Here is a 72,089-nt window from a genome sequence, read left to right as displayed (position 1 = left end):
TGACTCGTACCGGTACCCCCTGTATATAGCCTCCACATTGACTCTGTACGGTACCCCTGTATATAGCCTCCACATTGACTCTGTACGGTACCCCTGTATATAGCCTCCACATTGACTCTGTACCGGTACCCCCTGTATATAGCCTCCACATTGACTCTGTACCGGTACCCCCTGTATATAGCCTCCACATGACTCTGTACCGGTACCCCTGTATATAGCCTCCACATTGACTCTGTACCGGTACCCCCTGTATATAGCCTCCACATTGACTCTGTACCGGTACCCCCTGTATATAGCCTCCACATTGACTCTGTACCGGTACCCCCTGTATATAGCCTCCACATTGACTCTGTACGGTACCCCTGTATATAGCCTCCACATTGACTCTGTACCTGGTACCCCCTGTATATAGCCTCCACATTGACTCTGTACCGGTACCCCTGTATATAGCCTCCACATTGACTCTGTACCGGTACCCCCTGTATATAGCCTCCACATTGACACGGTACCCCCTGTATATAGCCTCCACATTGACTCTGTACCGGTACCCCCTGTATATAGCCTCCACATTGACTCTGTACCGGTACCCCCTGTATATAGCCTCCACATTGACTCTGTACCGGTACCCCTGTATATAGCCTCCACATTGACTCTGTACCGTACCCTGTATATAGCTCCACATTGACTCTGTACCGGTACCCCCCTGTATATAGCCTCCACATTGACTCTGTACCGGTACCCCCTGTATATAGCCTCCACATTGACTCTGTACCGGTACCCCCTGTATATAGCCTCCACATTGACTCTGTACCGGTACCCCCTGTATATAGCCTCCACATTGACTCTGTACCGTACCCCCTGTATATAGCCTCCACATTGACTCTGTACCGGTACCCCCTGTATATAGCCTCCACATTGACTCTGTACCGGTACCCCCTGTATATAGCCTCCACATTGACTCTGTACCGGTACCCCCTGTATAGCCTCCACATTGACTCTGTACCGGTACCCCCTGTATATAGCCTCCACATTGACTCTGTACCGGTACCCCTGTATATAGCCTCCACATTGACTCTGTACCGGTACCCCCTGTATATAGCCTCCACATTGACTCTGTACCGGTACCCCTGTATATAGCCTCCACATTGACTCTGTACCGGTACCCCCTGTATATAGCCTCCACATTGACTCTGTACCGGTACCCCTTGTATATAGCCTCCACATTGACTCTGTACCGGTACCCCCTGTATATAGCCTCCACATTGACTCTGTACCGGTACCCCCTGTATATAGCCTCCACATTGACTCTGTACCGGTACCCCCTGTATATAGCCTCCACATTGACTCTGTACCGGTACCCCCTGTATATAGCCTCCACATTGACTCTGTACCGGTACCCCCTGTATATAGCCTCCACATTGACTCTGTACCGGTACCCCCTGTATATAGCCTCCACATTGACTCTGTACCGGTACCCCCTGTATATAGCCTCCACATTGACTCTGTGTACCCCCTGTATATAGCCTCCACATTGACTCTGTACGGTACCCCCTGTATATAGCCTCCACATTGACTCTGTACCGGTACCCCTGTATATAGCCTCCACATTGACTCTGTACCGGTACCCCCTGTATATAGCCTCCACATTGACTCTGTACCGGTACCCCCTGTATATAGCCTCCACATTGACTCTGTACTGGTACCCCCTGTATATAGCCTCCACATTGACTCTGTACCGGTACCCCCTGTATATAGCCTCCACATTGACTCTGTACCGGTACCCCCTGTATATAGCCTCCACATTGACTCTGTACCGGTACCCCTGTATATAGCCTCCACATTGACTCTGTACCGGTACCCCCTGTATATAGCCTCCACATTGACTCTGTACCGGTACCCCCTGTATATAGCCTCCACATTGACTCTGTACCGGTACCCCCTGTATATAGCCTCCACATTGACTCTGTACCGGTACCCCTGTATATAGCCTCCACATTGACTCTGTACCGGTACCCCTGTATATAGCCTCCACATTGACTCTGTACCGGTACCCCCTGTATATAGCCTCCACATTGACTCTGTACCGGTACCCCCTGTATATAGCCTCCACATTGACTCTGTACCGGTACCCCCTGTATATAGCCTCCACATTGACTCTGTACCGGTACCCCCTGTATATAGCCTCCACATTGACTCTGTACCGGTACCCCCTGTATATAGCCTCCACATTGACTCTGTACCGGTGAGCCCCCTGTCATATAGCCTCCACATTGACTCTGTACCGGTACCCCCTGTATATAGCCTCCACATTGACTCGGTACCGGTACCCCCTGGTATATAGCCTCCACATTGACTCTGTACCGGTACCCCTGTATATAGCCTCCACATTGACTTACCGGTACCGCCCTGTATATAGCCTCCACCAAATATTATTTGACTCCTGGTACCGGTACCCCCTGTACTATAGCCTCCACATTGACTCTGTACCGGGACGCCCCTGTATATAGCCTTCCACATTGACTCTGTACTGGTACCCCCTGTATATAGCCTCCACATGACTCTGTACTTGGTACCCCCTGGTATTAGAGCCTCCACATGACTTCTGTACTGGTACCCCCTGGTTATATAGCCGCCAACATTGACTCTGTACCTGGTACCCCCTGTATATAGGCCTCCACATTGACTCTGTACGGTACCCCCTGTATATAGCCTCCACATTGACTCTGTACGGTACCCCCTGTAATAGCCTCCACATGACTCTGTACCGGTACCCCTGTATATAGCCTCCACTTGACTCTGTACCGGTACCCCCCTGTATATAGCCTCCACATTGACTCTGTACCGGTACCCCCTGTATATAGCCTCCACATTGACTCTGTACCGGTACCCCCTGTATATAGCCTCCACATTGACTCTGTACCGGACCCCCTGTATATAGCCTCCACATTGACTCTGTACCGGTACCCCCTTGTATATAGCCTCCACATTGACTCTGTACCGGTACCCCCTGTAATAGCCTCCACATTGACTCTGTACCGGTACCCCCTGTATATAGCCTCCACATTGACTCTGTACCGGTACCCCCTGTATATAGCCTCCAAATTGACTCTGTACGGTACCCCCTGTAGTATAGCCTCCACATTGACTCTGACGTAACCCCCTGTATATAGCTCCACATTGACTCTGTACCGGTACCCCCTGTATATAGCCTCCCACATTGACTCTGTACCGGTACCCCCTGTATATAGCCTCCACATTGACTCTGTACCGGTACCCCCTGTATATAGCCTGCCACATTGGACTCTGTACCGGTACCCCCCTGTATATAGCCTCCACATGACTCTGTACGGTACCCCCTGTATATAGCATCCACATTGACTCGGTACCTGTATATAGCCTCCACATTGACTCTGTACCGGTACCCCTTGTATATAGCCTCCACATTGACTCTGTACCGGTACCCCCTGTATATAGCCTCCACATTGACTCTGTACTGGTACCCCCTGTATATAGCCTCCACATTGACTCTGTACTGGTACCCCCTGTATATAGCCTCCACATTGACTCTGTACCGGTACCCCCTGTATATAGCCTCCACATTGACTCTGTACCGGTACCCCCTGTATATAGCCTCCACATTGACTCTGTACCGGTACCCCCTGTATATAACCTCCACATTGACTCTGTACCGGTACCCCCTGTATATAGCCTCCACATTGACTCTGTACCGGTACCCCCTGTATATAGCCTCCACATTGACTCTGTACCGGTACCCCCTGTATATAGCCTCACATTGACTCTGTACCGGTACCCCCTGTATATAGCCTCCACATTGACTCTGTACCGGTACCCCCTGTATATAACCTCCACATTGACTCTGTACCGGTACCCCCTGTATATAACTCCACATTGACTCTGTACCGGTACCCCCTGTATATAGCCTCCACATGACTCTGTACCGGTACCCCCTGTATATAGCCTCCACATTGACTCTGTACCGGTAACCCCTGTATAGCCTCCACATTGACTCTGTACCGGTACCCCCTGTATATAACCTCCACATTGACTCTGTACCGGTACCCCCTGTATATAGCCTCCACATTGACTCTGTACCGGTACCCCCTGTATATAGCCTCCACATTGACTCTGTACCGGTACCCCCTGTATATAGCCTCAACATTGACTCTGTACCGGTACCCCCTGTATATAGCCTTCACATTGACTCTGTACCGGTACCCCCTGTATATAGCCTCCACATTGACTCTGTACCGGTACCCCCTGTATATAGCCTCCACATTGACTCTGTACCGGTACCCCCTGTATATAGCCTCCACATTGACTCTGTACCAGTACCCCCTGTATATAGCCTCCACATTGACTCTGTACCGGTACCCCCTGTATATAGCCTCCACATTGACTCTGTACCCCCTGTATATAGTCTCCACATTGACTCTGTACCGGTACCCCCTGTATATAGCCTCCACATTGACTCTGTACCGGTACCCCCTGTATATAGCCTCCACATTGACTCTGTACCCCCTGTATTTAGCCTCCACATTGACTCTGTACCGGTACCCCCTGTATATAGCCTCCACATTGACTCTGTACCGGTACCCCCCTGTATTTCGCCCCGCTATTGTTATTTACTGCTGCTCTTTAATTATTAGTTTTTCTTATCTCTCACTTTTTTTGTGTATTTTCTTAAAGCTGCATTGTTGTGTTAAGGGATTGTAAGTAAGCATTTCACTGTATTGTATTTGGCGCATGTGACAAACACAGTTTGATTTGATGGAGAGAAAAAAAATCACTTCCGTTTTGGGATGAACTGATGACACCTGCTCCACATCCTGGCTCATGGCACAGCTCCTTCATGGTCTCGGTGGTGTAACGTTCATCTGTGGGAGAAAGAGAGGAGGTGCAGCGTGGTAAGTATTCATTCTGTCTTTTAATGAAAACAAATGAAAACAAATACTCGAACAAAACAACAAAACGATAAACGAGAATGAAACAGTCCTGTCTGGTAACATACACAAACACAGAAAATAATCACCCACGAAACACAATAGAAAACAGGCTCCCTAAATATGGTTCTCAATCAGGGACAACAATTGACAGCTGCCTCTGATTGAGAACCATACCAGGCCAAACACAGAAATAGCAAATCATAGAAAAACTAACATAGACAACCCACCCAACTCACGCCCTGACCATACTAAAACAAAGAGATAATAAAAGAACTAAGGTCAGAACGTGACAGGTGGACCTTTTATCCACCGCAGCACAAGGACACTGAGACCCAAGGGTCAGTTTGGAAAACAGTACCTACCATTATTTCCTGTTGGTAGAAAGAATAGGAAGGCAGTTGTACTAAAGCTATAAAGCTATAGTTATAGTATATTCTTAAATAATCACAATATTCTCAATTTTATATCCAAAATGGCTTCAGGAATGATTATTGTGGCTTGAAATTAAAAATAGCTTAGAAATAGCATGTGTTTACATGTACTTCTTCTGACTCCTGTCTCCATGGTGAAAACGTTTTCAGAGATAATGATGTCATCTTGAAAAAACAAACATCTTCATAACCCAAATATATCAGTTGGTTGTAAATGTGTTACGCATGCACACAAACGCACACATAATATGCCAAACTATCTAATCTACACACACACACACACACACACACACACACACACACACACACACACACACACACACACACACACACACACACACACACACACACACACACACACACACAGCAGAGAAAATACAGGGAGTGACATTTCTCTTTCAGCAAACATGATTATGTCAACTTCAGTCTAGCTATTTAAGGTGGCGTGAACAAAGCCAGATTGCTAGCTAGGTAGCAAAACTTCTTCACAGCTAACATTCCTACGGAACATTAGCTGCTGCAGGCCAAAAAAAATCTGTCAGCATAATTGTAAACTCACCCCATTCTGTACAAATGTGCGTAACCGCAACATTCAAACGAGGCTGCAATGAAAACTAATGGAACTGTAGTGACTTTGTTGGCATCAAAATCCGGGGTGTGAACTACGTTTCGATTCAGCGTTGATTGACATGGTAATGGACTAAGAGTATTGGAGAAAAGATAAAAAAACGGACCCCTCTGACGCTGTACGTTACATCGTGACGTATCTCTACGTAACGTACAGCGCGCATTTGCAACTTTTTACATCAGCCGATGTCACAAAGTGCTGTACAGAAACCCAGCCTAAAACCCCAAACAGCAAGCAATGCAGATGTAGAAGCACGGTGGCTTGGAAAAACTCCCTAGAAAGGCCAGAACCTTGGAAGAAACCTAGAGAGGAACCAGGAGGGGTAGTCCCCATTGACTAGAAGCCACAGTTTCTCTTTTTTCAAGTATTGATGGTTTTTACTCTCCAAATGCTCAGAAAGCCTATCTCTCTGCTTGCTTCTTCTTTGTCTCTGCCTCCTCCTGCATTGCAGATTGCCTCTGCCTCACCACCCACTGTCTGTCGCACTACTCTCATTAAGGCAAGGTTTTTACCCCCCTAGAGTCAATGTCTGTGCCCCCGCGGAAATCTACACTGAACAAAAGTATAAGCGTCACATGTAAAGTGTTGGTCCCATGTTTCACAAGCTGAAGTAAAACTGTGTGTGTGGCGTCGTGTGTGCGAGTGGTTTGCTGATGTCAACGTTGTGAACAAGAGTGCCCCATGGTTGCGGTGGGATTATGGTATGGGCAGGCATAAGCTACAGACAACAAACACAATTGCATTTTATCAATGGCAATTTGAATGCACAGAGATACCGTGACGAGATCCTGAGGCCCATTGTTGTGCCATTCATCTGCCGCCATCACCTCATGTTTCAGCATGATAATGCTCTGCCCCATGTCACAAGGATCTGTACACAATTCCTGGAAGCTGAAAATGTCCCAGTTCTTCCATGGCCTGTATAGTCACCAGACATGTCACCCATTGAGCATGTTTGGGATGCTCTGGATTGATGTGTACAACAGCGTGTTCCACTTCCCTCCAATATCCAGCATCTCTCACAGCCATTGAAGAGGAGTGAACAACATTCCACAGGCCACAACCAACAGCCTGATCAACTCTATGCAAAGGAGATGTGTCGCGCTGCATGAGGCAAATGGTGGTCACAACAGATACTGATCCACACCCCTGATATACTTCTATGTAAAATCTTTGAAATTGTTGTGGTTATATTTTTGTTAAGTGCAATTAAAAGATAAAACTAATTTCTGTCAATTAGTTTAGCCAATCTGAATATTTCAATATTTTGCCATTTATATTTAAAATGTTTTATTATCCAATTCAATTCAATAGCTCAAAGATAACACATGAAAATATTAATGAAAATTGATATTGATTGTCTCCCCTGATTCAGAATATACAATTTTCATAGACATGGCGCGCTTGGTTCAATAGCTATAGAAAACCGAATATCCAATATCAAAACTGAATATCCAATATAAAACTAATTTACCTAGGTTTTAACGTTTACTTGAATTAGAACAATATATATTTTGTTATCTTTATAGTCATCAGCCTTGGTGTTTTGTAGTTGACGTTTTAGGCCCAGAGACTAGTTTTAATAATTTGGATGCTGTAGAAAGTAAATCTGAATTTAGATCAAATTCCTGATGTCTGCTGGGGGCACTGTCATTGTCCAGACGTGGCAGTCAGCTGGGGGGAGAGGGATGTGAATGCTAGGGGGTGGATTCAGATGCCCCACTCTGTCCCCAGTTGCTCGCTCAGTGAGCAGGGACACAGGATGATAATCACCCTGGTAACCAGAGGGCAGTTCCCTAATCAGCCCCCCCCCCCCTGTGTGTGTGTGTGTGTGTGTACCCTCATTTGAAAGCCTGCCTTGTCCAAATGTAAATGTACTCATTATTATCTCTCCCATCTGAAGGGCCTCATCCACTCTTCCCCATTGGTTAAAATGGCATTGCAGCTTATAGCAGCTTTAGCTGATGTGTGACTGCGAGTTCTCTCTCTTTCTGCGTGTGTTGTGTATAAATTAGTGTCTGTGAGTTTTTGGCTATAGGACAGAATGTTGGGGTTTTAGCAGGTAAATCCCTTTCCTAGTAAACAATTCACTGTTCAGTTTTGTATTTACTTCGATGGGGAGAAAGATCAAAGGTCCATAGTGTCAAATGTTCAGAGATAAGCATATGTAAGTCTGGCTTTGGGAGGAGCCTCGAGAGGAATAGTGGATATTCCTGTTGCTCCATAAGCAAGACTTCCTGTGGCAGGAAGTGCCCTTTATGATAAAGGCCAGGATGTTCAAGATTTGCATTTGCATGTAAACTACATGGTTACTATCTTCATATTTTTGTGCCCTGATTTAATGGCAAAGGACACACATCTGCATAATCCAATTTGTGAAAATGCACTCAGATTATGATCAAAGGTTTTGCCCTGTCATCGTCTCATACGCTTCATTTCATACCAAAGACTAACCTTTCTAGTTTACAAGATTTGATTTCGTAACACCTTTACTTTCTGTGAAGCTCTGGAAACCAACAGAGAGATAAATCAGCAAGATATGAAATCCCTGTGGAACATAAAGTACAATGGTAATGTTCGACAAGAGCATTAGAGCAGGTTTTCCACTAAGCTTTTGTTTGTTTGTACCAGTCTCAATGAAAACCATATGGCTGTTTTGGTAAATGGAACCAAAAATATGGTACCTGCTTCCAAAAGAGTTGCAAACAAATCAACATAAATCATCGGATTACTTCTGGTCCAAACAAGATATTGAGTTTTGTGAAGTTCACAGCAGATCTTGAAGCCTTTGGTATAGCTTGCTTACTTCAAGTTTTAATATCACGTGCCCAAGTACAATGAAATGCCTTTCTTTTGCAAGCTCTTAAACCCAACAATGCAGTAATCAATATCAGTTTAATACTAGAAAAATAACAGAAGGTAGAATAAATAACAACAAGAATAACAAGTAAGTTAAAAAAGGTTCATAGAGTTTACAGGGTAAGTCAGCTCCAATACCATATTTACAATGTGCAGGGATACTGGAGTGATAGAGGTAGATATGTATAGAGGTACTGTAAGGTGACTATATACAGGGTCAGCTCCAATACCATATTTACAATGTGCAGGGATACTGGAGTGATAGAGGTAGATATGTATAGAGGTATTGTAAGGTGACTATATACAGGGTCAGCTCCAATACCATATTTACAATGTGCAGGGATACTGGAGTGATAGAGGTAGATATGTATAGAGGTACTGTAAGGTGACTATATACAGGGTCAGCTCCAATACCATATTTACAATGTGCAGGGATACTGGAGTGATAGAGGTAGATATGTATAGAGGTACTGTAAGGTGACTATATACAGGGTCAGCTCCAATACCATATTTACAATGTGCAGGGATACTGGAGTGATAGAGATAGATATGTATAGAGGTACTGTAAGGTGAGTAGGCATCAGGATATCTGATAAACAGAGTAGCAGCAGTGAATATGATGATTGTATGTGAGTGTGTGTGCTTGTGTGTGTGTGTGTGTGTGTGTGTGTGTGTGTGTGTGTGTGTGTGTGTGTGTGTGTGTGTGTGTGTGTGTGTGTGTGTGTGTGTGTGTGTGTGTGTGTGTGTGTGTGTGTGTGTGTGTGTGTGTGTAGAGTCAGTATAAATGTGTGTGCATCACAGGCAGCTGGTGGCACCTCGATTGGGGAGGACGGGCTCATAGTAATGTCTGGAACAGAATCAAAAGAATGGTATCCAACACATCAAACACATGGTTAAAATACAAAGGTCAACTTAGTCTGTGTAGCCATTTTGTTAGCTATTTAGCAGTCTTATGGCTTGTGGATAGAAGCTGTTTAGAAGCCTGTTGGTGTCAGACTGAAGATTGTCCGGGCCTTCCTTTCACACCGCCTGATATAGAGGTTCTGGATGGCAGGGAACTCAGCACCACGTGACCGAGGGCGTAGCTGTTGCCATACCAAGCGTTGATGCAGCCAGTCAAGATTCTCTCAATGGTGCAGCTGTAGAACTTTTTGAGGATCTGAGGGCCCGTGCCAAACCTTTTCAATTAAAATACAAAGGTCAACTCAGTCTGTGTAGCCATTTTGTTAGCTATTTAGCAGTCTTATGGCTTGTGGATAGAAGCTGTTTAGAAGCCTGTTGGTGTCAGACTGAAGATTGTCCGGGCCTTCCTTTCACACCGCCTGATGGCAGGGAACTCAGCACCATGTGACCGAGGGTGTAGCTATTGCCATACCAAGCGTTGATGCAGCCAGTCAATAACTTTTTGAGGATCTGAGGGCCCTTGCCAAACCTTTTCAGCCTCTTGAGGGGGAAGAGGCACTGTCGAGCCTTCTTCACGACTGTGCTCGTGTGTGGACCAATTTAAGCCTCCCTGTAGGCTGTCTCATCGTCGCCGGTGATCAGGCCTACCACCGTCGTGTCGTCAGCAAACTTGATTTGGTTGGAGTCTTCCGTTCGTGGGTGAACAGGAAGTACAGGAGGGGACTAACCATACCTACCCTCACTACCTGGGGCAGGCCCGTCAGGAAGTCTAAGATCCAGTTGCAGTGGAAGGTGTTCAGTCCCAGGGTCCTAAGCTTGGTGATGAGCTTGGAAGGCACTATGGTGTTGAGCGTTGAGCTGTAGGCAATGAACAGCAATCTCACATAGGTCTTCCTCTTATCTAGGTGGGTAATGGCAGAGGGGGGTGTAATTGAGATTGCACCGTTTATGGATCTATTGGGGCGGTATGCAGATTGGGGTGGGTCTAGGGTGTCTGGGATAATGGAGTTGATGTGTGCCATAACCAGCCTCTCAAAGCACTTCATGATTACAGATGTGAGTGCTACAGGGGGATAGCCATTGTGACATGAAGCCATAGAGTTCTTGGGAACAGGAATGATGGTGGTCAACTTCGGGAATTACAGACTGGGACAAGGAGAGGTTGAAAATGACTGACTCGGCATCCCGAGTGGCGCAGCGATCTGTGGCACTGCATCGCAGCACTAAAGACGTCACTACTGACCTGGGTTTGATCCCAGGCTGTGTCGCAGCCGGCCATGACCCGTAGACCCATGAGGCGGCACACAATTGGCCCAGCGTCGTCCTGGTTAGGGGAGGGTTTGTCCTTGTCCCATCGCGCTCTAGCAACTCCTTGTGGTGGGCCAGGCGCATGCACCCTGACTTCAGTCGCCAGCTGTTCGGTGTATCCTCTGACACATTGGTGTGGCTGGCTTCTGGGTTAAGCGGGCAGTGTGTCAAGAAGCAGTGCAGCTTGGCAGGGTCGTGTTTCAGAGGACGCATAGCAGCGATGGGACAAAACTTCGACTACCAATTGGGGAGAAAAAAATAAGAAAATGACAGTGAATATGCAAACTGTTCTGCGCATGCTCTGAGAACGCGCCCTGGAACACTGTCTGGCATTGCGATTGTTGACCTGATTAAAGACCTTATTCAGGTCGGCCTCAGAGAGCAAGATCACTCAGTCCTCTGAGTCGATGGGAGCCCTCATGCCCGGCACGTTGTTGTTATTGTTGAAGCGTGAATAAAATGCATTGAGTTCATCTGGTAAAACGCATTGAGTTCAACCCTCACTGTGGGGACAACATCACTGATTTAGCTCGCCGACGTTATGGGCGGAGTCTCGGAACATATTCCAATCAGCGCAAAGCAGTCCTGTAGCATCATCTCTAATTCTGATGACCATTTCTCAGCGGAGCGAGTCACTGTTACCTCCTGTTTGAGTTTCTGCTTGTAAACAGGAAGCAGGAGCACAGTCATGATCTGATTGGCCAAATGGGAGACGAAGGAGGGTCTTGTATGCTTGCTTGTGGGCAGAATAGCTGTGGTCTAGGACTTTATCGCCCCTAGTGGCGTTGGAGGCGTTTTGATGGAAGATGGGCGTCACGTGTCTTAGTGACGCCGAATTAAAGTAACCGGAAAGAAAATTGCTATTGCCTTATGCATGAGATATCAGATTACAAATGGTGTCATTACAAGAGATGTTATGTAAAATTGCATGTAGTGTTAAAATATAATTACTGAATATGATGTTACCACAAATTATCTGTCTGTCATTTGTCACAATTCTAAATCTTTCTGCCTTTATTTAATAGAGGTCAGAGGTCCAGGGCCGCAGATAATGAAAGGAGTCTCCAACCCATTTGTTCTGTATGAGGACAGATATTGTATGTTTTTCTTTAACTAGGCAAGTTAGTTAAGAACACATTCTTATAAACAACAACCACCTACCCATGCCAAACCAAGACAACACTGAGCCAACACTGCACACCACCCTACAGGACTCCCAATAACATCCAGATGTGATACAGCCTGGATTTGAACCAGAGACTGTAGTGACACCTCTTGCACTGATATGCAGTGCCTTAGATCTAAAGGGATAAAGAGTGGGATTATTCTTTTTTTAGATTGTATTAAAGATGCTCAATTAATTCCTGTTAGTGCACTTTTATGCTGTCTCCCATCTCTTATTCATACCTACGCTGTTAGTTCAACTTGTATTACTACAGACTACCTGAAGACACTTGAGCTCCCTCTCCAACTTGACCTTGTCCTGCACTCTCCACCTCAGTGACTTCTGTCCACTCAAAATTTATTCACCAGAGTTGACAGGTTTGTGACATTTAGACAGCACAAAAAAAAAGTATGTTTTATTTTAGTGGGCTTAATAGGTACATTGGCTTAATACGTACATTTAACCTATCCCACCCCATTTGTCCATTGTTCATAGGCAGATGAGTGTGTGTGTGGGCTGGTGTCCAGCAGGTTAAATATAGGCTAGCGGCTGATTAGAATGTATTCATTTTAATCCGGCTCTTCGGATGAAACCTCACCATCTCCTTGTGCCTTCTCTCTCTCTATTTCTCTCCTCCTCTTTGTCTTTCTCACACATTCCATATCTTTCTCCACTGTGCTTCTCTCAACCTCTTTCTACCCACTCTTTTGCTCCATCTCTTCCTTACTCTCTCTTTCTCTGCTTATCTGTATATTAAAAGTGCTTGAGGATAATAATGATAAGAACGGTCGAGAGAGAGAGAGCGAGAGCTTATTTTAGCGGGATTCAGATTGGGTGGACTCGTCTATCTCTTGGGCCTGCTCTCGATCCCTCTATTTCTCTGTTCCCTGATGAGGTTGTAATGGAGATGATTGGTCATGCATATTCATCGACTGACAGATGCCGCTCTCATGTCTCACCCTGGGGTGAGGTTGACCCGGTTGCTGTTTCCTCAGTAACAGGTGGAGCAGACAGGCATCTTTAAACACTCTGGACTATAAACACCATACTTATACTATACTAAAAAATAAGGCTATCTTATAATAAAGGTGAACATTTGTTTTCTGCATATGTTAGGCTGCCTTGCCCAGTAGTTTAGTACTTTTGACTTTTACCTGTTCTGTTCATACGTTGAACTCAACCTAAAGTAGAATGCCTAATACACATTAACATGTTTGATTGGTCCACTTACCTTACAAGTAAGTCACTTAAAATCCATCTCTTTTGAATTCCATTCCATTTTTACTCCAGTGTTTTTCAGTGTGACATACAGACAATGAAGCAGTCTTTCATGTACAGAACTTGCTATCATGCCAACAACTAACCTAAGGATTGACATGTCCGTGATTGTTTGTGGGATCTTGTTGTGCAACATGTAAAGTGTTGGTCCCATGTTTCATGACCTGAAATTAAAGATTGCAGAAATGTATTTCTCTAAAATGAGCTTTTCTCCTTTGCCAAGATACTCCATCCCTCTGACAGGTGTGGCATATCAAGAAGCTGATTAAACAGCATGATCATTACACAGGTGCACCTTGTGCTGGGGACAATAAAAGGTGACTCTAAAACATGAGTTTTGTTACACAACACAATGCCACAGATGGCTCAAGGAGCATGCATTTGACAGGCTGACTGCAGGAATGTCCACCAGAGCTGTTGCCAGATAATTTAATGTTAATTTCTCTACCATAAGCCACCTTTCTCTACCATAAGCCACCAACGTCAATTTGTGAGTACGTCCAACTGGCCTGACAACCGCAGACCATGTGTAACCACGCCAGCCCAGGACATCCACATCCGTCTTCTTCACCTGCGGAATCGTTTGAGACCATGAAGCTATAGTGGCAGCTGTCATAGACTTATTCTTCCAAGTCATCTTCAAGGATGGAAGTTTCTTGGTCCTTAACTGTGCATTATTTAACTTTGACCGAGTCCTGGTGACTTCTAAGGCTGCCGACTCACCTCTGAAGCATTGAGAGAAATCCTTTGCTTTCAGATTCCGATTGATCCAATTGACACCCTAAGACGCACAATTGTAATGTGTAGTCACCTGGAATGCGTTTCAATTAACAGGTGTGCCTTGTTAAAATTTAATTTGTGTAATTTCTTTCCTTCTTAATGTGCTTGTGTTTTGACAAGGTAGGTGTGGTATACAGAAGATAGCGCTATTTGGTAAAGTACCAAGTTCATATTATGGCAAGAACAAATAAGGAAAGAGAAACAACAGTCCATCACTACTTTAAGACGTGAAGGTCAGTCAATCCGGAAAAAATCAAGAACTTTGAAAGTTTCTTCGTGTGCAGTCGCAAAAACCATCAAGCACTATGATGAAATTGGCTCTCATGAGGACCGCCACAGGAAAGGAACACCCAGAGTTACCTCTGCTACAGAGGATAAGTTCATTAGAGTTACCAGTCTAATGAACAAATAAATAATTCACAGTGTTCAAGTGACAGGCACATCTCAACATTGACTGTTCAGAGGAGACTGCGTGAATCAGGCCTTCGTGGTCGAATTGCTACAAAGAAACCACTACTAAAGGACACCAATGAGAATGGCCACCCCACATAGCCTGGTTCCTCTCTAAGTTTCTTCCTAGGTATTGGCCTTTCTAGGGAGTTTTTCCTAGCCACCGTGCTTCTACACCTGCATTGCTTGCTGTTTGGGGTTTTAGGCTGGGTTTCTGTACAGCACTTTGAGATATCAGCTGATGTACGAAGGGCTATATAAATAAATTTGATTTGATTTGAATAAGAGACTTGCTTGGGCCAAGAAACACAAGCAAAGGAACATTGATCAGTGGAAATCTGTCCAAATTTGAGATTTTTGGTTCCCCATCCATCGTGTGTTTGTGAAAACACAGAGTAGGTGAATGGATGATTTTAAATCTCAATGAGCCCTTCCTGGTTAAATAAAGGTAAAATAAATAATAAATAAATAAAATATCTCTGCATGTGTGGTTCCCACCATGAAGCATGGAGGAGGAGGTGTGATGGTGTGGGATGTTTTGCTGGTGACACTGTCAGTGATTTATTTCGAAATCAAGGCACACTTGCTGTAACCAGCATGGCTACCACTGCATTTTGCAGCGATACGCCATCTCATCTGGTTTGCGCTTTGTGGGACTATCATTTGTTTTTCAACTGGACAATGACCCAACACACCTCCAGGCTGTGAAAATGATGTGTTGCATCAGATGACCTTGCCTCCAGAAATCACCCGACCTCAAACCAATTGAGATGGTTTGGGATGAGTTGGACCGTTGAGTGAAGGAAAAGCAGCCAACAAGTGCTCAGCATATGTGGGAACTCCTTCAAGACTGTTGGAAAAGCATTCCAGGTGAAGCTGGTTGAGAGAATGCCAAGCGTGTTCAAGCTACTTTGAAGAATCTAAAATCTGAAATATATTTTGATTTGTTGAACACTTTTTTGGTTACTACATGATTCCATATGGGTTATTTCATAGGTTTGATGTCTTCACTATTATTGTACAATGTAGAAAATCGTCAAAAATAAAGAAAACCGCTTGAATGAGTAGGTGTGTCCAAAATTTGGACTGGTACTATATATATAAAAAATGAAATACCCTAAAATATTCTGTATTGTCTCCATGTATGGAACATTTAATCTCAAATCCAAAATGCTGGAGTATAAAACCTTTTTTTATTTTATTGTAGCATCACTGTCCAAATACATATGTAATGTGTACCTAGGGTGTTTCACCCAGACAGTTTGTTAGCTGGTTATTTAGCAACGTTCAACATCTGCTGGCATTTTTGTAGGAGCATGAAGCTAATGTAAATGGACTCTACATCAGCCAGCGGTGGATTCAGCATTCAGCTCTACATTATAATAAAGTGAACCATCTTTTCCAAACACTACACTATCTGTAGAGTGTGTGGGTTTGCCCACTTAGGAAATAAGACACCTTGAACACACACACAAACACTATGATCCAGAATCCAATTACATTTGGATGTAACAAGTCTCTACTGCCAACACAAACTGGAGAATAGAGTCAGTCTGAAAGGAGAAGCCAACCATATAAATATCTCTGCCTGAACCTGCCTGTCACGTACGATTAAACTGACTGCCTCTAAAACATCCTGAAGTGTGATTGGCTAAAAGTGGCTAATTTACATCAGTAGTATGTACCCTACATTACACCATGGGCACCTACATGAGCACACACCCATTTGTGCACAGGTGCGTGTGCACCAGCACCGTTGGTGCGGTTGAGACGTACTCGCAGCCTACTCGTACATGCTTGTGTGTGTCTGCAGGCACAGCTGGACCCCCCCTGTCCCCGTCCCCCATCGTGTCTTTCTCTCTCTCCCCTGGCATCAGGATGGGTGAGGCGTTTTTTTTTAGGAGGGCGCTTCCTGCTGTTTGCCACGCAGCAGCGCCCGCCACCAACCCCAATTAGCCCCTGGGGTGGTGGGGAGCTGAGGCTTATGGGATTATGGGAAGGGAAAAGTGCAGACACTTTACCTCGCCTGTCACTCACGCAGACAGTGTGCGGCCTAAATGGCACCCAATGGTAGTGCACTATATAGGGGTTAGGGTACTATACGGGACACGCAGCCACACAATAAAGTCTGGCTGGCATCTATGGCAACAGGGGCCTTTGATGGGCCGTTAGTGGGTCATAAATAGCTCCCCGGCTCATCTTCCTTCCTGCACCTGGGGATCAAGAGAAAGATGACGATAGCGTGAATAAGACACATGGGTGTTGAAATATTCATGGTGCCGAGGGGACGAGACGGAGCTCCGGTTTTGTATTATTAAGGGATGAGCTATCTGGACAGCGTGTGGCGAATGGTCGAAAAGACTGAAGACGAGAGAATGAGAAGGTTACGTTCAAGTTTCATGCCAATGTGGGGTCTTGTTGTTACGTTAATCAGACATTTTAACTGTGACATCAGGAAAGGCGATCACACTTTTATTTGGACACATGGGCATACTATGTGTTGATGAGCAACTGCTTGCTAAGGTTAGGGTTAAATTTGAAGTTTTAATGTCACATGCACAAGTAAAGTGATATGCCTTTTTTTTTGCAAGCTCTAAACCCAACAATACAGTAATCAATAATATTGTAAAACAACAAAAAAATAACATAAGGTAGAAGAAAAACACACGAGATATAAAAATAAGAAATCAGAAGAACACGAGAAAGTAAGTAAACATACTATATGTGCGGTCAGTCAGTTCAAGCACCATATTTACAATGGCCAGGGATACTGGAGTTGCAGAGGTAGGTACAGTAGGGGTAAGGTGACTAGTCATCAGGATATATGATCAACAGAGTAGCAGCAGCGTATATGATAGTATGTGAGTAGGTGTGTGTGTAGAGTCAGTATAGTTAGTGTTTTTTCTATTTGTTTTAGCTGATCCTAACTTTTTTTATAGATAATGTTTCGGCCACCGTTTCTATGACCGAATTGAGCTTCTGGGCATCAAAACAGCGAATACTAACCTCGATTTGGATGAGGACTTCTATTTCAACTAATCTGATATGAAGGACATAATCTTCATCCCAGACCAGGCCAATCCCCGTCACTCGGAGGAAGCGGAAGGCGGCGCTATAGGGATAGACATGGGATTGACGTGGATCTGCGTCTGGCAAGCTGAAGAGACCGGAGTGTGTCTCTTTGTCAACAAGTCTCGAGATTATGCTCGTCTGAGTTAGAATACCTCGTGATAAACTGCAGACCATACTGTTTATCAAGAGAGTTTTCATCTATATTTTTCATAGATGTCTACTTACCACCACAAACCGATGCTGGCACTAAGACCGCACTCGATGAGCTGTATAAGGCCGTAAGCAAACAGTAAAACGCTCATCCAGAGACGGCACTCCTAGTGGCCGGGGATTTTAATGCAGGGAAACTTAAATCTGTTTTATGTAATTTCTACCAGCATGTCACCTGTGCATCTACAGGCAAAGAAACTCTAGGTCACCTTTACTCCACACGCAGAGACACATACAAAGCTCTCCCTCGCCCTTCATATGGCAAATCTGACCATAACTCCATCCTCTTAATTCCTGATTACAAGTGAAAACTCAAACAGGAAGTACCAGTGATGCACTCAATACAGTTGTGGTCCGATGAAGCAAACTCTAAGCTACAGGACTGTTTCGCTAGCACAGATTGTAATATGTTCCTGGATTCATTCGATGGTAATGAAGAGTTTACCACATCAGGCACTAGCTTTATTAATAAGTGCATCAATGACGTAGTCCCAAAAGTGACCATACATACAGGCAAAGCTGCAATACTACACCAGCTCTGACACTCGTCGGATGTGGTAGGGCTTGCAAACTATCACGGATTACAAAGAGAAACCCAGCCACGAGCTGCCCAATGATGCAAGACTTCCAGAGGAGCTAAATGCCTTCTATTCCCGCTTTGAGGCTAGCAACACTGAACCATGCATGAGAGCACCAGCTGTTCCGGACTGTGTGATCCCGCTCTCCATAGCCGATGTGAGTAAGACCTTTAAATTGGTTCATATTCACAAGGCCACAGTGCCAGACGGATTACCAGAACTCATACTGACATTTTCAACCTCTCCCCGACCCAGTCTGTAGTAGTCACATGTTTCAAACAGACCACCATAGTCTAGAAGTGACTGTTTGTGTGTGTGTGTTGAAATGTCAGTGTGCATTAGTGTGTAAGGCCCTGTGAGTGTGCATAAAGTAATACACGAGGGTCAACTCAGATAGTCAGTGTAGCCTATCTGTTCGCTATTTAGTTAGCTATTTAGCAGTCATATGGTTTGGGGATAGAAGCTATTCAGGAGCCTGTTGGTGTCAGACTTGATGCACCGGTACCGCTTGGTCTTACTGACTGAGAGGTTGTAGTTCCGGCACCACACTGCCAGGTCACTGACCTCCTCCCTGTAGGGTGTCATCATCGCTGGTGACCAGGCCTACCACTGTTGTGTCATCAGTGGTGTTGGAGTCAACAGGGAGTACCAGAGGGGACTAAGCACACACCCCTGTGTTGAGGGTCAGCGTCGTGGAGGTGATGTTGCCTGCCCTCACCACCTGTCGTCAGCCCGTCAGAAAGTCCAGTATCCAGTTGCAAAGGGAGGTGTTTACTCCCAGGGTCCTAAGCTTAGTGACAAGCTTGGATGGGACAATGGTGTTGAACACTGAGCTGTAGTCAATGAACAACATTCTCACATAGGTATTTCTCTTGTACCGTGGGTGAGGGTTGTGTGAAGTGGATTTGAGATTGTGTCATCTATTGATCTGTTGGGGCGGTATGCAAATTGTAGTGGGTCTAGGGTGTCTGGGATGATGGAGTTGATGTGTGCCGTAACCAGCCTCTCAAAGCACTTCGTGATTATAGATGTGAGCTCTACAGGGCGGTAGTCATTGTGGCCTGAAGCCATAGAGTTCTTGGGAACAGGAATGTTGATGGTCATCTTAAAACATGTGGGGATTACAGATTGGGACAAGGAGAGGTTGAAAATTACCGTGAATATACCTGCGAGCTGTTATGCTCATGCTTTGTGAACGGGCCCTGAAATACTGTCAGGCCACGCGGCCTTGCGGGTGTTGACCTGATTAAAGACCTAACTCAAGTTGGCTTTGGAGAGAGATATAACCCAGGTCATCTGGGTCGGTGAAGGCCGTCACACCCCGGCCGTCACACCCCGGCACGATGGTAGAGAGGCATCGTTGGGCAGATCACTGCTCTGTTTTTCATCTGTGATCCGTAATGGACTGTAGTCCCCTGCCACATGCAACGTCGGAGCCTGTGGAATATTTTTATTTTCTTTTATATTTTATCTTTATTTAACTAGGCAAGTCAGTTAAGAACAAATTCTTATTTACAATGACGACCTACCAAAAGGCCTCCTGCGTGGACGGGGGCTGGGATTTATTTTTTATCTTTTATAAAAAAAATATAGGACAAAACACACATCACAACAAGAGAAACAACACAACATTACATAAAGAGAGACCTATAAGACAACAACATAGCAAGGCAGCAGCACATGACAACACAGCATGGTAACAACACAACATGACAACAACATGCTAGCAACACAACATGGCAACAGCCCAACATGGTGGCAGCAACACAACATGGTAGCAGCACAAAACATGGTACAAACATTATTGGAAACAGACAACAGCACAAAGGGCAAGAAGGTAGAGACAACAATACATCATGCAAAGCAGCCACACCTGTCAGTAAGAGTGTCCATGATTGAGTCTTTGAATGAATGAATTTGTTGCAGCTAGTTCCAGTCGCTAGCTGCAGCGAACTGAAAAGACGAGTGACCCAGGGATGTGTGTGCTTTGGGGACTTTTAACAGTATGTGACTGGCAGAACGAGTGTTGTATGTGGAGGATGAGGGCTCCAGTAGATATCTCAGATAAGCGGGAGTTAGGCCTAAGAGGGTTTTATAAATAAACATCAACCAATGGGTCTTGCGACGGGTATTCAGAGATGACCAGTTTACAGAGGAGTATAGAGTGCATTGGCATCTGGGGTGAAAAAGGAGCGATTACGAAAGAGGAAACCAAGTCTAGATTTAACTTTAGCCTGCAGCTTTGATATGTGCTGAGAGAAAGACAGTGTACTGTCTAGCCATCCTCTCAAGTACTTGTATAAGGTGACTACCTCAAGCTCGAAACCCTCAGAGTTAGTAATCACACCTGTGGGTAGAGGGGCATTCTTCTTACCAAACCACATGACCTTTGTTTTGGAGGTGTTCAGAACAAGGTTAAGGGTAGAGAAAGCTTGTTAGACACTAAGAAAGATTTGTTGTAGAGCTTTTTAACACAAAATTCAGGGAGGGGCCAGCTGAGTGTAAAACTGTATGATCTACATATAAATGGATGAGAGTGCTTCCTACTGCCTGAGTTATGTTGTTGATGTAAATTGAGAAGAGTGTGGGGCCTAGGACTGAGCCTTGGTATATTCCCTTGGTGACAGGCAGTGGCTGAGACAGCAGATTTTCTGACTTTATACACTGCACTCTTTGAGAGAGGTAGTTTGCGAACCAGGCCAAAGACCCCTCAGAGACACCAATATTCCTTAGCCAGCCCACAAGAATGGAATGGTCCACCGTATCAAAAGCTTTGGCCAAGTCAATAAAAATAGCAACACAACATTGCTTAGAATCAAGGGAAATATTGACATCATTGAGGACCTGCTTGTTTATATCCACCGCTAGAATCAGCACACCAGTTGTTGTTGATGAAGCGGCAAACCCCTCCCCCTCTCAATTTCCCTGACTCCACTGTCCTGTTTGTACGGTGAATGGAGAATCCATCAAGTTGGAAAGCCATGGGGGTATCTTGTCTGAGAGCAATGTTTCAGAAAGCAGAGAATATTGCAATTTCGAGTGTCCCGTTGGTTGCAAATCCACGATAAGAGGTCATCCATCTTATTTTTAAGTGATTGGTGAGTAAAATGGAGGGAAGAGGTGGCCAGTTTTCCCTTCACCTTAATCTCGCCAGGATCCCCCTTCTCTTGCCTCTGTAATGTTGTCTTTCCTCTTGGATGGCCCAAAAATGGGTTGGAATCACAGAAAGAGCCGGGGAGAAGCCAGAATTGAGATACTGTAAGTAACTCATGTTCAGAAGTCCTTGTTGGTTGTAAGAAATTATAATGGATACATTTTGTGAAAATGAAGTAAACATAAACGACAAAAGAATCATAAAATGGCAAAATTGGGTCAGAGCTTGTAAAACAGTGGCCATCCAGTACGGTGCCATCTTTAGGTTTGGTTTAGAATAAAGGTTAGGGTAAAGTTTAGACTAAGTTTAGGTTAAGTCTCTGGTTCGGATTAAGGTTAAGGTTAGGGTTAGAGTTAGGGTTAGTTAAAATGTTACTGCAGATAATCTGTAGAGAATCCAAATAAAGTGTTACCAGAAAGATTCCAATTAATCCATGTTATGACGTGTCGTTCTCTTCTGGAATGGTTGACTGATTCCAATAATTTATTTGAAATGGATCTAAATGGAATTATTTCAGTTCAAAACACCAACGCACACAGGGGCACCTTACTAGTCAGGGTTGAGTAAACTGTAAACTCATTTTATGATTTTGTGTGGTGGCTCAGGTTAAATATTGTCTTATGACTGGGAAGGGATATACTTTCAGATTTTCAAAAGAAACATTTGGTGGGGGGGGCTGAATTCCTGGTGATTTTACAGTCAAAAACTACAATCCTAGAAATAGAAAAAACAAAAAATTCACTTGCGGGCCAGTTTTGGACCGTGGGCTGCCTGCTGCTTTAAAAGGTCACCAGTACTGACCTATATTTGGCCCAATCTCCTGCTATACATGATGGAGAAGTCACACACACAAAACACAAATACTCACATATACCACAGCTCACACACACACACACAGTTCCAATGGAAGAACACCTGAACACGCTTGCTGCAGAAGCTATACATAGGCCCCAGCTCCCTCCATAAGCTACAGACTGTGACCCATCTTGGTCTGTGCTCAGCTGGCAGAAACCACTGAGTCTGACATTTCCACTGCAAATATCAGCCGCTACCCCCGTGTGACAGCTGCCAGCCTGGCAGGGGAGCCTGGTGAACTTTGACTCAGTGTGTGTGTTCTCATCCCATGGGTCAGACACACACACATCACGCCAGAGGGGCTTCCGGCACTGGTGCAAAAAAATGTACACCCAAAGGAGAGATAGGAGTGAAGAGGGATGAAATGGAGCACCTGTGGGGGTAAGGTTGTTTCTGTATGTGTGTCTGAATAATTATTTCTGCACTACACTTTGAATGTATTTTAGGAAGGAATGTAAGAATAAAAAGAGCGCCTTGGTTCATCTATGACATATTATGAATGAATGACTGCAACATGGAAGTCATTTAGCAGTTGCACTTACCCAGAGCAACTAGGGTTAAGTGCCTTGCTCAACGGCAAATCAATAGATTTTTCATCGAGTCGGCTGGGGCATTTAAACCAGCAACCTTCCAGTTGCTAGCACAATGCTCTAAACCGCTAGACTAGCTATCATGCTCAGTGCCAACAACATGGCATCCAACTCTGTTGTCCAAATTCTATGACTCTGCCACAACGCTCTCGCCCCCCACATTCTCACCAAAATGGTCCCTCGGCCCTGGCCTTCGCACAGCCTTTGATTTTCTATCTAGACGTTCTATGACAAACCCACACATTGGTCTTTGCTGGAAGGTCTCTTTGATTGTGAAAGGCACCGGCACGCTGTTCCCTTGGACTGATGTGGAGCCCGGAGACCCATGTTGTGCTGGAAATAGATCTAGCCTGCTGGCCTTATTGTTTGGTTTGTTTGATCTTTGGTGTTGAATCATCCAGGCAGAATTAAGAAGTTATAATGCAAATGAGAGTGGTAGTAGTGTCATATTCTCTATCCCACATGGAAAAATAGTCCAGTTTACTATAGAATACTACAATACTTACCATAGAATTCTATTGTAAAATGTAGTACACTGTAGAATACTACACTACACACTGTAGTTTCCCTGGATCATGTGTAGTACTTACTATAGAATGCCATTGTCACACCCTGACCATAGTTTACTTTGTATATTTCTATGTTTTGGTTGGTCAGGGTGTGAGCTGAGTGGGCATTCTATGTTACATGTCTAGTTTGTCTATTTCTATGTCTGGCCTGATATGGTTCTCAATCAGAGGCAGGTGTTAGTCATTGTCTCTGATTGGGAACCATATTTAGGTAGCCTGGGTTTCACTGTGTGTTTGTGGGTGATTGTTCCTGTCTCTGTGTTTGCACCAGATAGGGCTGTTTTGGTTTTCACATTTCATTATTTTGTAGTTTATTCATGTATAGTTTTCCTTCATTAAAATATCATGAATCATCATCACGCTGCATTTTGGTCCGACTCTCCTTCACCACAAGAGAATCTTTAGTCATAGTATACTGTAGAATACTACAGTATTATTCAGGAAAAAAATCAGGAACCTTTTTTAACTATAGTAAATACTACAGTATTTAATTTGCATATACCCTGCCCATTCCACTCCCCCATAATTACATTTTTGCCACCCATATGAGAAACCTACATGCCAAGTATAGACCATATATTGTGTTCTCTACAGGTTATAGAAAATAGCAAAAGACCTACTGACTGAGCAACCCACCTACCCACCCAATTATGGAAAAGTAGAAAGGCCTCCACTACTATGTCAAAGATAATAAAACAAAACATCAAAGTAAACACTAAAGTATATATAACAGTATACTACAATACACAAAAACACTACAGTATATATAACAGTATACTACAATACACAAAAACACTACAGTATATATAACAGTATACTACAATACACAAAAACACTACAGTATATATAACAGTATACTACAATACACAAAAACACTACAGTATATATAACAGTATACTACAATACACAAAAACACTACATTAATGAATATAGTATATACTTTAGTTTTTTTCCTACAGTATTTATACTATAGTTAACTGTAAATACTACAGAAAACTACAGTACATACTAAAGTATTACAACAGTAAAGTCTGCAAAAACACTACAATGAATATTATAGCATTTACAGTGCCTTCATGGCTATAAGAGGGTTGTAGAACTACCTTGGACAGCTCCTCATCCCGAGCCATAGACTACAGCCATGTTAGCACCAACATCCCACATTAAAAAATACTATAGTATACTGTGTTATACAGTGCCTTCAGAAAGTATTCACATCCCTTGACTTTTTCTACATGCTGTTGTGTTACAGCTTAAATTTAAAATGGATTAAATTGAGATGTTTTGGTCTCTGGCCTACACACAATACCCCATAATGTCAAAGTGGAATTACGTTTCAATTTTTTTAAACAAATTAATTCAAATGAAAAGCTGAAATCAAATCAAATCAAATCAAATGTATTTATATAGCCCTTCGTACATCAGCTGATATCTCAAAGTGCTGTACAGAAACCCAGCCTAAAACCCCAAACAGCAAGCAATGCAGGTGTAAATGACTTGAGTCAATAACTATTCAACCGCTTCGTTATGGCAAGCCTATAAGTTCAGGAGTAAGAGTTTTGACAAGAAGAATGGGCAAATGTTGCACAATCCAGGTGAATAAAGCTCTTAGAGACGTACCCAGAAAGCTGTAATCACTGCCAAAGGTGCTTCTACAAAGTATTGACCCAGGGGTGTGAATACTTATGTAAATTAGGTATTTCTGTATTTCATTTTCAATAAATGTGCAAACATTCCTAAAAACATATTTTCCACTTTGTCATTATGAGTACTGTGTGTATATGGATGATTTAAAAAACAACTATTTAATACATTTTGATTTCAGATTGTAATGCAACAAAATGTGAAGTAAGTCAAGGGGTGTGAATACTTTCTGAAGGCACTGTATACCACAGTATACTATAGTATTTTTTCATGTGGGATGTTGGTGCTAACATGGCTGTAGTCTATGGCTCGGGATGAGGAGCTGTCCAAGGTAGTTCTACAACCCTCTTACAGCCATGAAGGCACTGTATACCACAGTATACTATAGTATTTTTTCATGTGGGATGTTGGTGCTAACATGGCTGTAGTCTATGGCTCGGGATGAGGAGCTGTCCAAGGTAGTTCTACAACCCTCTTACAGCCATGAAGGCACTGTATACCACAGTATACTATAGTATTTTTTCATGTGGGATGTTGGTGTTAACATGGCTGTAGTCTATGGCTTTGGATGAAGAGCTGTCCAAGGGTGTTGCCTTCTTGGGACTTTTTTCTGACATAGACTGACCAGGTGAATCCAGGTGAAGTCTATGATCCCTTATTGATGTCACCTGTTGAATTCAATCAGTGTAGATGAAGGGTAGGAGATAGGTTAAAGGAGGATTTTTAAGCCTTGAGACATGGATTGTGTATGTGTGCCATTCAGAAGGGTGAATGGGCAAGACAAAAGATTTAAGTGCCTTTGAACGGGTATGATAGTAGGTGTCAAGCACTCTGGTTTGAGTGTGTCAAGCACTGCAATGCTGCTGGGTTTTTCACACTCAACAGTTTCCCGTGTGTATCAAGAATTGTCCGCCACCCAAAGGACATCCAGCCAACAGTGGGAAGCATTGGGCCGGTGTTACAGATACAAGTATCCTGTGTGTGTATTTGGTTTCTTTCCTTCTGCCCTAGTCACAGGTGTCACTCATCAGTCGCCAATCAGAAGACACACCTGCTCCTTTTCCCTTACCCAATCACAGCCCCTTTCCCTTGGTTTTCAAAGAATCCCCATCAGTTGTCTCTACAGATCTCTCTTTTTTTTTTTTTTGTAGCTACATGGCAAATTTTTTCGTTAGTGTGTGAGTATGTATTGTTGTGGTGTATTAATGTTTGTTTGTTGGCGGGAAAAGGGGGTACAAAGCCAAGTCGCCCATGGGCATACACTACCCGTAGGAAAACATTGTCTAAGAACCCTAGTTAGAACTGGGCGGACCACCCACTGCATTTTATTGGTTAGTTAGCTAGCGGTTATTGAAGCAAGTAAGGCTAGCTTAGGGTTTTTTGGATATTTATTACTTCTTTCCTTGGGTCCAGCTCAGCTCAGCTCAGCCCCCCCCCCCCCCCTCCCCCCCTTTACCGTGTGTTTAACAAATGAACCATTAGTGTTTGACGGTAGAGTTAAGTTGTCTGTTATTAGTTCTCACTGCTTCTTTTCACTGTTATGATTTGCATGAGATGTAACGGGTCTCGTTTCCATCCCCCCCTGCAGGGCCAAAGGGGTTCGTAACGTCCGACATCTCTCTGGAACGCTTTTGACACCTTGTGGAGTCCATGCCCCGACAAATTGAGGCTATTCTGAGGTCGAACAGGGGTGCAACTCAATATTCGTTAAAGGTTTTCCTAATGTTTTGTACACTCACTACATCTATGGTAGTAATATTGTAAATCTCAAACTGAGATGTGAATATTCGGGCTCTACGCATGTCCAACTTGGCAAAGAAGTTGGACAGAAATGTACTGCTATACATAAAAAGCTGATTTCCGTGTGAACATGACCTATTTTCTATCTGTGGCTTTTCTTTTTTGTCTATTTACTTCCTTAAATCCTCCAACGTTAGTTCTGCTTAGCTCCCGGCACTCCCCAACTTATGTTTCACATTGGAAAGGAAATGGGTAGTTGGTTTGTGGCTGTCCCTGCAGTCTTAACAATTCACAAATATTTTTGCCTTGCTGTTTATTAGAACCAATGTCCTCACAAATACTCATCATTAAACATTTATCAATAATACATGTATTTTATATAGCTCTTTTTAGTTACAAACTATCTCAATAGCTTTAAAAACAAACACAAAAAAACTATTTTAAGTATCAGGCAGATTGTTGGGCGATTTGTTTCTGCAGCTTCAGATGAGAGGGCGTATAGACCGTTTGAATCTAGGCAGTCGCTTGAGATGGTACAGCCGGGGATAAATGTCAATAGGGCCACGAGCATCAGGCACTTTGATGTCTGTACTATTCAGCTCCTCTCTGTAGGTAGGCTGGATTGTCAACTCCCGAACGTGTAGCACCCACCTGGATGATGCTCTGGCGTCTGTAAAAGCTCCAGAAAAGGCTACCACACCTTGGTAGTATCCGGAACAGTCCCCTACGAGGCGAACGTGTAGTCTCCCACTGTTTTCAATCTCCGGGGCAGGTGGAATAAAATGCTGGTACTGTGTTAGTGCTTCATTCAAACGAGCCTAAATAGACGTGTCATCACCAGTCTTGCGACTCCATGGGTTACCACCAGATATTTTAGCTAACCCTCAACAAGTTATCAAAAACAAAAAAAGGTTTATGCAATAGGTAATCTAAAAGTAAACAAATCCCCAGGAACTGACGTCTTCCTTTCAGAAATGGTCAACGCCTTCAGAGAACAACTAACTCCTGTATCCCAGGAACTGACGTCTTCCTTTCAGAAATGGTCAACGCCTTCAGAGAACAACAAACTCCTGTATCCCAGGAACTGACGTCTTCCTTTCAGAAATGGTCAACGCCTTCAGAGAACAACTAACTCCTGTACCCCAGGAACTGATGTCTTCCTTTCAGAAATGGTCAACGCCTTCAGAGAACAACAAACTCCTGTATCCCAGGAACTGATGTCTTCCTTTCAGAAATGGTCAACGCCTTCAGAGAACAACAAACTCCTGTATCCCAGGAACTGACGTCTTCCTTTCAGAAATGGTCAACGCCTTCACAGAACAACTAACTCCTGTATCCCAGGAACTGACGTCTTCCTTTCAGAAATGGTCAACGCCTTCACAGAACAACAAACTCCTGTATCCCAGGAACTGACGTCTTCCTTTCAGAAATGGTCAACGCCTTCAGAGAACAACTAACTCCTGTATCCCAGGAACTGACGTCTTCCTTTCAGAAATGGTCAACGCCTTCACAGAACAACAAACTCCTGTATCCCAGGAACTGACGTCTTCCTTTCAGAAATGGTCAACGCCTTCAGAGAACAACTAACTCCTGTATCCCAGGAACTGACGTCTTCCTTTCAGAAATGGTCAACGCCTTCACAGAACAACAAACTCCTGTATCCCAGGAACTGATGTCTTCCTTTCAGAAATGGTCAACGCCTTCAGAGAACAACTAACTCCTGTACCCCAGGAACTGATGTCTTCCCTTCAGAAATGGTCAACGCCTTCAGAGAACAACTAACTCCTGTACCCCAGGAACTGATGTCTTCCCTTCAGAAATGGTCAATGCCTTCAGAGAACAACTAACTCCAGGAACTGATGTCTTCCTTTCAGAAATGGTCAACACCTTCAGAGAACAGGCCTTTTTTTTTACTGGACTCTGCAGGAGGGGAGGGGGGGGGGGGATCTAGCACCATCATGGAGAGAAGCCATAATATCTGTAATTCCAAAAGAGGGTAAAGATAAGAATGAAAGCAGTTCCTATAGACCAATTCTTACCATGGATGATTAACTGTGTGCATCAATAATGGCCAAAAGAATGGAGGACATATTCCCATAATTGATTGACGGGGATCAAACTGGTTTCATAGGAAATAGACAGACACGGGACAACATAAGGAGAACACTACATGGACCATATCATTCTGGAGAAGACAGGCTCTATATTAATCAGTCTAGATTCAGAAAAAGCATTTGATTCAGTGGGATGGGATTATGCATTCCAAGTTATGGATGGATTTGGTTTCAACAAAGAACGGAGTGATACAGTGCATCACAATACTGTATTCACGTCCAACTGCCAGAATAAAGATGGATGGTCATTTGTCACAAATAATAAGTTTATAACGAGGGGCAAGACAAGGATGTTTTGATGAATGTTTTACCAACATTTGAAAGATATTCAGGGTAGGTGCTTAACGTACACAAGACCCAAGCCCTAGTATAGAATCATATCCAAGAGCTGAAGAGTAGTTATAGCTTCCAATGGACCTCTTCATCCATTAAATATCTTGTCTTAAATCTATCAAAAGATATGCCCAAACTTTATGATATAAATTACATCAACAAGCAAATATATGATGACCTGAACAGGTGGAATTCACTTCCTTTTGATCTTAGTAGTAGAATTGATATAATCCAGATGAATGTACTGCTGAGGTTACTGTATTTGTTCCAATCACTGCCCATAGAAATCCCACCTAAACAGTTTAGGGACAAACGGACATCAAGGTTTATCTGGAAGAGTAAGAGACCAAGAACTAGATATACAACATTACAATTACCAAAGGACAAGAGGGGGTGGTATGGATCTTTTTTAACCAGGCAAGTCAGTTAAGAACATATTCTTATTTTCATTGACGGCCTAGGAACAGTGAGTTAACTGCCTTGTTCAGGGGCAGAACGACAGGTTTTTTAAATTACATCGTTTTTTTTATTTTTTTTTATCATGTTTTAACCTTGTCAGCTCAGGGAGTCCAACGCTCTAACCTCGAGGCTACCTGCAGCACCACATAAACAAAACATTACACAATACATTTCCGCAAATGTTTGATTCTGACACACGTGTGTTCGTTTGTTTACTTCAATTGTGTATAAGTGCATGGTGCGTTTATGATGTACCTTATGGGAGGGCATGCATGATGGTGAAACACATGACACTGTGATGCTTGTCATTTATTAAACACTGCATGTTATCTGGTAGTCGACTTCAGTTACAATGCAACTTATTGTAAAGATCTTCTAGGGACTATGGAAAGAGAATAGGTTGAAATGTCTCTCTCAATTTCTCAAACCAGTAATGGTGACACCTGTTGGTGGATGTGGCGAGAGTCCTCAACCGGGAGGTGATTGCACAGCTGAGCTGATCAAAAAACCCAAGAGGTGATCAAGCTGTCGGACAATGTAGGGCAGGTTGTGTACAGGTAATCATCAAGTGGGTATTTAGTTTCCTTTAGAGGAGTCAGTTTAGTCTGAGAGCAGAGATAGAGGAGACAAGAGAGTTGATTGGAATTAAATGAGGCGTATTGTGATTTCACACCTCAACACCTCCTTTCGAGTGCCGAGACGCAATTTATTTTCAATCTTTTCTCCTAAAAAGCGTGTGAATGCAGGACTCTATTTCTCTCTCACTCTCCCCCTGTCTCTCTCCTTCTAGCTGTCATTATTTCCTCTACATTATCTTCCTCTCTCTCCCTCTCTCATCCTCACTTCTCCCCTCTGTGATTTTCAGGTCTTCAAAAAGGACTTTTTCATCACCCAGCCTGTAAATTTATCTGTGAAATTGCCTCAAAGCGGCACATAGGGGAGTCCCAGACGAATATGGAGGAAGGGATTTCATTATGGCAATCCGGCGGAACTCAAACAAGTGGAAGGAAGATGTTCCACTCGGTGCACTTGAGACCAATCACAAGGGCCATGTGTTGATATATTCTACCCACTTCACAGTTGGATTCAGTCTCTCGTCTCTTTTGCCAGTGTATCACGTTGCCAGTGTATCACGAGTCCCAAATGGCGGCATAATCCCTTTATAGTGCACTACTTTTGGTCAGGCTCTGGTGAAAGGTCCTGCGCTGCATAGGGAATAGAATGCCATTTGGGATGCGTCCCTCGTCCGGATAAAGCAGGGTCACCAGGTTGGGAAGTGATCTACCACGTAGTAGCCTACTTATCATGTCAGAGTAGCCACTGAAGGGATGATTTCTTTAATTTATGCATTCATTTCACCTTTATTCATACAGGTTAATCTCGTTGAGATAAAGCACTTTTACAAGGGAGACCTGTACAAGATGGCAGACTTTATGAATGATTCCCAACATGTAATTACAGTATTTTTGGGCACCTTCTAACCCTATAGCTGTTGGATGTATCTTCTGGCCAATGCCTATTTCTCCAAGCACCAATTCACCCCTAACCCTGCTGTTATTAACATTTCCCATGTAGAACTAGCCTGAACATATTCTAATGGACCTGTTGTCATCACATTGTCAGATTCCAGCCACTCATCTACTTCTTAAAAGGGGGTTAATTGAAGCCAAGTATCATCAGACCCATGCCATTGATGTGATGACAACTGACCACTGATATGGTAGGTAGTGTGCTCAATAATCCTTGTATTATGGTCTGAATAGTAATCTCTATCTGATTTTTCTGAGTGAGGTCATCGTGTTCCATTGAGGGCGGAATTGGCCTGTAGCGACCCACTGTGAACTAGCATGGTAAGCCTTGTTGGATTTGTGTAGGTGAAGGAAGAGGAGGAGAGGAAAGTGCTTTTTCTCTCTGGCTCTAAGGCACTCAGCCAAGCTGTAATGGGCCACCACCGAGAGCCACTCTTACGTAACCAACTTGGTAAATACACCACCAAGAGCTACCATCAACATTCTTTGTTTTTGTGGAAAAAGGTGGAATGGGTAGATTTAAGAATAGAAAAATCATGGTTGGTTCTTTTCAGGCTTTATAATGCTTACAGCACAGATGTGATGTGTTAATTTTGCTAAACGGGTGTAATGATGGAAGCACTGCAGCGTTAAGTGCTCCGTGGCGAGAGCAGGAGACGAGACTCGGCTGTGATGCCTGTGTTGCAAGTTAATGTTACCTTGGTGACGTGGGCGATTGACGTCACGGCAAGAGACGAGAGAACGAGAAGGGCTCTTCAGTGGACAAAAGAGAGGAAGCAAGAAATAGAACAAGAGAGAAAGAACTGACAGAGCAGCAACAACCAATCAGAGAGAGAGAGAGAGTACTGACATAGCAGCAACAACCAATCAGAGAGAGAGAGAGAGTACTGACATAGCAGCAACAACCAATCAGAGAGAGAGAGAGAGTACTGACATAGCAGCAACAACCAATCAGAGAGAGAGAGAGTACTGACATAGCAGCAACAACCAATCAGAGAGAGAGAGAGTACTGACATAGCAGCAACAACCAATCAGAGAGAGAGAGAGAGTACTGACAGAGCAGCAACAACCAATCAGAGAGAGAGAGAGAGTACTGACAGAGCAGCAACAACCAATCAGAGAGAGAGAGAGTACTGACATAGCAGCAACAACCAATCAGAGAGAGAGAGAGAGTACTGACATAGCAGCAACAACCAATCAGAGAGAGAGAGAGAGTACTGACAGAGCAGCAACAACCAATCAGAGAGAGAGAGAGTACTGACATAGCAGCAACAACCAATCAGAGAGAGAGAGAGAGTACTGACATAGCAGCAACAACCAATCAGAGAGAGAGAGAGAGAGAGTACTGACATAGCAGCAACAACCAATCAGAGAGAGAGAGAGAGTACTGACAGAGCAGCAACAACCAATCAGAGAGAGAGAGAGTACTGACATAGCAGCAACAACCAATCAGAGAGAGAGAGAGAGTACTGACAGAGCAGCAACAACCAATCAGAGAGAGAGAGAGAGTACTGACATAGCAGCAACAACCAATCAGAGAGAGAGAGAGAGTACTGACATAGCAGCAACAACCAATCAGAGAGAGAGAGAGAGAGAGTACTGACATAGCAGCAACAACCAATCAGAGAGAGAGAGAGAGAGTACTGACATAGCAGCAACAACCAATCAGAGAGAGAGAGAGAGAGAGAACTGACATAGCAGCAACAACCAATCAGAGAGAGAGAGAAAGAACTGACATAGCAGCAACAACCAATCAGAGAGAGAGAGAAAGAACTGACATAGCAGCAACAACCAATCAGAGAGAGAGAGAAAGAACTGACATAGCAGCAACAACCAATCCTGAAGAGAGAGAGAGAGTACTGACATAGCAGCAACAACCAATCCTGAAGAGAGAGAGAAAGAACTGACAGAGCAGCAACAACCAATCCTGAAGAGAGAGAGAGAGTACTGACATAGCAGCAACAACCAATCCTGAAGAGAGAGAGAAAGAACTGACAGAGCAGCAACAACCAATCCTGAAGAGAGAGAGAGAGTACTGACATAGCAGCAACAACCAATCCTGAAGAGAGAGAGAAAGAACTGACAGAGCAGCAACAACCAATCCTGAAGAGAGAGAGAAAGAACTGACATAGCAGCAACAACCAATCCTGAAGAGAGAGACAAAGAACTGACATAGCAGCAACAACCAATCCTGATGAGAAAGAGAGAGAGAGAGAGTACTGACATAGCAGCAACAACCAATCAGAGAGAGAGAGAGAGAGATAGAGAGAGAGAGTACTGACATAGCAGCAACAACCAATCCTGACGAGAAAGAGAGAGAGAGAGTACTGACATAGCAGCAACAACCAATCCTGATGAGAAAGAGAGAGAGAGAGAGTACTGACATAGCAGCAACAACCAATCCTGATGAGAAAGAGAGAGAGAGAGAGAGAGTACTGACATAGCAGCAACAACCAATCAGAGAGAGAGAGAGAGAGATAGAGAGAGAGAGAGAGAGAGTACTAACATAGCAGCAACAACCAATCCTGATGAGAAAGAGAGAGAGAGAGAGTACTGACATAGCAGCAACAACCAATCAGAGAGAGAGAGAGAGAGAGAGTACTGACATAGCAGCAACAAACAATCAGAGAGAGAGAGAGAGAGAGATAGAGAGAGAGAGTACTGACATAGCAGCAACAACCAATCCTGACGAGAAAGAGAGAGAGAGAGAGTACTGACATAGCAGCAACAACCAATCAGAGAGAGAGAGAGAGAGAGAGAGAGAGAGTACTGACATAGCAGCAACAAACAATCAGAGAGAGAGAGCGAGAGAGAGAGAGAGAGAGCAGCAACAACCACCAATCCTCAAAGCTCAAGGGTAAGTTTGATGGGCCCAAGTTGCGGGGGAAGTTTGGCCTTAACTATCAGGGGTCCTTGCCAGATGGTCAGCGGGGTCTCTTGGTATATATTATAGGGCACACTCTCAACACTGGTGTCATCATTCACTTATAAGAGGAGGAAGATTCCTCAGAGGGAAATTAGCTGGATTTAGGCCACTGATGCATGGCTATCATTCTTCGAACAATGTTCCTTTAGGTATAGAACTCAACAGAGTCTTTGGCAGGGCATACAAGATAAAGCTGTGCACTTCGTGTGCGTTGCTTATCTGACTCCCTCTACGCTGCTCTCTCCTGAACAGATCAGGACATGACAGGAGGGCCATATGAAGGATTCGTCTTGCTTACTTCTTGTTGCTTCTTCTCCACAATCTTTGGACAAGAAAGTGTTTCCCTTTTCTTGATTTTCATTATCATGCTTAGTTTTAGCCCGGAGCAAATCTCCTTACAGGCCTGGTCTACAACACACTTCCTTTTTATCTCAGACAGGCTTTCTTAGATACAGAACTTCAGCTTCATCATCATGTCTGTCTTTCTCCAGGACTCTATTCTCATCCACTGAGACGCTCTTGTTTTCCAAGAGACCGGCTCAATCAGTGTGTGCCACAAGTGGGGTAACAATGGTCTAAGGAGAGTGTCTGCCAGCGTGAGTTACATCACCCAGACAGGAGTTCTCCCTACAGGCGCACTGAAAGTACTTTCCAGGATGAAGAAGGCCACCCTGAGAACCCAGAAGACAACTGTGAACAAGCTTGACCCAGGACATTAGAGCTGATGCTGGGGGAAAACCATAAAGATGGATAGAGGGCTCTTGTGCCACATAGGCACCCCACATGCCTTTACAGAAGAGTCCATTGTATAGATTGGAGATTGGCTCTCTACTATCTCTATGGGAAAAACTAACAACAGATTTCCTCTCACATCCCCAGCAGCAGGTGTACAGGAAAGGTGGGCTGCAAAGTGCCCATTTGTCACAACACGGGCAGAACTGGCAATCACGGGATGAAGAAATTAGTATAGTGACAGCTGCTCTATGGACCAAACTTGATCAAACACGCACACAGTGGCCACTTTCCTCAGCTAAATAACACTCAGCCAACACTCACTCTACACTCCACCAAAGAGAACTAAGTTCAGTTTGAACCACTACGATCAACATCTCAGTGCAATTCTGCCATTTAAAATTTCACATGAACTGGCAAGCTTCAATTCCATTCTCAGAAACACTCAACCAACCAAAATGCAGAATAAAAAAAGCTATCTTCTTCACAAGTGTTTATCACAAATAGCCAGGTACAGTATAGCAGTGAATTGTTGTTTGTTTTTTCGACAATAAGAAACCAGTCATTACTGTTACCGTAAACCATACAAATAGCACGTAGATGATTGTATTGTACACTTAATCATATATATTGTACAATGTATTTATTATTACAACTTGTATAATTTATGGAAAGTGTAATTGTCGTCAGTGTGTTGTCAGTTGAGATGTTTGAGATAAGCTCTCTATGCAGAGGGAAAGAAGGTCGATTTTGTCGACAGCCACGACTCCCTTCAATGTGCCATAGCTACACGTAAACATGGAATATAATTCTCCTGATCCTGCAGCACCTACAGTTATAGGTGGCAGGTAGCCTAGTGGTTAGAGTGTTGGGCCAGTACCCAAAATGTTGCTGGATCAAATCCCTGAGCTGACAAGGTAAAAATCTGTTGTACTGCCCCTGAACAAGGCAGTTAACCCACTGTTACCTGGTAAGCTGTCATTGTAAATAAGAATTTGTTCTTTACTTACATGCCTAGTTAAATGAATAATAGTAGTTGTCTTATTTGTGCCGAAATGAATAACACAACATAAAATGTTGAAAAAACTCATGTAATAACAGGCTGGGGCATTCTGGAAGGTTCACATGTCAGTTGTTATAAGTGGGGCATTCTGGAAGGTTCACATGTCAGTTGTTATAAGTGTGGCATTCTGGAAGGTTCACATGTCAGTTGTCATAAGTGGGCCATTCTGGAAGGTTCACATGTCAGTTGTTATAAGTGGGCCATTCTGGAAGGTTCACATGTCAGTTGTCATAAGTGGGCCATTCTGGAAGGTTCACATGTCAGTTGTCATAAGTGGGCCATTCTGGAAGGTTCACATGTCAGTTGTTATAAGTGGGCCATTCTGGAAGGTTCACATGTCAGTTGTCATAAGTGGGCCATTCTGGAAGGTTCACATGTCAGTTGTCATAAGTGGGCCATTCTGGAAGGTTCACATGTCAGTTGTTATAAGTGGAATCTTGGTTAAAAACCAGCTATGACAAGTCAAAATACTAAGTTGACATGAAAAGACTAAGTAGACATGAAAAGACTAAGTTGACATGAAAAGACTAAGTAGACATGAATGTCCAATTCTGGTTTAGTGTACAGTAGCTACAGTATATACCCAGGCTAATGTGTTTTAGCTAATGTGCTGTAATAGGTTAATATCCCACACATTTACATGTGATACAGTGAATAAGTGGGACAATAAACTGTTGCAAAATGTTAGAAAATATCCAATTGTAATTAGAGAGGGAAATGAATTCAATATTTAAAAACAATACAAAATAAATGTGCACTCCCATAGAACATTTATACAGTTCTTATATGTTGAGAAAAAGAAAAACACCACTTCGGTATCTAAAGTGCTTTGGTATCTACGTTTGTGCATGTGTTGCAAAGCATTTTAAAGGGTGTGAGCGAGATGTTTTTGTTCTTGAAATGTAACCATAATATCAGACTCCAAACTATACTGAACAAATATATAAACTCAACATGCAACTATTTCAATGATTTTACTGAGTTACAGTTCATATAAGGAAATCTGTCAATTGAAATATTGAAATATGCACCCCATTATTTTGCTCCTTTGCACCCCATTATTTTTATTTCTACTTTGCACATTCTTCCACTGCAAATCTACCATTCCAGTGTTTTACTTGCTATATTATATTTACTTTGCCACCATGGCCTTTTTTTTGCCTTTACCTCCCTTCTCACCTCATTTGCTCACATCGTATTTAGACTTGTTTATACTGTATTATTGACTGTATGTTTGTTTTACTCCATGTGTAACTCTGTGTCGTTGTATGTGTCAAACTGCTTTGCTTTATCTTGGCCAGGTCGCAATTGTAAATGAGAACTTGTTCTCAACTTGCCTACCTGGTTAAATAAAGGTAAAATAAAATTCATTCATTAGTCCGTAATCTATGGATATCACATGACTGGGCAGGGGTGCAGCCATGGGTGGACCTGGGAGGGGCATAGGCCCACCGAGGCCAAGGAGCCAGGCCCACCCACTAGGGAGCGAACACTCAGTTTCATCAGCTGTCTGGGTGGCTGGTCTCAGATGATCCCGCAGGAGAAGAAGCTGGTTGTGGAGGTCCTGGGCTGGCGTGGTTACACGTAGTCTGCGGTCGTCAGGCTTGTTGGACGTACTGCCAAATGTTTTAAAACAACGTTGTGCATGTGTAGTTTATGGTATAGAAATGAACATTAAATTCTCTGGCAACAGCTCTGGTGGACATTCCTGCATCTAGCATGCCAATTGCACGCTCCCTCAAAACTTAAGACGTCTGGGGCATTGTGTCGTGTGACAAAACTGAACATTCTAGAGCGGCCTTTTATTTTCCCCAGCACTAAGTGCACCTGTGTAAAGATCATTCTGTTTAATGAACTTCTTGATATGCCACACCTGTCAGGTGGATGGATTATCTTGGCAAAGCAGAAATGTTCACTAACAGAGATGTAAACAAAATATGAGAGAAATAAACTTTTTGAGCGTATGGAAAATTTCTGGGATCTTTTATTTCAGCTCATGAAACATGGGACCAACACTTTCCATGTTGCGTTTATAAGTTTAATGAACAAAAACAATCCCAGGCACGCTATGAAATTGGGCAAAATATTAAATAATAAAACCAGTTATGTGAAAATGCTGTTTTTTCAAGTACATGTGCTTTGTAATGAAATGATGCTTGAAATCCTGTTGTTCGAAAGGAAAACAAAACTGTAATAAGGACTAATAGATAATAACATGCATTTGAGCAGAAGCTGACAGCTATACAATGATGAATTCTCCTCTTCCAAGCTCACTGTGTAAATCTGTATATCTACAGTATACATACAGTTTTCATAAGAGTACAGTGTTCTAGACTTTGGTCTAAGATAGCCAGATACATTAACATTTTATATACCGAGGCGTTCCTGTCTTTAATTCCAATATCTTCAGATCACAGATAAACTCTGAAAGGGGTTTACTTAATAAAAATGGCATTGTGAAACATAAAAGTAAAACAAGCAACAATTGATTTACAGTAGCAAGCTACCCACTAAGGTTTGGCACGTAAGAGCTATTTAAGACAATCGTGCAGGACTCGGCCCCACCAAGTGGTGTGGAGGTCTACCAATGTGTTGGCGGTTCTATTAATTAAGGGTTTAGCCTGAAGACCCTCCCTCCTCCTTGCTGCTGTCCATCATAGAGAAACTCACTGTGAACGGCTGGAATGGTGCCAGCACTGCGAGAGTCAGTTTTAAACTCCTCCCATCATTCTGTCAACTTGCTCTTCGTCTTCGGGATGTTCTCCACCTGCCACCAACACACATATTTAAATACATTCCATTTGGATAGCTACATTTCGCTTACAGGCTCCGCCCCCCCCTGACTACAACCTACAAGCTCCTAGTCTTTTCCAGTATTCCAAATCACAAACCTCAATACTATTGAAAAGTTTTTAAATGTTCTAAACTTCATTAGGCACAGCAAGTAAGAGTTCCTCAGGTCCTCTCTTTTGTCTGAAGTTTGCTTCAGAAAAATAAACTGATTCTATTCTATTGTCTCCTGGAGAGCCCGCCTGGTTTTCACATCTCTTGGCTGTAAATGGATTTTAGTGGTTCTCACCTACTGCCTGGGCCTCAACCTCTCCGGAGTCGTCGTCAGGGGAACTGGGGTCATCAGGGGGCCAGCGGAGCTCGCCACTCTCCACCTCCCCACTCTCGGAGGGCTCCACCACGATGGACGGAAGCCGCTTCGACAGCTTGGGGAACCGCTCGTGGGAGTCCGGAAAGATCTGGAAACACAATCACGTCGGGGTAACCAAAGAATAAAGGGTAAATCTGGGAAACAGGGTAAGGGTTGGGGTGTACTGAACAGAACTGAATTCAACACTGAATTGCTAGCAAAGCCAATCCTGTTGGTAACATCTGAGACATTGATGGAGTAGGATCAGGTTAACCCTAGATTATATGCTCAGTTTAGTGTTTTGTGGCATCCAACAAATGTGTAATTTACCAAGTAGTCCCCAAGGGCTCAAAACACATTCCAGAGAAAAGACGGCATGACTAATCATGCCACAAGACGACGCTCAGTGAGAGAGGTAAGGAGATTTGGCTAGTGACTTGAATGGGAAACTATGTTTTCCACTTCCCCCCCCCCCCTGATTGACATTTCCCGCTAGTCTAAAACGTTATTTAAAGCTTTGAAATGGATGCCGGGGTAACGAGGCGCTTTGCATTCGCTGCAAGCCGCAAGTGTCACTTCTATCTCAAAATCTCGGGCCTCTGAAGAGCTCGAGTCGACGAGATGTATTACACAATTTGTGCAGGGCGCGATTAGTTCAATAGGACCACTGTGTGTGGGGGGATTACTTCCATAACACCACTGTGTGGGGGGGGGGATTACTTCCATAACACCACTGTGGGGGGGGGGGGGGATTACTTCCATAGGACCACTGTGATTACTTCCATAACACCACTGTGTGTGGGGGGGATTACTTCCATAACACCACTGTGGGGGGGGGGGGGGGGATTACTTCCATAACACAACTGTGGGGGGGGGGGGGGGGATTACTTCCATAACACAACTGTGGGGGGGGGGATTACTTCCATAACACCACTGTGTGGGGGGGGTTACTTCCATAACATCACTGTGTGGGGGGGCACTACTTCCATAACACCACTGTGGGGGGGGGGGGGGGGGGTTACTTCCATAACACCACTGTGGGGGGGGGATTACTTCCATAACACCACTGTGGGGGGGGATTACTTCCATAACACCACTGTGTGGGGGGGATTACTTCCATAACACCACTGTGTGGGGGGGATTACTTCCATAACACCACTGTGGGGGGGATTACTTCCATAACATCACTGTGTGGGGGGGCACTACTTCCATAACACCACTGTGGGGGGGGGGGGGGGGGGTTACTTCCATAACACCACTGTGGGGGGGGATTACTTCCATAACACCACTGTGGGGGGGGGATTACTTCCATAACACCACTGTGTGGGGGGGATTACTTCCATAACACCACTGTGTGGGGGGGATTACTTCCATAACACCACTGTGGGGGGGATTACTTCCATAACACCACTGTGTGGGGGGGATTACTTCCATAACACCACTGTGTGTGGGGGGGGGGATTACTTCCATAACACCACTGTGTGTGGGGGGGGGGATTACTTCCATAACACCACTGTGTGGGGGGGGGGGATTATTTCCATAACACCACTGTGTGTGGGGGGGGATTACTTCCATAACACCACTGTGTGGGGGGGGGGGGATTACTTCCATAACACCACTGTGGGGGGGGGGGATTACTTCCATAACACCACTGTGTGTGGGGGGATTACTTCCATAACACCACTGTGTGGGGGGGGGGGGGGTTTACTTCCATAACACCACTGTGTGTGGGGGGGGTTACTTCCATAACACCACTGTGTGGGGGGGGATTACTTCCATAACACCACTGTGTGGGGGGGGGGATTACTTCCATAACACCACTGTGTGGGGGGGGGGATTACTTCCATAACACCACTGTGTGGGGGGGGGGGTTTACTTCCATAACACCACTGTGTGTGGGGGGGGATTACTTCCATAACACCACTGTGTGGGGGGGATTACTTCCATAACACCACTGTGTGGGGGGGGGGGGATTACTTCCATAACACCACTGTGTGGGGGGGGGGGATTACTTCCATAACACCACTGTGTGGGGGGGGGGGGATTACTTCCATAACACCACTGTGTGGGGGGGGATTACTTCCATAACACCACTGTGTGTGTGGGGGGGATTACTTCCATAACACCACTGTGTGGGGGGGGGATTACTTCCATAACACCACTGTGTGGGGGGGGGATTACTTCCATAACGCCACTGTGTGTGGGGGGATTACTTCCATAACACCACTGTGTGGGGGGGGATTACTTCCATAACACCACTGTGTGTGGGGGGGATTACTTCCATAACACCACTGTGTGTGGGGGGGATTACTTCCATAACACCACTGTGTGTGTGGGGGGGGATTACTTCCATAACACCACTGTGTGTGGGAGGGGGGGGGGATTACTTCCATAACACCACTGTGTGGGGGGGATTACTTCCATAACACCACTGTGTGGGGGGGATTACTTCCATAACACCACTGTGTGTGGGGGGGGGGATTACTTCCATAACACCACTGTGGGGGGGGATTACTTCCATAACACCACTGTGTGTGGGGGGGGGGATACTTCCATAACACCACTGTGGGGGGGGCGGATTACTTCCATAACACCACTGTGGGGGGGGGATTACTTCCATAACACCACTGTGTGGGGGAGGGGGGGGGGTTACTTCCATAACACCACTGTGGGGGGGATTACTTCCATAACACCACTGTGTGGGGGGGGGGCGGATTACTTCCATAACACCACTGTGTGGGGGGGAGATTACTTCCATAACACCACCGTGTGGGGGGCGGATTACTTCCATAACACCACTGTGTGGGGGGGGGGATTACTTCTATAACACCACTGCACTGAAGGAGGAAGAAGGGGGTCAGCGAGGGACACCTGCATCTGCATGGGGGCAAGCTGGTTGGCTGAGAAAGTAACAGTTTGCCCCTGGATTAGCTGCCATCTCTTACTTGAGAGATTTCACTGGCTTTAGACAAGGCCTCTATTGAGCCAAGTCCATAAAGACCCTACATGCACATGGCCTTCTAAAAGTAATGACACACATTTACTTTACTTTGGAGTCACAAGAGAGAAGCCAGTTCTTTGGAGGTACCTTTGAAGTCAATGGGTCTTTGAAGTCACTGGGTCTTTGAAGTCACTGGGTCTTTGAAGTCAATGGGTCTTTGAAGTCACTGGGTCTTTGAAGTCAATGGGTCTTTAAAGTCAATGGGTCATACAAGTCACTGGGTCTTTGAAGTCACTGGGTCGTACAAGTCACTGGGTCTTTGAAGTCACTGGGTCATACAAGTCACTGGGTCTTTGAAGTCACTGGGTCGTACAAGTCACTGGGTCTTTGAAGTCACTGGGTCGTACAAGTCACTGGGTCTTTGAAGTCACTGGGTCGTACAAGTCACTGGGTCTTTGAAGTCACTGGGTCGTACAAGTCACTGGGTCTTTGAAGTCACTGGGTCGTACAAGTCACTGGGTATTTGAAGTCACTGGGTCAAACAAGTCACTGGGTCATACAAGTCACTGGGTCTTTGAAGTCACTGGGTCTTGAAGTCACTTGGTCTTTGAAGTCACTGGGTCTTTGAAGTCACTGGGTCTTTGAAGTCACTGGGTCTTCACTGTAAAAAGTTAGCAGAAATCAGAAGGGATTTTTTTCCAGAGGATGAGAGGGGGATGAAAGGGGAGGCTGTGATGGAGGTGCAGTCAGAAATAGCCTTGCTGTCAGTTTAGAGCAATGGAGGGACATTTGCACTTGTCATGGGTCTACAGGGAAGGAGAGAGGAGAAGAGAGAGATCTGAGAGAGTGACATGTATGTGTGTGTGTGTCTAGTTTCTGTGTGTGTGTGTGTGTGTGTGTGTGTGTGTGTGTGTGTGTGTGTGTGTGTGTGTGTGTGTGTGTGTGTGTGTGTGTGTGTGTGTGTGTGTGTGTGTGTGTGTGTGTGTGTGTGTGTGTGTGTGTGTGTGCGCGTGTGTGTGTGTGCACGTGTTGCTCATCATTTGTTTGTGCATGTACACGATTCTTATGTTGTGCTGTAGTGTGTGTTGTTGGTTTTAGTTTTTTGGTGTCTGTTTGAATTAGTCCCACCTGAAAGGATATGCCCTCGTCTGCTGGGGCACCTCCGACGGTGAAGTCTCCCACCGTCGAATCACAGGTGTTCATCACTTCTGTCATCCCGTCAGTAAGCCTCGCCTTCACCCAAACAAAAAACAAAAGAAAGGCGGACATTTTGTCAGTACAGTAACAAAGCCATAAAGTACGGCCCCGTTACAAACCAAACATCCCTACAACTAGTCACAAGGGCTTAACAGCTGTCAACAATATTGGCAGGGATTCTTCTAAAAAATAAAGAAATTCGGGTTGCATACATTTATTTTGGAGATGGAAAAATACTTTCAGTGTAACTTAAACCACTAACTAGATACAAATAATGTAGAAAATATAATGCTGCTCTATATGATCCTTGAGAACTAACAATCACCTAAATAAAAGCTAGACAGTTTGAGCAAAGGAACACAGCATTAGCCATGGCAAAATGTATGAAATTGCAGGAAATTAGCTTTGAAACTGTAACATTTTATTTCAGCTTCATGGCAAAATGTGTAGAATTACAAGAAATTAGCATTGAAGCTGAGGAAAAAAAATCTCAGCTCCATGGAGAAATGTGTAGAATTGTATGAAAATGGCTTTAAAAAATGCTAAAAAATACAGTGCCAAGATGGAGCTTAATGACAGCCAATCATGCTCATTGGGAGCATGGGGGGGAGGGGCCATGCTCATTGCCACGCCCACCACCTAAGACCCTTTTTGATCTGCCAAAGAATAACTGTAATTGGGAAAGTCTATCTAGTACCATACTCCTGATTCCTATCCTATTCCGTTTTTAGCTCTGAGTCTCATCATAGGAGTTGGCAAGACAGCACAAACCCAGGGAAAGTAATGAATGATTGGTTTGGAATTGGGCCTTTCTGTGACAGTCATTAAGGCTGCGTTTACACAGGCAGCCCAGTTCTGATCTTTTGACTAACTGTTGGAAGAATATCTGATCTGATTGGTCAAAAGGCCAATTGGCGGAGATCAGAATTGGGCTGCCTGTGTAAACACAGCCAATGTACACTTGCGTATTTTAATTTCTCATTTGCCAATGCATGCTACAGGGCCCGATTCTGCTCATGCACCAACAAAATACTCTCAGCAAATTGGCAATGTGTTGCAAGAATGTTTACAAAAGGTTATGGGAAAGCTTTAGTTCAGGTAATGTCTGCTGCATGATATCACAGTATCATTAGATTGTGCTCTTGGTAAGCCGTCATTATAAATAAGAATTTGTTCTTAACTGACTTGAATAGTTAAATAATGGTTAAATAATTTAATGAGAATGTTATCTAACGTTTACCTAACATTTTGGAAATATCCTCCATTACAGCAGGTATGGGGGTAGCTATGGGGGTAGCCAGTTCAAAGCCCAACCACACCATTTAGATTTTTGCTGTGTCCTAAAATGAACCTTGTGTGTCTAAATGATGTATACTTTACTTAATCTTTTTCCACTGAGTCTGTGCTACAGTCTTCACTGCTCTACTCGTGGCAAGAAAAATGTTCATTCAAACGAGCATTCTTTTTATAGAGAAGATGAGGGCGTGAGGTGGAGCATAATGTCTGACATGCTCCGGGGTGAAGTTTCCCCTAAGTACAGATCTAGGATCAGCACCTCTCCCCCAATCCTAACCTTAACCATTAGTGGGAGAAATGCTAAACTGACCCAAGATCACCCTACTCTGTCTGACACCAGGAACAAGGATGCAACTGCTGCTGGGAATGTAAATAATTCAGGTTTAACATGTTCAACACTGAAATGAAGTTGTTCTGCTTCGGTGACAATAAGGGAACAGTTGTAGCCTTATTCCCTTTTGAGTTCTAGTTTCAGTCAGGAACGGAAAATCACTAGCATAGTGTGTGTTTCTTTCAAAACGATGCATTTTATCCAAGATAAAGATATGTCATAATACTAAGCAGCACTAAGCAACAGCTGGGAAAAGAAACATAACTGTTGTTTCGAACTTTCATCCAATAGTACATCCAACAGTACATCCAACAGTACATCCAACAGTACATCCAACAGTACATCCAACAGTACATCCAACAGTACATCCAATAGTACATCCAACAGTACATCCAACAGTACATCCAACAGTACATCCAACAGTACATCCAATAGTACATCCAACAGTACATCCAACAGTACATCCAACAGTACATCCAACAGTACATCCAATAGTACATCCAACAGTACATCCAACAGTACATCCAACAGTACATCCAACAGTACATCCAACAGTACATCCAACAGTACATCCAATAGTACATCCAACAGTACATCCAATAGTACATCCAACAGTACATCCAACAGTACATCCAACAGTACATCCAACAGTACATCCAACAGTACATCCAATAGTACATCCAACAGTACATCCAGCAGTACATCCAAAAGTACATCCAACAGTACATCCAACAGTACATCCAACAGTACATCCAACAGTACATCCAACAGTACATCCAACAGTACATCCAACAGTACATCCAATAGTACATCCAACAGTACATCCAATAGTACATCCAACAGTACATCCAACAGTACATCCAATAGTACATCCAACAGTACATCCAACAGTACATCCAACAGTACATCCAACAGTACATCCAACAGTACATCCAATAGTACATCCAACAGTACATCCAACAGTACATCCAATAGTACATCCAATAGTACATCCAACAGTACATCCAACAGTACATCCAACAGTACATCCAACAGTACATCCAACAGTACATCCAATAGTACATCCAACAGTACATCCAATAGTACATCCAACAGTACATCCAACAGTACATCCAACAGTACATCCAACAGTACATCCAACAGTACATCCAACAGTACATCCAATAGTACATCCAACAGTACATCCAACAGTACATCCAATAGTACATCCAACAGTACATCCAACAGTACATCCAATAGTACATCCAACAGTACATCCAACAGTACATCCAACAGTACATCCAACTGTACATCCAACAGTACATCCAACAGTACATCCAACAGTACATCCAACAGTACATCCAACAGTACATCCAATAGTACATCCAACAGTACATCCAACAGTACATCCAACAGTACATCCAACAGTACATCCAACAGTACATCCAACAAGTCTCTCCATATTCACTTCCACATTTTGACTTTTTTTTTTTTGTGAACAATTGTTTTCATTGAGTCAATCAATCGGTACAATCAATGAAAAACAATACAATTGACCATTTTTAGAACAACCCCATCTTCCACCACATCCCTAGGAAAGTTTGATTTTTATGTTTATTTATAAAAGAATTTATAGTAGTATTTTTAATAAACTTTCACTAAAATACATGTGAACATGGTAACAAGTACAGTCTTATTCTTTTAGTCAATTACTAACAATTTCGAACATGGGAAAGTGAATGATTGGCAAATCGATGACAGTAAACCGATCAATTAGGTGCCAGGGAGAAGAGAAAACCGGAAGACAGGCAGGAATAAACATCACACAAGCCCATCACTAACCCACCCATCAGCTAAGTGTTGTCTTCCATTTTACAACATGATTAGTTGAATCACATGTGTTAAAGCTGAGCTGGAACAAAAGTGTACACACACTGTTCTCCACACTTGACCTGAATGATGGCAAAAAAAACGGGATCCACAGTCCCATTAATAATCAGATGCTTTCATCCAAAGCAGCTTTCAGTAAACACTTCAACGCGGAACGTGTACTGTAGTTCATGCAGCAATGGGCTATTTATTAACACTGTTACCAGTGCCATGTTCAAACTCATTGCACCACGGGATCCTCACAGCCATCAAACTACACAGACCCACTGTTTTCCATGCTTCCTAATGCTCTGGGTTATCGTATCTGATCGTTTGGACGTCTGGTAACCATCAGAGCCATCATCAGTCCTAATACTAGTGTGTGTTTGTGTCTGTGTGTAAACGTGCGTGCACATGTGTGTGTTTGGTGGGGTGACTAATCTACTGCACACACCCCCCCCTCTCCCCCCCAGCTGTTGCCACGGAGACATGGTGGGCGGTCAATAATCAAGATGTCTTTTATGAAAAAGTGCCATACTCCAAAGTGCCAGTGGGTGTTGATAGCATAAGGATGTGTCTATTGTTTTGCCCAGTCCTAATAACAAAGAATAACCTTAGGGTTAGTCAGTTGTGACCAAACTGGATTGGATTGGATGGTCTATAGGGGGCTGGAAGGGATCTATGTGGAGGGAAGGGCCAAAAACAGGACATATTTTATGGAAATGAGTGCCATACTCAAGAGGGTATGAATGGTGAGTGGGCAATTGGATATGTGTGTGTGTGTGTGTGTGTGTGTGTGTGTGTGTGTGTGTGTGTGTGTGTGTGTGTGTGTGTGTGTGTGTGTGTGTGTGTGTGTGTGTGTGTGTGTGTGTGTGTGTGTGTGTGTGTGTGTGTGTGTGTGTGCGTGTGCGCGTGCAGTACTATAGCCCAAGAGAGCCAGCTGTGACATAAGTGTTTGAGACAGGAGCCGAGCCCACAGCAGTGACAGATTCTGAGATCCACATAATCAAAGTCTCCACAGGTTTATGTACAGTACCTGTTACACAACCCCAAGCACCCAGCCAAAGCTCCCCTATCCTAGGATCAACCAGGCCCAGAATTAAGATGCATAACTCATCACACATAACATAGTCTCATCAAGGTTACAGTAAGAAGCTGGCTTGACATTCCAATTCAGTCAGCACATAGATCTCTGCCAAGAATCAACACTATGTCAATAGGGATGACTAAATATCAACCACATGTCAACGAAGCTCTTATTCGAAAGGGGCGTTAAACAAATATCCTGACTGTGGTGACTAAAGAGCCGAATGCACTTCTAGAAAGAATGTTCACCACATGGCCCAACCTGCCCCTTCATGCTATCACTGTCATACTAATCCTGGCTTCTAATAGGTCTATAGACATTCTCATCCTGGCCTATAGACATTCTCATCCTGGCCTTTAATTGGCTCATAGCCATTCTAATCCAGGCCTCTAATTGGCCCATGGCCATGCTAATCCTGGCTTCTAATTGGCCCATAGCCATTCTTACCCTGGCCCCTAATTGGTTTGTTTATGGATATACAGGGCATTGGGAAAGTATTCAGACCCTTTGACTTTTTCCACATTTCTTACGTTACAGCCTTATTCTAAAATGGATTAAATGACATACCCCATAATGACAAAGTGAAACAGGTTTTTAGACATTTTTGCAAATGTATATATATATATATATATATATATATATATATATATAAAACAGAAATACCTTATTTACATAAGTATTCAGACACTTTGCTATGAGACTCGAAATTTCCAAAGACTCAAAGTTTCCATTGATCATCCTTGAGTTGTTCCTACAACTTCATTGGAGTCCACCTGTGGTAAATTCAATTGATTGGACATGATTTGGAAAGGCACACACCTGTCTATATTACTGTCCCACAGTTGACATTGCATGTCAGTGCAAAAACCAAGCCATGAGGTCATCGGAATTGTCCGTAGAGCTCTGAGACAGGATTGTCTCGAGGCACAGATCTAGGGAAGGGTACTAAAAAAAATGCAGCATTGAAGGTCCCCAGAACACAGTAGCTTCCATCATTCTTAAATGGAAGAAGTTATGGAACCACCAAGATTGTTTTTAGAGCTGGCCGCCCGGCCAAACTGAGCATTCGAGGGAGAAGGACGACCCTAAGCACACAGCCAAGAAAATGCAGGAGTGGCTTTGGGGCAAGTCCCTGAATGTCCTTGAGTGGCCCAGCCAGAGCCCGGACTTGAAACCAATCGAACATCTCTGGAAAGACCTGAAAATAGCTGTGCAGCGACTCTCCCCATCCAACCTGACAGACCTTGAGAGGATCTGCAGAAAATAATGGGAGAAACTCCCCAAATACAGCTGTGCCAAGTTTGTAGCATCAGACCCAAAAATACTTGACGCTGTAATCGCTGCCAAAGGTGCTTCAACCAAGTACTGAGTAAAGGGTCTGAATAGTAAATGTGATATTTCCGTTTTTATTTTTAATACATTTGCAAAATATATATATATATATTTTTTTTGCTTCGTCATTATGGGGTATTGTATGTAGATTGAGGGGGGAAAACAACGTAATACATTTTAGAACAAGGCTGTAATGTAACAAAATATGGAACAATTCATACAGTGTCTCCGTGATAGAAGACAATGAATTAAAAGGAGAATTTCTCCAACTAATGTGGGCTGGCAATGGCGCTTATATTGCACACTTTAATATTGTGATTAGACTATAATCCAATTACAAATGCAGCACACCCTGCCGACATCAGAGCCCTTGTTAGCGCGTACCCTTCTCATCCGCGAGGTGTGAGTGGGACAAACAAAAAGAACTGGAGTGGGGGATCAAAGGAGCATATACGTGTTTGGTGCCATTTTCTATTGAAACAAAAGACCCCGTCTAAAACTCTCTGTGGGGGTGTCATCATTAGAAAGGCTGTACGGTTGCGTTGAACAAACTATTTGCAGATAGATAACATGAATGAACTCAAATGTTATTATATTATAAAGACTAATTCGCTTGTTTCCTGATCAAGTTAGCTCGCGTGTGTTTATGTGCGTGTGTCTGTGTTTGTGTGTGCATGTATGTGCGCATGTATTTTTTCACACACTGTGTGTGTGTGTGTGTGTGTGTGTGTGTGTGTGTGTGTGTGTGTGTGTGTGTGTGTGTGTGTGTATGTGTGTGTGGCTCAGCCACACACACTAGGAACATGATTTTTCTGAGTATCCTTGATTGATTTTCCAACCCTTGTCGCCAGAGAGCGACAGGTTAAACGTCTCCAATTTGAGGGAGCCTTTGACGCAGTTAATTTCTCCTTTCCTCCAACTATACAAAGGCAAGTAAGGTGTAAGGCTAGTGATGCTAGTTTCACCTGCTCCCGGCAATATGGAAAACCATATCTATTCAAATCTATGGAAATGACACACGTAGCATAGTCCGCCGCATTGCAAATTAGAGTTATCATTAACCAATGCTGAACAGGTCTTAGGGCCTCAAAACATCAGAGATTCAAAACTGACACTAAACTGATTTATCAAATGCATATGTTATGCATATTCTGCACATGTTATTGTTGCTTATGGGGATAAAAAAAAAGTTTAAGGAAGTAGAACATTTAAAATAAAGGTCAAGGGTAATAGTGTACTATTCAGAAAACCACAGGTGCAAAGTTTGCACTTCTGAAATTAGTTTCATATGAATACATTTTTACAAAAAAAACTTTCCATATGACAGACAGATTCATCAATACTTGTGTGTAGCTTGAGATCTGGCTGTGTGTGGCCTGCGATCTGGCTGTGTGTTGCCTGCGATCTGGTTGTGTGTGGCCTGCGATCTGGCTGTGTGTTGCCTGCGATCTGGCTGTGTGTTGCCTGCGATCTGGCTGTGTGTAGCCTGCGAGTCTGGCCTGAAGAGTGCGTGCAAGCGCCCAATTCGTTGCCTGGCGCAATTCAAATCCATGCAAATGAGTGAAGTCTTTTAATTTCACAGTCAGATGTGAAACTAATGTCAAACTAGAAATAGCACTCAAGCTTGTAAACCCTCTTGTCAATATGCGTCTCTACCGACAGAACGTTTTAAGGCATGGCACGGTATATTACATAATCACGCATAACCATTGCCCAAAGGATCATAAGAGTCGGTTCGATTGCCAGCTCGGTTGTGAAAATAGCCATGTTCCAAACTAAATGTCAGTACATGATAATGTGTCACAGATGTATTTATATGTTTTTAGTCATTTATGATAATCTGCACATGGCTTCAAAAGTTACACAATTTATTTATATTTATAAATCACAGACCGATCAACTACAGCCTACAATATACTATCAATTAATGCTACTTAGATTATTGTAATCTGTGTTCTACGTGCATTTTTTTGATCTCTTAAAAAAACTATTTTAGCTTCCGTACATGGCTTTTGTGTATAGGGAAGCTCTCATGATAATGCTGTGGAATGGACAGTTGGACACAAGCCAAGCAGTGGAGAGCTTAAAAGGGCACGCACTACAAACTTGTGATTCTTCTTATAAGTATTGTTGCTGAAAATACGTATGGTTGAAAATAGCTCTAAGAAAAAACCGACCATCACTTACCTTTATCGAACGTTAATGTATTCTATGGTCTTTATTTATCCGCGGATGATGTAGGCTACTCAGATATAAAGAGTGGAGCTGTGGTCGCCTGTCTCCGAGTTGGTACAACAATAACGTTTGCTTGATTGTGTTTCTCTGTGAGCTTGCGGCTCGCCTCTTTGCTTACGGCGAAGTTCCGATTCCACTTTCCAGCGGAGGTAACAGCTTCAGGTCACTGGAGGACTGGAGCGTCTCCATGAGCGGTGTGAGTGTGTGCGCACACGGTTGGTATTTCTCACTCTCTGCGCGTGTCTCTCTGTCATGAGTAGGGCCGTGCACAGACCTTTTGGGGGGTATGTGCTCAAAAGGGCACACCCCCCAAAAAACAACAAAACACAGACTTGTTGAGCAATTATTACAAGAAGATGGGAAAGCGGCACAATCTGTTGAGTAACGCATTTTCCGAAACTATTTTCAACTGTAATAAAGACTGCACTTATTAACAACGACCAACACAATTCCAGTCAAAATAGATTTTAAGAAAAACTGTATCCTACCATGACTATATCCAACCCAACTCCATTTGCTGCCACTATCATGTATAGTGTAAAGTTGTCACTTTTCAAACTGTATTTGCCACATGCGCGGAATACAACAAGTGTAGACTTTACCATGAAATGGTTACTTACAAGCCCTTAACCAACAGTGCAGTTCAAGAAGAAGAAAATATTTTCCAAGTAGGGTAAAATAAGAAGTAACGCAGCCATAAAAGTAACACAATAAGAATAACAATAAGGAGACAATACTCCGGTTCTGCTTGCTGTATAACATTCTATAACTTGGGTGACTGGAGTCTCTGACATTTTTTGGGGCCTTCCTCTGACACCGCCTAGGGTAGAGGTCCTGGATGGCAGGAAGCTTGGCCCCAGTGATGTACTGGGCTGTTCGCACTACCCTCTGTAGAGCCTTAGGGTCAGATGCCGAGCAGATGCCATACCAGGCCGTGATGCAATCGGTCAGGATGCTCTTGATGGTGCAGCTGTAGAATCTTTTAAAGATCTGGGGGTCCATGCCAAATCTTTTCAGTCTCCTGAGAGGGAAAAGGTTTTGTCGTGCCCTCTTCATGACTGTCTTGGTATGTTTGGACCATGATAGTTTGTTGGTGATGTGGACACCAAGGAACTTGAAACTCTCGACCCGCTCCACTACAGCCCCGTCGATGTTAATGGGGTCCTGTTCGGCCCTTCTTTTCCTGTAGTCCACAATCAGCTCCTTTGTCTTGCTCACATTGAGGGAGAGAAGTTGTCCTGGCACCACACTGCCAGTTCTCTGACCTCCTCCCTATAGGCAGTCTCATTGTTGTCAGTGATCAGGCCTACCACTGTTGTGTTGTCAGAAAACTTAATGATGGTGTTGGAGTCGTGTTTGGCCACATAGTCGTGGGTGAACAGGGAATACAGGAGGGGACTAAGTACACATCCCTGAGGGGCCCCAGTGTTAAGGATCAGAGTGGAAGACGTGTTGTTGCCTACTCTTACCACCTGGGTGCGGCCCATCAGGAAGTCCAGGATACAGTTGCAGAGGGAGGTGTTTAGTCCCAGAGTCCTTAGCTTAGTGCTGAGCTTCTTGGGCACTATAGTGTTGAACGCTGAGCTGTAGTCGATAAACAGCATTCTCACGTACGTGTTCCTTTTGTCCTGGTGAGAAAGGGCAGTGTGGAGTGCGATTGAGATTGCGTCATCTATGGATCTGTTGGGGCGGTATGTGAATTGGAGTGGGTCTAGGGTGTCCGGGAGGATGCTGTTGATGTGAGCCATGACCAGCCTTTCAAAGCACTTCATGGCTACCGACGTGAGTGCCACGGGGTGGTAATCATTTAGGCAGGTTACCTTTGCTTCCTTGGGCACAGGGTCTATGGTGGTCTGCTTGTAACATGTGGGTATTACAGACTCGGTCAGGGAAAGAAAAATGTCAGTGAAGACACTTGACAGTTGGTCTGCGCATGCATGCTTTGAGTACATGTCCTGGTAATCCATCTGGCCCAGCGGCTTTGTGAATGTTGACCTGTTTAATAAAGGTTTTGTTCACATCGGCTACCGAGAGCGTTATCACACAGCCATCCAGAACAGCTGGTGCTCTCATGCATGCTTCATTGTTGCTTGACTCGAAGCGAGCATAAAAGGCATTTAGCTCGTCTGGTAGGCTTGCGTCACTGGACAGCTCGCATTTGGGTTTCCCTTTGTAGTCCGTAATAGTTTTCAAGCCCTGCCACATCTGACGAGCATCAGAGCCGGTGTAGTAAGATTCAATCTTAATCTTGTATTGACGCTTTGCTTGTTTGATGGTTTGTCTGAGGGCATATTGGGATTTCTTATAAGCGTCCGGATTAGTCTCCCGCTCCTTGAAAGTGGCAGCTCTAACCTTCAGCTCAATGCGGATGTTGCCTGTAATCCATGGCTTCTGGTTGGGATATGTACGTACAGTCACTGTGGGGACAATGTCGACGATACACTTGATGAAGCCGATGACTGAGGTGGTGTATTCCTCATTGCCATTGGATGAATCCTGGAACATATTCCAGTCTGCGCAAGCAAAACAGTCCTGTAGTTTAGCATCTGACCACTTCCGTATTGAGCAAGTCACTGGTACTTCCTGGCAGTGTTTTTCATTTTGTTTTGTCACACCACCCCCAAAAAGGAGGGGTAGCCTACAAACCTCGGACCCTTGCGCACACACATGCACGTGTGCACTTGCATACATGCGCACACAATCGCTGAGCAAATGTAGCCTGTCTTTAAAGGCATAAACGGTGATGCATTTTCAAAACGCAAAATAGGCACAGAAATAATCTGCGTTTTACACCTGCATTTGGAGCTGAAAGTCAGCCAATATCAACTAGGGATATATCATGTCACTTCTCTGGAGTCCAGAGCAAACAGAATCATAAGACCTACTTGTAGCACTAGCAGGATCGGATGTAAAAGCATGTTCTGCCTGCACTGGGCTCGTTGCCAGACGGGTAGCCCTGTTATTCCTCACAAATATGATAATAACTTCACCAGAATACATCTTCATCCCATAATATTGAAGGCAATGCAATGTTATAGCCGCTTATCTTTAGACATATAGCCAGTAGTAGCCACCCAAACTAGTCTTATCTGAAATATAAGTTATGGAGGAAGCTCTGGTGGCCCATGGGCCTTTTTTATTTTAATAAATAATTTTGACAGTAACCCTCCAAAAAGTCATGAATTAACCTTTTTAATTTCCATATGTACTAGGAAGCTAATTGTTTGTTTCTTGGGCTTTGGGAATGTGACTGAAGAAGTGAAAAGGAAACAAGGAACTGATTGAATGTATGAGGGGATATCAGTGAACAAATGCAGTGGGCATGGAACGATGGAATGAGTGGAGCTTACTCAGGTGTTCTGAAGCGCATATCATATTAGTTTTTGTTTAGAAAACAATTTATCCTCCCGAAGCGATAGATACAGGGATGGTAAAAACAGCTTGATTACCGTAGCAACGCCAGGGAAACTGGGCAGAAAGGAGTTGTGCTTAAAATACAGCAGTTCTGTAGCATCTTTAATTGAGCCTATCATTCTCCTCAATTGCCAGGCAACACGCTACGGAGAGAGATTAACTGTATAGGAAGCTCTGGGGACAGATCTTATGGATACTGGGCTGCCAATACGTTGGCAGATGTAAACAGCTGATGATCTTTAACAGACAACAGTTCGAGGGCTTCAACAACGTTTATACTGGTGAACCAGCGTTTGAGTTGTGTGGTTGCAATATCAACAGTCCCTTATCTCTGGTATATAGTCAAGTTTGGACACACCTACTCATTCAAGAGTTTTTCTTAATTTAAAAAAAAAATTCTACTAGGTATGGCTTAATTGATCATAGAGGAGACTCGTTATAGATATGGCTTAATTGATCATAGAGGAGACTCGTTATAGATATGGCTTAATTGATTATAGTCCAGACTCATTATAGATATGGCTTAATTGATTATAGTCCAGACTCGTTATAGATATGGCTTAATTGATCATAGAGGAGACTCGTTATAGATATGGCTTAATTGATTATAGTCCAGACTCATTATAGATATGGCTTAATTGATTATAGTCCAGACTCGTTATAGATATGGCTTAATTGATTATAGTCCAGACTCGTTATAGATATGGCTTAATTGATTATAGTCCAGACTCGTTATAGATATGGCTTAATTGATCATAGAGGAGACTCGTTATAAATATGGCTTAATTGATCATAGAGGAGACTCGTTATAAATATGGCTTAATTGATCATAGAGGAGACTCGTTATAGATATGGCTTAATTGATTATAGTCCAGACTCGTTATAGATATGGCTTAATTGATCATAGAGGAGACTCGTTATAGATATGGCTTAATTGATCATTGTCCAGACTCGTTATAGATATGGCTTAATTGATTATAGTCCAGACTCGTTATAGATATGGCTTAATTGATCATTGTCCAGACTCGTTATAGATATGGCTTAATTGATCATAGTCCAGACTCGTTATAGATATGGCTTAATTGATCATAGTCCAGACTCGTTATAGATATGGCTTAATTGATCATTGTCCAGACTCGTTATAGATATGGCTTAATTGATTATAGTCCAGACTCGTTATAGATATGGCTTAATTGATCATTGTCCAGACTCGTTATAGATATGGCTTAATTGATTATAGTCCAGACTCGTTATAGATATGGCTTAATTGATCATTGTCCAGACTCGTTATAGATATGGCTTAATCGATCATAGTCCAGACTCGTTATAGATATGGCTTAATTGATCATTGTCCAGACTCGTTATAGATATGGCTTAATTGATCATAGTCCAGACTCGTTATAGTTGCACAAACAATGCAGTTGCACCAAGGGAATTAAAACCAAACAGATTTTTTTTTGCAGGTCTTCTGTTTCCCCACATTTATTGAGGAATTAATTTCCCATCATGGAAATGTATCCACATTCCCCCCAAAAATACCTTAATCGAGATCACAAAAGAAAATGGACAAATACTGATTTTTACTCAAATCTGGCAACCCTCATAAAATCCAACATAACACCAGTATCACAGAGTATTAAACAGAAACAAGCATTGGTATTCATTTTTTTTTTTTTTTTTTTTACCTCAGGCTACTATTGTGTTATAAGTTTTTCGCTTACAACCTAGTTGATTAACAATGTTTGGTGGTTAACATGTTATTATTCATATGTAAATACATGTGGGACACAAGAAAAGGAAATGTAGAACACCATTGCCACAAATGTATTGCTCTAATAACTTTCAAATTATTATTCCGAAGATTTCCCCCAAAAATGGTATTTTCCTGTGAAGGAAGTCATACATAAAAAAAAAAATGTATTACGAATGAAGTCTCATACAAATGTGTGCATTTTCACACAGATTAAGCCACACAAACTGCACAAAAACTCACAAAACCTGCTGAAATACTTTTTGGACATATTTGCACAAATTGAGTGTGAGATTGTGTTGCATCCATTCACCCACCGCCATCACCTAATATTTCAGCATGATAATGCACGGCCCCATGTTGCAAGGATCTGTACACAATTCCAGGAAGCTGAAAATGTCCCAGTTCTTCCAAGGCCTGTATAGTATATGTATATATGTATACTCACCAGTATGCAGGCCTTGAGCATATTTTTTATTTATTTATTTTATTTTACCTTTATTTAACCAGGTAGGCAAGTTGAGAACAAGTTCTCATTTACAATTGCGACCTGGCCAAGATAAAGCAAAGCAGTTCGACACATACAACAACACAGAGTTACACATGGAGTAAAACAAACATACAGTCAATAATACAGTATAAACAAGTCTAAATACGATGTGAGCAAATGAGGTGAGATAAGGGAGGTAAAGGCAAAAAAAGGCCATGGTGGCAAAGTAAATACAATATAGCAAGTAAAACACTGGAATGGTAGATTTGCAATGGAAGAATGTGCAAAGTAGAAATACAAATAATGGGGTGCAAAGGAGCAAAAAAAATAAAAAATTAAATACAGTTGGGAAAGAGGTAGTTGTTTGGGCTAAATTATAGATGGGCTATGTACAGGTGCAGTAATCTGTGAGCTGCTCTGACAGTTGGTGCTTAAAGCTAGTGAGGGAGATAAGTGTTTCCAGTTTCAGAGATTTTTGTAGTTCGTTCCAGTCATTGGCAGCAGAGAACTGGAAGGAGAGGCGGCCAAAGAAAGAATTGGTTTTGGGGGTGACTAGAGAGATATACCTGCTGGAGCGTGTGCTACAGGTGGGAGATGCTATGGTGACCAGCGAGCTGAGATAAGGGGGGACTTTACCTAGCAGGGTCTTGTAGATGACATGGAGCCAGTGGGTTTGGCGACGAGTATGAAGCGAGGGCCAGCCAACGAGAGCGTACAGGTCGCAATGGTGGGTAGTATATGGGGCTTTGGTGAAAAAACGGATTGCACTGTGATAGACTGCATCCAATTTGTTGAGTAGGGAATTGGAGGCTATTTTGTAAATGACATCGCCAAAGTCGAGGATTGGTAGGATGGTCAGTTTTACAAGGGTATGTTTGGCAGCATGAGTGAAGGATGCTTTTTTGCGAAATAGGAAGCCAATTCTAGATTTAACTTTGGATTGGAGATGTTTGAAATGGGTCTGGAAGGAGAGTTTACAGTCTAACCAGACACCTAAGTATTTGTAGTTGTCCACGTATTCTAAGTCAGAGCCGTCCAGAGTAGTGATGTTGGACAGGCGGGTAGGTGCAGGTAGCGATCGGTTGAAGAGCATGCATTTAGTTTTACTTATATTTAAGAGCAATTGGAGGCCACGGAAGGAGAGTTGTATGGCATTGAAGCTTGCCTGGAGGGTTGTTAACACAGTGTCCAAAGAAGGGCCAGAAGTATACAGAATGGTGTCGTCTGCGTAGAGGTGGATCAGAGACTCACCAGCAGCAAGAGCGACCTCATTGATGTATACAGAGAAGAGAGTCGGTCCAAGAATTGAACCCTGTGGCACCCCCATAGAGACTGCCAGAGGTCCGGACAGCAGACCCTCCGATTTGACACACTGAACTCTATTTGGGATGCTCTGGATTGACGTGAACAACAGCGTGTTCCAGTTCTCGCCAAAATCCAGCAACTTCACACAGCCATTGAAGAGGAGTTGAACAACATTCCACAGACCACAATCAACAGCCTGGTCAACTCTATGCCAAGGAGACGTGTCACGCTGCATGAGACAAATGGAGGTCACACCAGATACTGACTGGTTTTCTGATCCATAGCCCTATTTTTTTTAAGGTGTCTGTGACCAACATATGCATATCTGTATTCCTAGTCATGTGTAATCCATAGATTAGGGCCTAATGAAATGATTTCAATTGACTGATTTCCTTATAAAAAAAACTGTTATTCAGTCAAATCTTTGAAATTGTTGCATGATGCCTTTATATTTTTTGTTCAGTGTATTATTTGTTATTAATAGACTGGTTTTACTCACAACTTTCTATCCAAGCTGGGAGAGAGCACGAGGACGGCTCATGTCATGCAGGTTCAGATTGCCTGTACAGGACAGTTGTCTATATATATTTTTTAATCAATAAGTAGCTGATTAGTATGCTGCTGCATCAAACATTTATTTTACGATCTGCAATGTTTGAATTTCTAACTTTTATTACTGCACAAGTATTTACATTACTGCTGCCAGCCAGCAGTCTAAAATGGCAGCATTGCAACACTGTGTATAGATTTGTGAAATTTTAGGCTTTTAACATGAGAAAATAACGACCAAATAGAACTACTGATAAACATGTATTCTTTAGCTAAAGCAAAGTTAAGCCCTGGCACCACAAAAAAAAAGCCTATAATCGATTTGATAGCCATGCAATCGCATAGGCATGTCGCAATTTCAACACCATGGACAGCGATCGGTAGTCTATACTTCAGTTATGTTTTTTTGGGGTCATGAGAAGGTGAAAGGGTGAGAGGGAGACAGAGTGAGAGGGTGAGAGGGAGGATGAGAGGGTGAGAGGGAGGGAGGGTGAGAGGAAGGGAGGGTGAGAGGGAGGGAGAGTGAGAGGGTGAGAGGGAGGGTGATAGGAAGGGTGAGAGGGAGGGAGAGTGAGAGGGTGAGAGGGGGGATGAGAGGGTGAGAGGGAGGGAGGGTGAGAGGAAGGGAGGGTGAGAGGGAGGGAGAGTGAGAGGGTGAGAGGGTGAGAGGAAGGGTGAGAGGGAGGGAGGGTGAGAGGGAGGGAGAGTGAGAGGGTGAGAGGGAGGGAGAGTGAGAGGGTGTGAGGGAGGGAGGGTGAGAGAGAGGGTGAGAGGGAGGGTGAGAGAGAGGGTGAGAGGGAGGGAGAGTGAGAGGGTGAGAGGGAGGATGAGAGGGTGAGAGGGAGGGAGGGTGAGAGGGTGAGAGGGAGGATGAGAGGGTGAGAGGGAGGGAGGGTGAGAGGGAGACAGGGTGAGAGGGTGAGAGGGAGGGAGGGTGAGAGGGAGGGAGAGTGAGAGAGAGGGTGAGAGGGAGGGAGGGTGAGAGGGAGGGAGGGTGAGAGGGAGGATGAGAGGGTGAGAGGGAGGATGAGAGGGTGAGAGGGAGGGAGGGTGAGAGGGAGGGAGGGTGAGAGAGAGGGTGAGAGGGAGACAGGGTGAGAGGGAGGGAGGGAGGGTGAGAGGGAGGGAGGGTGAGTGGGAGGATGAGAGTGAGAGGGAGGGAGGGTGAGAGGGAGGGAGGGTGAGAGGAAGGGTGAGAGGGAGGGAGGGTGAGAGGGAGGGAGAGTGAGAGGGTGTGAGGGAGGGAGGGTGAGAGAGAGGGTGAGAGGGAGGGTGAGAGGGAAGGAGGGTGAGAGGGAGGATGAGAGGGGTGAGAGGGAGGGAGGGTGAGAGGGAGACAGGGTGAGAGGGAGGGTGAGAGGGTGAGAGGGAGGGAGAGTGAGAGGGAGGGAGGAAGAGTGAGAGGGTGAGAGGGAGGGAGGGTGAGAGGGAGGATGAGAGGGAGGGAGGGTGAGAGGGAGGATGAGAGGGTGAGAGGGAGGGAGGGTGAGAGGGAGGATGAGAGGGAGGGAGAGTGAGAGGGTGAGAGAGAGGGAGGGAGAGTGAGAGGGTGAGAGAGAGGGAGGGTGAGAGGGAGGGAGGGTGAAAGAGAGGGTGAGAGGGAGGGAGGGTGAAAGAGAGGGTGAGAGAGAGGGAGGGTGAGAGGGAGGGAGGGTGAAAGAGAGGGTGAGAGGGAAGGAGGGTGAGAGGAAGGGTGAGAGGGAAGGAGGGTGAGAGGGAAGGAGGGTGAGAGGAAGGGTGAGAGGGAGGGTAAGAGGGAGGGAGGGTGAAAGAGAGGGTGAGAGGGAAGGAGGGTGAGAGGAAGGGTGAGAGGGAGGGTAAGAGGGAGGGAGGGTGAAAGAGAGGGTGAGAGGGAGGGTAAGAGGGAGGGAGGGTGAAAGAGAGGGTGAGAGGGAAGGAGGGTGAGAGGAAGGGTGAGAGGGTGAGAGGGAGGGTGAGAGGGAGGGAGGGTGAGAGGAAGGGTGAGAGGGAGGATGAGAGGGTGAGAGGGAGGGTGAGAGGGAGGGAGGGTGAGAGGAAGGGTGAGAGGGAGGATGAGAGGGTGAGAGGGAGAGTGAGAGGGAGGATGAGAGGGTGAGAGGAAGGGTGAGAGGGAGGATGTGAGGGTGAGAGGGAGTTAGATAGCAAGATAGAGGAGGATAGAAAAAGAGGAGGTCCTAAGCCTTTGTTGACAAGTGGTTCTCACTTTTTACCAAATCTAGGCTACTTCGGCACAAACCCAAAGCTCATCAATATAATGTAAATATTACAGTGCCTTCAGAAAGTATTCACACCTCTTGACTTGTTCCAGATTTTTTTTGTATTACAGCCTGAATTTAAAATGGATTAAATTTAGATTTTTTTTGTCAGTGGTCTACACACAATACCCCATAAGGTCAAAGTGGAATATCTTTTTAGATATTTTTACTTACCAAGATGACATGGAATGTTCCTGAGTGGCCTAGTTACAGTTTTGACATATTTCTGCTTGTAAATCTATTGCAAGACTTGAAAACGGCTGTCTTTCAATGATCAACAACCAACTTTGACAGAGCTTGAAGAATAAAAAAATGAAAAATGTACAAACATTGTACAATCCAGGTGTGCAAAAGCTCTTGGAGACTTACCCAGAAAGACTCACAGCTGTGATCGCTGACAGATGTGATTCTAACATGTATTGACTCAGTGGTGTTGACTACTTGGTTAGACTGTAAACTCTCCTTCCAGACCCATTTCAAACATCTCCAATCCAAAGTTAAATCTATTTCGCAAAAAAGCATCCTTCACTCATGCTGCCAAACATACCATTGTAAACAAGCACCATGTTCTACAAAGGACAATGTAGCCTTATCTGCTGGGTCCCGCTTTTAAAAGCAATGAAAGATTATATTTAATTGGTTTAAACATTACCTTTCGGTTCATTCATATGTAAGATTGAGAAACTTCCGTGAAGAAAGAAGTCATTTATTTCTGCCTATATTCGAAGCCACACTATTATGTAGTTCTGACTCGGGCTAAGATGCAGGCAACTGTTATGTTGGTAATTTGCCAGCAATCACGGAATCGTGATCAGACAATTATTGTGGTTGTTCGTGCTTGACTTGGGATTGAAGGTTGCAGGGACTCCCACAGAATTCGTGTCTTAATTATGCAAAAAAGCATGAAGCATGCAGAACTTCTGTCATTCACCTGAACAGACTGAATACAGATTTAATGGGCACAAGCATGTGTGCATTTTATTGATAAGCGACAATCAAACGGTTTTCATATCCCTTTCACTGGCTTCACACTTCACTCTCAGAAAAAAGGATACGGTTAAGGGTACAGTATTTTTCCCGGGGGTACGTTTAGGGTACATATGGAAAAAATGGTTGTAAATTGTTCCAGATAGGCTGTACAAACCCCCCCCCCCCCCCCCCCCCCCTACCTGGAGGGGAGGCCTCCCCTCATTGGTCGCCACACACCTCCGTCAATGCTCGTTAAAAACAATCATGTCCACCTGAAGGAGGTAAGGCTACCCCTTTAAATGCCACACCTGCAAACATTTGTGCTTTTTAGGGCTTGAGTTTGGAGTGGAGAGAGTACAAGGCTTAGCATGTTTCTCTAGGAGGCTAAAAAGAGATTTTGGCTTGGGGAAGTTAAATATTTTCAGAAGGAGTTGGGTAATTAGTTAAGGGAGGTGGATTGGAGGGGAAAGAGTGGAGGTAGAAAAGACTGAGGGAGCCAGAGGACATTTTTTGAATCTGTTGACGCTAGCAATAACAATGTCAAGGAATGTTGGTGTCAAGTTAGAACATTGAGACGGCTTCCAGTTTGAGTTCTGGAAGTGAAATGAAAGGGGTAGGTGCTGTGAGATGTTCAGAGCCCGATCCATGCCTTGGTAGACATGCTTATGCAAAAGATACTGGAGTGACCCTGGGTTTATAAGTGCGGATATTGACTCTGGCGCTTGAGCATGATTTTGGGGCACAGTCGCTAGAGCGCTGGTCTTCGGGCTAGAAGGTTGAGGGTTTGAGACTGGCTCCTTGCCTGTTTCATTACAATATTTTTGGTCCAGTAGGTGTGACATTTTTGGAGAAAGTTAATGCTTGCTTTTTGGTAGATTTGTGGTTTCACGGTGGGTGGGGAAAGGAGTTGGGTGGAATCAGTGAAGGTAACCTGTAGTGGACTTGTGATATTTGTTTCTTCTGACCAGAGGGAGCGGGCGCTCCACGTCACGAAACTTTGGTCAAGACCTGCTTCTTGCTTTACTCTTAAAAACAGGGCACCATTGAAAGGAGTGTTTTCTGGGGTAGTGTTAAATGTTGAGGTGGAGCAATTGAAGTTGCTTGCTGGTGTTTGTGACGTCCACCGTTTGGTGCGATGCAGACCTGGTGAACAGTGTGGTGACAGTGACTCCTGTTTCAGTCCTTTGAGTTGTCTTTACCCGACAGTCATGTTAGAATTGAACAGTTATACTGTAAGAGCTTTTGTGGCAAATCCATCGCGCTGTTTCAGGTGCAAGGTTTATGATCGTGTCGCAGCAGTGTGTAGGAGGGACATTCCAAGATGTGGGATGTATGCCCTCCTGTCCCACTAAAATGTGTCATTTTTCAACCAAACAGCACGGATCACGAGATGCTTTATTTACTGAGTAATGAATGTGGTGTGGCAGCCAATGTATTTTATGTGTTACGTAGATCTAATGTTTGATTGTTGTGCAAAGATGAACACTTCCTGTTTAACACTGTAGTGTTTGGAGTATTTAATTTGGGTATGTTTGTTTCACATTTTTTATTTAAATTTGTTCATCCTAGTTTAATCATGTTACCTGTTACCCTGTCTGACGCCTACAAGAATTGAGAAGAATTGACTGGGACAATTGACTGGATCACAAGACAGTCACTGGCCATAGTCCTATATGTAGTGGCATAACATAAGCTGGAATGACGCCTCACATTTAAATGATCACACAAAGAAAAGCAACCCTTGAGCGCTCTAAGGGTTCTGAGTAATTATGGTTCCATTTAGAGCCATCATCCGCCCTGAAGAACCCTTTGACCAGTATTGTTCCCGGAGGGAAAAATATATTTAAAAAATACACATTAAGTAGGCCTACCTTCAGAGGTACAGTTATATTCTCGCATGGTATTGTATGCTACCTTTTAGGGTACATGTGTGGATAATCTAGAACAATGGTAGCCAATATTATGAATATAATGGGTATAATCATCCCATTCAAATCAACACCCATTACATTTCCCAGCATGCTTTATTGCAGGTAGATTTTTAGAATAGCTTTTTTCTGTGTTTTTGCCTGCACATTAATTGATTGAACTTACGCTGCAAATCAATACATTCTTAACATACACCTGTTACTAAGATTGTTATTCTGGTTTAAATTGTTAATACTTTTTCTTTGATGGTCATTTCTAAATGCAGGTTGCAGGTGATCGAAAGTTCACATTTTTGGATATCCTAACTCTAGCTGTATTCTAATCACTTTGCAAGCCAGCATAATGTGACTTATCCTATGTGGCCTGCAAACCAGCAGTTTCAGACCACTGAATTGGGGGTTAAAACTAGGCTGTCGGAGTATGGCCTTATATGTAACGTGTTGTCATAAAGAGTAATTTTAATGATGAAATATAAATGTATTCACTCACCATTGAATGCACCAAACATTTCTCTGTCACTAGAAAACACAGTCACGGGTGGTACTGGTAACTCTAAAATTAACTTGAAAGGCACCATGGGAAATATGAAAAAATGCTCAAATTTTATTTGTCACGTACACATGGTTAGAAGATGTTAATGCGAGTGTAGCAAATGCTTGTGCTTCTAGTTCCGACAATGCAGTAATAACCAACGAGTAATCTAACAATTTCACACCTACCTTATACACAAGTGTAAAGGGATGAAGAATATGTACATAAAAATATATGAATGAGTGATGGTACAGAACTACATAAGCAAGATGCAGCAGATGGTATCAAGTACAGTATGTACATATGAGATGAGTAATGTAGGGTATGTAAACATATTAAGTGGCATTGTTTAAAGTGGCTAGTGATACATTTTTTACATAAATTCTCCATTGTTAAAGTGGCTGGAGTTGAGTCAGTATGTTGGCAGCAGCCACTCAATGTTAGTGGTGGCTGTTTAACATTCTGATGGCCTTGAGATAGAAGCTGTTTTTCAGTCTCTCGGTCCCAGCTTTGAAGCACCTGTACTGACCTCGCCTTCTGGATGATAGCGGGGTGAACAGCCAGTGGCTCGGGTGGTTGTTGTCCTTGATGATCTTTATGACCTTCCTGTGACATCGGGTGGTGTAGGTGTCCTGGAGGGCAGGTAGTTTACCCCCCGGTGATGCGTTGTGCAGACCTCACTACCCTCTGGAGAGCCTTACAGTTGTGGGCGGAGCAGTTGCCAGGCGGTGATATGCTGAAGAACTTAAAACTTACTACCCTCTCCACTACTGTCCCGTCGATGTGGATAGGGGGGTGCTCCCTATGCTGTTTCCTGAAGTCCACGATCATCTCCTTTGTTTTGTTGACGTTGAGTGTGAGGTTATTTTCCTGACACCACACTCTGAGAGTCCTCACCTCCTCCCTGTAGGCCGTCTCGTCATTGTTGGTAATCAAGCCTACCACTGTTGTGTCGTCTGCGAACTTGATGATTGAGTTGGAGGCGTGCATGGCCACGCAGTCGTAGGTGAACAGGGAGTACAGGAGAGGGCTCAGAACGCACCCTTGTGGGACCCAGTGTTGAGGATCAGCGGGGTGGAGATGTTGTTACCTACCCTCACCACCTGGGGGCGGCCCGTCAGGAAGTCCAGTACCCAGTTGCACAGGGCGGGATCGAGACCCAGGGTCTCGAGCTTGATGACGAGTTTGGAGGGTACTATGGTGTTAAATGCCGAGCTGTAGTCGATTAACAGCATTCTCACATAGGTATTCCTCTTGTCCAGATGGGTTAGGGCAGTGTGGTTGCGATTTCGTCGTCTGTGGACCTATTGGGGCGGTAAGCAAATTGGAGTGGGTCTAGGGTATCAGGTAGGGTGGAGGTGATATGTTCCTTGACTAGTCTCTCAAAGCACTTCATGATGACGGAAGTGAGTGCTACGGGGCGGTAGTCATTTTCGCTCAGTTACCTTAGCTTTCTTGGGAACAGGAACAATGGTGGCCCTCTTGAATCATGTGGGAACAGCAGACCGGGATAAGGATTGATTGAATATGTCCGTAAACACACCAGCCAGCTGGTCTGTGCATGCTCTGAGGACGCGGCTGGGGATGCCGCCTGGGCCTGCAGCCTTGCGAGGGTTAACACATTTAAATGTTTTACTCACGTCAGCTGCAGTGAAGGAGAGTCCGTAGGTTTTGGTAGCGTGCCGTGTCAGTGGCACTGAATTGTCCTCAAAGCGAGCAAAGAAGTTATTTAGTCTGTCTGGGAGCAAGACATCCTGGTCCGCGACGGGGCTGGTTTTCTTTTTGTAATCCGTGATTGACTGTAGACCCTGCCACATACCTCGTGTCTGAGCCGTTGAATTGCAACTGTACTTTGTCTCTATACTGACGATTAGCTTGTTTGATTGCCTTGCTGAGGGAATAGCTACACTGTTTGTATTCGGTCATGTTTCCGGTCATCTTGCCCTGATTAAAAGCAGTGGTTCGTGCTTTCAGTTTCACACGAATGATGCGATCAATCCACGGTTTCTGGTTTGGGAATGTTTTAATAGTTGTTGTGGGTACGACATCGCCGATGCACTTTCTAATGAACTCGCTCACCGAATCAGCATATTCGTCAATGTTGTTGTTTCACGCAATGCGGAACATATCCCAGTCCACGTGATCGAAGCAATCTTGAAGCGTGGAATCAGATTGGTCGGACCAGCATTGAGCTTTGGAGCTTCCTGTTTTAGTCTCTGTCTATAGGCAGGGAGCAACAAAATGGAGTCGTGGTCAGATTTTCCGAAAGGAGGGCGGGTAGGGCCTTATATGCATCGCGGAAGTTAGAATAACAATGATCCAGCGTTTTACCAGCCCTGGTAGCACAATCGATATGCTGATAGAATTTAGCGGGTCTTGTTTTCAGATTAGCCTTGTTCAAATCCCCAGCTACAATTAATGCAGCCTCAGGATATCTGGTTTCCAGTAGAGTCAAATGAAGTTCATTCAGGGCCTGCTTGGGGGGGAATATATGCAGCTGTGATTATAATTGAAGAGAATTCTCTTGGTAGATAATGCGGTCGACATTTGATTGTGAGGAATTCTAAGTCAGGTGAACAGAAAGACTTGAGTTCCTGTATGTTGTCATGATCACACCACGTCTCGTTAATCACAAGACATATCCCCCCGCCCCTCTTCTTACCGGAAAGATGATTGTTTCTTTTGGCGCGATGTGTGAAGAAACCAGCTGGCTGTACCGACTCCGATAGATAGCGTGTCTCGAGTGAGCCATGTTTCCGTGAAGCAAAGAACGTTAGTCTCTGATGTCTCTCTGGAATGCTACCCTTGTTCGGATTTCATCAACCTTGTTGTCAAGAGACTGGACATTGGCGAGTAGTATGCTAGGGAGTGTTGCGCGATGTGCCCGTCTCTGGAGCCTGTCCAGAAGACAGCTCCGTCTGGTGCCGTTGTTTTGGTTCGCCGGCTGGGATCCGATCCATTGTCCTGGGTGGTGGGCAAAACAGAGGATCCGCTTCGGGAAAGTCGTATTCCTGGTCGTAATGATGGTGAATTGACGTTGCTCTTATATCCAATAGTTCCTCCCGACTGTAAGTAATAATAACTAAGATTTCCTGGGGTACCAATGTAAGAAATAACATGTAAAAAAAACGAAATACTGCATAGTTTCCTAGGAACGCAAAGCAAGGCGGCGATTCTCTTTCGGCGCCGGAAGCTAAAGGCTTTAAGCCCTACATTGTTAAACAACACCCAAAACCCTTTTTAGAGGAAAATGTTTGACACTTAAAAGGAATGAACAGCTTTGTCATTGTTGTGGTACCCTAAACAGGCAAATGTATACCTTTTTCCAAAGGTATGCTCTTGTACGTGTACTATCTTGTCCCCTATTGGCTCCTTTAAGGTACGAACTGCAAGGGTAGAATTATGTACCTGTAACTTACTGGGTACCACTACAATAACAAACATTTGTACCTCTTTAAGAACAAATCTAATATTTTATTTCTGAGTGCTGAGTGGTGGAACTATGGACTCCAGTTTATTTGAAGTACCATTACATTTTTCCCTCAGCAAATGGGAACTGTTATTCTTTATTGACACGAAATGGATACATTCATTTAAACATTGATCAGTGTAAAAAAATAAACACATTTTGAGTAGATTTTGACCACCATTTAGCCACCTAACTGCCCTAGATTCTAGAATATATTTTCCCTACCTCAATAACATACGCACTGATTTGATTTGATGACACGTCTTGTTCTATAGATAGATCTCGCAGCCTTGATTACGAATAGACTACGCCCAATAGAATACACTTCTTCAAAGTGGAAACTTGTTACCTAATCACCTACCTGCATCCTTCACGTGGTTTGGAGGCCTAGGGAAGTTGCTGATTTATCTATGTCAATGCATTATTGAATAATGGAGCCTTTAAGGGATTATTGATCGTTAGTGGCATTGGTATTAAATTGACACACACTGAGGTAGACCACACTGCCCCCTGGTGACACCCCTGCTTCAATATTCCCATCACCATAATATGTATGACAAATGGTATACAAAGCATATAATAGGGAATATGAAATGTATTCTTTGACAGGTTTTCACTCAGTACTATACTTACACAAACAACTCATGCTCATGATTGTGTGCGTGCATGGACTCACATTCACAGAAAGCACACTGGCACATGCAGCAAAACCCCACTGCTCATCTTTCACAGCAGCAGCACTCCCAATGGAAACCAGGACCAGGGGGTCAAAGTTCAGTCCCCAGACGCACACGCTAGGTCACCGCAACGCCTCATTGGCTGAGGCCTGGCCGTGATGTCACCAAGTGAAACCAGAGAGAAAAGACATTTCCATTCTTCATAAGGCCACTTCAAGGTTACATCTCAAATGGCACCCTATTCTCACTGGGCCCTGGTCAAAAGCAGTGCACTATAAAGGGTATAGGGTGGTTTTTGGGACGGTAACCTAGGTGATTGATCTGCCTCCAGAGCTCCAGCAAAAACGATGAGGCACCCTCCAGCACTTGGTAGGGAGATTTTTCCAGCGTCTCAGTGACTCAAACGATACCGGTGTCCAGACATACACACCACTCCCCTGTAAATGTTTCAACACTGAGCACAAGAGTCACTTTGAGCAAACATTTTTACTTAAAAAAACATTCAATTAATTTGGTCTGCGTAGTAATGCTGTAGTTACATTGTATTATCGATGTGTTGTTACGTAGTACTTCAGTTATTGCATTATTATTGCATAGTAACGGTGGTGATTTTTTTTTGTGCGATTACACAAATAGTTCCTTATAGTTGTGTAACAAAACACATATCATCATGGAATAACTCCAATACAATGTAACTACAGCATTACTGCTTTTTCTTTCAGAATTTTCCCATTGTTCTAACCATTATGACCTCTTTGATAGATTTGTCCCATTGTTCTAACCATTATGACCTCTTTGATAGATTTGTCCCATTGTTCTAACCAGTATGACCTCTTTGATATATTTTTCCCATTGTTCTAACCATTATGACCTCTTTGATATATTTTTCCCATTGTTCTAACCATTATGACCTCTTTGCTCGATTTTCCCATTGTTCTAACCATTATGACCTCTTTGCTAGATTTTTCCCATTGTTCTAACCATTATGACCTCTTTGATAGATTTTTCCCATTGTTCTAACCATTATGACCTCTTTGATAGACTTTTCCCATTGTTCTAACCATTATGACCTCTTTGATAGATTTTTCCCATTATTCTAACCATTATGACCTCTTTGCTAGATTTTTCCCATTGTTCTAACCATTATGACCTCTTTGATAGACTTTTCCCATTGTTCTAACCATTATGACCTCTTTGCTAGATTTTTCCCATTGTTCTAACCATTATGACCTCTTTGATATACTTTTCCCATTGTTCTAACCATTATGACCTCTTTGATAGACTTTTCCCATTGTTCTAACCATTATGACATCTTTGCTAGATTTTCCCCATTGTTCTAACCATTATGACCTCTTTGATAGACTTTTCCCATTGTTCTAACCATTATGACCTCTTTGATAGATTTTTCCCATTGTTCTAACCATTATGACCTCTTTGATAGATAGATTTTTCCCATTGTTCTAACCATTATGACCTCTTTGATATATTTTTCCCATTGTTCTAACCATTATGGCCTCTTTGCCATACCGTATGCTTTGTTACAGGGACTCATAGGCTATCCTTTATGTTTTATTTCCTTACTGGTGGACACTAGTCAAAACACGTAATTCTATACTTCTCAAATGAAATGACCTGGAAACAAGGCAACCTGACTGTTCTCTTTCTCTAATGCTAAATGCATAGCCACAGGAAGCAGGGGTGCTGTGCGTGCTGCACACCCCCTGAAGAATCGGAATAAATGGACGAGTCCTGTAGTAGCGGACCAATACAGACATCTGTAGCGCAAGCCAAAAGTCACCAGATCTCAACCCAGTTGTACACTTATGGGAGATTCTGGAGCAGTGCCTTAAACAGCGTTTTCAAACACCATGGACGAAACACAACAACAAAACATGATGGAGTTCCAGACACTTGCAGAATCTATGCCAATGCACATTGAAGCTGCTCTGGTGGCTCGTGTTGGCCCTGTTAAGGCACTTCATACGGTACTGTATGTACTATATTATAGTCATGGCTATATAACTATTACTGTACACATATTTTCTAATCATACTGTCCACACTGTATACCATGTACAGTTGATGTCAGAAGTTTACATACACTTAGGTTAAAGTCATTAAAACTTGTTTTTCAACCTCTCCACAAATGTCTTTCTTTTCCAACAATTGTTAACAGACAGATTATTTCACTTACAATTCAATGTATCACAATTCCAGTGGGTTAGAAGATTACATACACTAAGTTGACTGTGCCTTTAAACAGCTTGGAAAATTCCAGAAAATGATGTAATGGCTTTAGAAGCTTCTGATAGGCGATTTGACATTATTTGAGTCATTTCGAGGTGTACCGGTGGATGTATTTCAAGGGCTACCTTCAAACTCAGTGCCTCTTTGCTTGACATCATGGGAAAATCAAAAGAAAATCAGCCAAGACCTCAGAAAACTAAATGTGGACCTCCACAAGTCTGGTTCATCCTTGGGAGCAATTTCCAAAAGGCTGAAGGTACCACGTTCATCTGTACAAACAATAGTATGCGAGTATAAACACCATGGGACCACGCAGCCGTCATACCGCTCAGGAAGGAGACGTGTTCTGTCTTCTAGAGATGAACGTACTTTGGTGCGAAAAGTGCAAATCAATCCCAGAACAACAGCAAAGGACCTTGTGAAGATGGTGGCGGAAACAGGTACAAAAGTATCTATATCCACAGTAAAACGAGTCCTATATCGACATAACCTGAAAGGCCGAATCAGCAAGGAAGAAGCCACTGCTCCAAAACCGCCATAAAAAAGCCAGACTATGGTTTGCAACTGCACATGGGGACAAAGATCGTACTTTTTGGAGAAACGTCCTCTGGTCTGATGAAACAAAAATAGAACTGCCATAATGACCATCGTTATGTTTGGAGGAAAAAGGGGGAGGCTTCAAAGCCGAAGAACAACATCCCAACTGTGAAGCACTGGGGTGGAAGCATCATGTTGTGCGGGTGCTTTGCTGCTGGAGGGACTTGTGCACTTCACAAAATAGAT

The 72,089-nt window shown here is 43.7% G+C and overlaps 1 protein-coding gene across 1 annotated transcript; it reads right to left on the bottom strand.

Annotated features, from left to right (window-relative positions):
- Positions 1 to 38,298: 38,298 nt before the first annotated feature.
- On the bottom strand, positions 38,299 to 52,002 carry si:dkeyp-72h1.1 (protein LBH). Its single transcript, XM_031836850.1, has 4 exons — positions 51,693 to 52,002; positions 43,543 to 43,647; positions 39,414 to 39,582; positions 38,299 to 39,101 (listed from the first exon to the last, which is right to left on the bottom strand). Exons 2-4 carry the CDS (start codon positions 43,627 to 43,629, stop codon positions 39,046 to 39,048), a joined length of 312 nt encoding a protein of 103 aa, XP_031692710.1. The 5' UTR covers positions 43,630 to 43,647; positions 51,693 to 52,002; the 3' UTR covers positions 38,299 to 39,045.
- Between the last annotated feature and the right edge of the window lie 20,087 nt (positions 52,003 to 72,089).

The sequence above is a fragment of the Oncorhynchus kisutch genome, linkage group LG12 (genome assembly GCF_002021735.2).
Source record: "Oncorhynchus kisutch isolate 150728-3 linkage group LG12, Okis_V2, whole genome shotgun sequence".
NCBI classification, from domain to species: Eukaryota; Metazoa; Chordata; class Actinopteri; order Salmoniformes; family Salmonidae; genus Oncorhynchus; species Oncorhynchus kisutch.
Note: the sequence above shows the minus strand (reverse complement) of the source record. Positions and strands in the feature narration are given on the sequence as shown.

Coding starts and splice junctions, on each gene's coding strand:
- si:dkeyp-72h1.1 (XM_031836850.1), bottom strand. CDS start 43,629: ATGACAGAAGTGATGAACACCTGTGATTCGACGGTGGGAGACTTCACC. Junction 39,583..43,542: donor ACGAGGGCATATCCTTTCAG/GTGGGACTAATT, acceptor TTGTGTTTCCAG/ATCTTTCCGGACTCCCACGA. Junction 39,102..39,413: donor GGTTGAGGCCCAGGCAGTAG/GTGAGAACCACT, acceptor TGTTGGTGGCAG/GTGGAGAACATCCCGAAGAC.